This window comes from Manacus candei, unplaced genomic scaffold (genome assembly GCF_025592945.1).
Source record: "Manacus candei isolate 608988 ecotype Guabito, Panama unplaced genomic scaffold, ASM2559294v1 h1tg000015l, whole genome shotgun sequence".
Taxonomy (NCBI): Eukaryota; Metazoa; Chordata; class Aves; order Passeriformes; family Pipridae; genus Manacus; species Manacus candei.
In genome coordinates, this window is record NW_026138063.1 from 6512352 (window position 1) to 6571968 (window position 59617).

At 37.9% G+C, this 59617-nt stretch overlaps 1 long non-coding RNA gene across 1 annotated transcript; it reads right to left on the reverse strand.

Moving 5' to 3' along the window:
- Positions 1 to 373: 373 nt before the first annotated feature.
- LOC127468517 (uncharacterized) lies at positions 374 to 47268 on the reverse strand. The gene is made up of 7 exons (XR_007903587.1): positions 47178 to 47268; positions 28256 to 28348; positions 27221 to 27390; positions 22695 to 22777; positions 15815 to 15883; positions 14524 to 14658; positions 374 to 406 (listed from the first exon to the last, which is right to left on the reverse strand). It is a non-coding gene; the product is annotated as an uncharacterized LOC127468517 (long non-coding RNA).
- Between the last annotated feature and the right edge of the window lie 12349 nt (positions 47269 to 59617).

The following is a 59617-nucleotide window of genomic DNA, read 5'->3' on the forward strand; positions in this document are numbered from 1 at the left end:
CAGTTTTGATTGTGCATGCCAGTAATTGGCAAAAAATGGGCTGTCTATCCCTGATCAAGGGAGAGGCGCTGCGACAGGCACAGGGTATGACTGATGAGCTCTAGATATAGAAAAGCATCAGGAATTAGCCACCCAGGGAACATAACAGGCTAATCAGAAAGTCCAATGGAAATAAATATCTTTCAACAGACATAAAACAATCCCTTTCATGCAGTTGAGTTGAGAAATCTTTATCCCATGTAGGTAATGAAAAACACACATTCACTGTGATGGACTGCATATGGCTGGCAAGTCACTTTTTCTTGTAATTACCTTTTCTCCTCTTCATTCTTCTTGTTTCTTTAATGTAGTCATCCAATCAACAGTTTTACGAAGAAAAGCTTGAGAACAGAGATCTCACTGTTTACTAAAGAAAAGAAAAAACAAAAGGTTTCTTAGTGCTACATTCACCATATACATAGGTGATTACCATACCATATACACAGGTGATTACATCCACCACATAACAGCATTGGTTGATTTTAGCAGGAAAAAGGCAAGAGGCAAATATACTCTCTGTATCCACAACCTGGGAGATAGATAGGAGGATGTTGTGTTTTCAGGTTGAATTTGAAAAAAAGGGGGAAAGATTGAATGCTTTTGCTTCTCTTTACTGTTTAAAAGATTTAGAGGAAACACATTTTTTTCTGCAGTTTTTTTTTCCAATCATTTTGGGCCTGTGAGAGCTGCTTTTAAAATCCTGGTGAAGATTTCATATTCTAGATTGAATTTGAACATGTTATTGTACATCCCAAAATACATCAACTTTTATATTACTTAACATTAAATAAAATGTGTCTCATTATATTCATAAAACTAGAAACTTTAAAAACTCTACATTCTTTTATATAAACTCATTTACTTTTCAATTACATCAATTTCAGTAAAGAATCACTATTTAATATACAGTCATAATAGTTTCTTTATGTAATCACAATTTCTAACTATAGTTAGGCAAACAGTATTTGAAATAGATGTGATCTGTGATCTGTGATCTGTCTGGCCTTTGTTTTCAGTGACCTGAAAAAAAAAGTCAGTTATTGAAGCAAATTATTAAAAAGTTATTATTCAATTAGACAGAAAACTACCTCTCAGGCAAATGGTATCATATGAAGAGCAAGGTCAGATGGAAAGAGTGTGTTCAAAACCAGGTAATAAGAATCATTAGAAAATTACAACGGTTGGAAAAGTCCTCCGAGATCATCTAGTCCATTGAGTTTTAATTTTTCTGAGAAAATATGTGTAAATACATATTAAGATAATGGTACAAGTACAAATGAGCTTGCCTTGTCTTTTCTTACAAACTGAATGTCAGTATCTGTAAACATAAATTTGGAGTATATGCTCAGTTCTGATGACCAGAATGGCAATGACAATCAGCTGCAGAAAGACAAAACCGTCAAAGTAGAGAGATTTCCAGTTTTTGAGAAAAATACCATCACAATCCTCCTGCCTCAGAGGCCCATCACCATTGCAACACCCTGGCAGGCCTTCTACCCTGAGTAAGGTCTCCATTAAAAGAACAACCATGTGGTGCAGTGCTTCCAGCAATTGCCACTAAGACAAGTGTTTTTATTACCCTGAGCCCAAAGGTCTTCAGCAGGATGGCATGGTAATAGCTCTGCAGGTGAACAGTGTCTCACAAGTGACTGGATATAGACCTGTTCTCAGACAACTGCTCACACTGCGTTAGGTCTGTGTCATTGGCTCTTCCATCAAACCCACGTACACTGAAGAGGCCGTAAAATCCATTCAGATCTAGGAGACTTGTCTTATCAACTCACAAGAAATGAAGTTCTGCGGGTCAAATCTTGATTCTAAATTGGATTCAAGTAGCTTTGAAACTATAAAATTAAGAGAGAGCTCAGCATCATCATTATCATTAGAAGCCACCCCTGAAAACGCTTGAGAAACATTGCTGGCTGTTCCTTGGAAAGAAGTTAGAGAGATATTGCAATTACCAAGTATGTTAGATCATTTAAGTATATATTTAACTTAATTGTGGTAAAACTTGATAGTATTCTGTTGATTTCATAATTACTAGAAAAACTGCAAAATAAAATATATGTCTTGGGGGACTGGGAATTTGATGTGGTTTATAATCAACAACATTGTTCACAATGACAGATCTGAGTATACAGAAATTATTTCACATTGCAGCACTGGTGCCAACACTTGCTTTTCCACTCGCTTTTCATTACCATTGCAAAGTAGTTTTCCTAGACAGTGCTTATTTTAGTCGTGGCAGAAACTAATGAATTTTTCAGACTTGTGTCTGGGTTTTATTATACTCCTATACAATCTTTTATTATACTCCTACAAAATCTGGGGTTTATGTATTGTACTATCAAAGAGCGGGCTGAGTATGCCCTTACTTCCCTTTGAATCTTTTTTACAACTTTAAAATTCAGAAATTTAAACTTCTCTTGACTTGAACTGCTCACCTTTGAGCCTGGCCTTACTTCTCCCTCTGGGTTACTGTGAAAATTATTTGTGCTACGGTGGCACCCCAAGCCTCTCTGCTTTGGCCCTGTTGTACTAAACAATGTAAAACAAGGCTGTAAACAGTCCCACTCTCAAGAGCCTGCAGTCTGGTTTGTTTACAGGACAGATTTTAACAAAGTAAAGGGGTGGCTGAGCTAATTAATTTCAAGCTGACATTCCTATCTCTACTCTGTACTGGAGTGTAAGCGCAACCTAAGTTCGGAAGACAAGGGAGATGGGAGTGGGTGCTAAATAACTCATAGAAAAAGGAAAACTCAGAATTCCTCCCTCCACATTGCTGACATGACCACAGTGCTCACAGCAAGAGATCCAGCAGAGAAGACAAGATATTTTGTGTGAGCAATTGTCAGTCTGAACATCATTTTGCCCTTTCTGAAAAATTGTCCTTTGAAGAGACATGAATGCCACCAGACTGATTCACAGCCTTGTTAGACGTCGGAGCTGCTGGAGAACCTCGCCATAAGGTGGAACATGTGGCTGCCCTGGTGCTCAGGGGAGGCAGCAGCACCGGGTGTATTGATTAAGTTTGTGCTGTTTTGTACAGAAATGTAAAGAGGCAAGAAAATGTGAGAGGGAAAGATAGTTTGTTTGCCTGATACAGCAAGGTACCAGCAGCCAACAGATTCTAAACCCTACTCGATATTTCTTCTGCTGCTTCTTCTGACACTTGGTGAGTTCATTTTGCTCCAGGGATCGATTTCCCTATTGGAAAAAAAGGCTGACAAAGGTCTTTCTTACCTCTGTCTTCCTGTTGTACCCTGTAGGGTCCATGAGTGGAAAGATATTGCAGATGTGAAATGTGTGATTGCTGTCGTGTACATAGGTGTCTCCTGTTACTGATGAGGTGGAGCTAGCTGTTCCCCTAGAAAGTGTATCATGAGTGCTGAGCAGGCAGATCCCAACACAGAAGCTGTCTGATATGAAGGTGTGGAGAGAGCAGAATTAAGTGAAATACTCTCTGTATGCTTTAAATTTGCTTTTTCTTCCTTGTAGAGGTGAGGTTTGATTGAGTACCACTTAATGCAAAGCAGAGGAAGGAAAGATGTAGTGGTAGGAAGGTAGACACTACGGTGAAGAAGAACTTTAGGAAACTAAGTACAATTGAAAGAATAGAAAATTGAGACCTTCACACAAGTAAAACAATGCTTTTCTCCTGTTATTATCTGTGGTTATGACTTATTCCATGCTCCTCTCACAGTCTCACTAAGATCCTCGCTTGCTATTTTAGTAACACTAAAATAGTAGCAGTGGAAAGACAATAATGCTGGCATTTGACGTTGTAAAGAGCAGATGCAGTAAAAGCATTTATTTAACTTGAGGGTAGATAACCCTCTCAACTGAGAACCACATAGTGACTATTGTGAGACATGGACTGTGTATCTCAGAATACCGGAGGAAAAGTCAACCATGGGAGCATTTCCCTGGTAAAAGATGCTCACTACTGTACGTGGGTCTAGATCTGCTTCAGAGCACGTTTAGCAAGCCAGCAGTGTCCCTGGATCACTCCATACAGGCAGGGATGTAGCTGGGGAGGGGAGAGGAGTAAGTTACTGCTTCAGTTTGAAAACTGCCAAATATCTAATAAACACGCACAAACCTCCTGGTCAGTTTGTGCAAGTTCTGGGTAGAAGAGTAAAAAATGGGTAAACAAGTGGAGGAAGATATAAAGTAACACAAAGCAATCCCATAAGAAGTCAAACTTTTACTTATAGTGTTTATGGCAGTGATCTTCTACATATGAAATCAATGTCACACTAATTCATGTAAGAACAGTGTCTGCCTTACTGTGGGTTAAAGTAACATAAAAACTCAGACAGCATTGCAGACCACAGTTAATTTCAAGTTCTGTAAAATGATTGGCATCTACATATTTTAAGACCATACTTCAAGCAGCTTACTAGAAAATTATAACATGCTTTTTAATAGCATAACCTACAATTTATTTTTCATTAACTACTCAAGTTCAATTTTGATACTGTAAAATTAAATGCATTTTTTAAGCTTTTGCCTTCATCAATCTTTTTTTTTTCCTGACACATGGCATATCTTATTCAATGGTATTGGTTGCTCTGTTTTTAAATACTATTCTGTTTTCTGGAATACCAATATGATTCTATTTAGACATCTTTAAAAAATGTGGTGACAGCAATTTCAATCAAAAAATGAGAGGAAAAAAATACTTTCTTTACAATGAATAGCAGCAACCGAAACAAGTTAGAAATAAGGAAGGCAAAACCAGTCTTGAAATACTTTAGTTTCATTCATACTGAAGTTTGTGATGTTATGGAAGAATTATGTGGGCCTTGTATATAAGTTAATACTGCAGTAGATCACCATTGCCATCTCCTGGTAAATAAACCATATAACTATATTCTAGAGCTTTTTCTAAACAGTCATATATTGTACAACTGTGGAGAGATTACACCATAAATAGGCAATAAAGGATTTAGAGTATTTATTGTGAGACTATCATTGCATTTTTATTCTTTGCTCACATAAGACCTTTATAAAGAACTGCATTACAGTTGATAAATAGCAGCATTTGTTCCAATGCACTCTTTATGATGAAAAGAAATACTGCTAGTTATGACTCTGTAAATTAAGGTGAGTCAATGGGTTTTGTTGTGATTGAAACAAATGCTGGGGCTGCTTAAGGAAAACTCACCATAACCAAAACAAATACACCCTCCAAGAGAAGGCACTGGTTCCCACTGTGCTGTGATGGGGCTGTGCCACAGTACTTAGCCAAGACAATGTCAAACAGTGCCCAACCATGCAAGGAACCGGCAGTAGGGATAACAGAAGTGACAACACCAAGCTGTCATTTCACATTCTGATACTTCTAATTCTTTTATTTTCTTATCACTTTCATTGTCTTTCCCACTGTCATTTCCCATTCCCTCTCTCACAGATGCTCCCTTTTTGGCTTTGTGCAGCTACCTGAAACCTCCTGACAAACGTGGTCTGTCCTCTCCTGCATGAAGGGGGAAGGAGCAGGCTGATCCCGAAGCCAGCAGGAACAGCCTGTTCCCAGCAGAACTGTCTGTGTGTCACACCAAAGCCAGCAAACACTCACCTTCCCTGAACCCTCATAGCCACGTGGGGAAGGAGAATGAGATGTGTCTACAACTCATTACCCCTCGGAGCAGAGAGCAGCATTCAATGCGATGCTGAGCCTTGATAAATCATCCTTTCAATCAAATCAGTAAACAGAGGGAAATGCTGTCTAAATGGCAATAAATTTCAGGCAAGTTCAGCAAGGAATGATAGATCAGTCAAAAGCCTGTGCCTGGCTCTGTTTGTGTATTGCTTTTGCAATGCTTCTTCCTGCATCAAGGAGAGAGTGTTCCCTCACTTGCAGCTGCATGTCTGCTGCCAGCATCACCAATTAACATGACAGGGAACAACCCCTGCAACAAGGGTTTGCCTTTTCCCATGGAAGCAAACGAAATGTTCGTAATAATCTGGAAGAAACTAGAGCTGAAGGTTTCCTGATAACACTGAGCTTTCTGAAGCTAGAGCTGCATCATGAAGAGCATCTGCTTAAGAGCAGCCTTCGCATTGGCGACAATTCAGTTTGAATCTTCCAGCTCAGCAGCCATACAGCCAGGACTGTGGTGGACAGGGTCAGTCTCAAACACTGGAAAAGAGGAAGATAAATGTGGGCAACAGCATTTTAGAGCTGCCATAGTGTCAGAAGGAGTAAAAACTAGCTGAAGCTCTGAAAGAGCTGTGAAAAGTTGCTGGCTGTGGATTGTTGGAAGGAAATGAGAGCTCTGGAATTAAAGTGAGAACAGTGTCTTGGGGGACTTTTATTTCTCATCAACCTTGTTCCCTCACGAGGGGACACAGACTTGGGCTTGGACACACAAAGGCATTTAGAAACTATAGTCTGTGGAAGGTTACACTTAATGATCATAATAGCTTTTAGAGCCAAAAGGGACTGGAAAACACAAGCTTAATTATTAGGCTATCCCAAGGGATCTGGAATCAACATACAATACTAATAGTATCTCCAGTCATTGTTATTAGATTATACCTAGAAACTTTTCCCTGAAGTAACACTGTAATTATGTATTTATTAATTCATTTTTATTTGCTTTAGCTTCTCCACTCTTTAAAAATATGCATACTTTTAATTGCAAAGAAATTCAAAACAAAGTCATCTCATTGAGGAAATGGGTAAAAACATCTGACCTCTAACAATAGAGGGGTAGAACTAGTACAATTAGCAGCTTTCTTTGGAATGTACAAGGAAAAAAAATAAATGCCTGGATTAGGGAAAAGGAGAAGACAGATGAAAATTAAAAGCTGAGATACAATTCCCTTTCTATGGAGAGTGGCAGTCAGGCCTGCAAACGAAATGAAACCAAGGACCTCCTCATTCTAAGGGGTTGAGAAGAGTTTGTGCATTCTCAAGGAAATCTGGCCTTAAAACAAGTTAGAACAAAAATGAGAAAGAAATGCAATTCCCATTGCCCTCTCCATGATTAGATACCAAATTTCCATAAGACACTTTCCTTTAGCAAGTACAGGGATGCTACTCATATCAATGGGCTGACAGTAACTGGAAGGAATTACTAAACCATATCAGGCTGTGAAAGGTAAGATCAGTTAAAGAAGCAACAGTCACATGCACTGGGTTATGTAGCTTCAATGCAACAGGCACGTGGTCTTCCAAAGCTCAGAGCAAGACGCCATTCCATTTGGAAAGTCCATAAACTCATTCACTCCTTTCTAAGAAAAATTGTTTTACAGCATCAAACCAGGCAGTAATATCCTGGGCAGGGCTGTGATGGGTTGGCAAACTTAAGACACAGAACATGTGGCTTCAGTGACACTGAGTACCAAAAGCATGAAGGACAACAGTAGCAAAGGTTGCAGTTAATTGCTGCTGCTTCAAGCTCATGGTTGGTGCACTTGCTGGTCCCTGCCAGTGACAGCACCTGCACTGATGAATAATTGTCTGGCAGATCCACATGCTGGAACCAGTATGAGGGGATCAACTCGAGGCAGACTCAAGTTGTTATCATTTCCACTTCTTCCAGTGCTAAATTTCCTGTCAAGGTGGAAATAAACTTTGATTACACTCTTATATTTACATTGGCTATTTCCTTGCGGGAAACAGGTCGACTTGGCCTGCTGTAGCCATTAAGCACAGACTCACTGTCACCAGTTCCTACCAAATCATCCAGCTATAAAAGGGAAAACACAGAAATTCTCAGAGGCAGTAATTTTGCAGTGGCATGTGAAGAAATGTGGATAGCCTGAAATCTTTAGGGAGTAAACGTACATACATACATACACACGTATATATATGACAGGGAGAGAGCACCTCAGCCTACACTAGTAACCATGTTCCATTTCCCAGGCTATCCATGCATCAAAAAAGGAGAGAAACCCTCTGATCTTTTTTTAATGGTTTTAAGCTCTAAAAATCAGGAGGTGGAAAAAAACTGTAGGCAAGTTCTTTGCACAATATAAGTGAGAGCTGCAAGACTGACCTCCCCCTTTCTCTTGAGACTGAATTTTCAGTATTTGTGCTTAAAATATATTCCTTAAAGAAAAGGAGGAGGCAATAAGAGGGGACAGGAATAAAACAATATTTCAAAGACTTAATGAAACACAGATCATTGTTGACTGTCTATCTTATCCTCCTATGTCACATTTTTGGGGAGGGAGAATTTACTATTACCACTACATATTTTCCTTAGCATGCATAGGTGGGAAGACAAATATTCAAGCCTTTACATTCCAAAAGAAAGATTTTTTTTTTTAGGACAGATAAGTCAGAAACACAGAAAAATGTGTCTTCATAGAATTGAGTGCACTATCTAACAAGACCTATATAGCAGGATTATACTCTATGGCTTACAAGAGTATTGATCTGTGTGTACTCCTCAGTGGTGTTACATTCATTTTAACATTGATCTCTCTTTCATTACACCACTGCATCATGCACTCTCAGTGTCATCTCACTGCCCCTCTAAAATCTGAGTGCCTTCTCTTTCTGTCAAGATGTACAGACGCACTGTGCAGCTTCCAATTCAAAACACCAATTTCAATGTCTACTTATTCACAGACAGACTCCCCCTTTTAAAATAATGCTAAGGACCTACCATGCCTTAACCCTCCAAAGCAAGTTAAATACAGAGTGAAGAAGACATTGGAAAGTGGTTTTTCTTCAAAGCTTTTTTTTTACTCTGTGCACTGTTTGTGTTACCTTTCAAAGAAGCTTGAAAATACCATTTCTTTTCCTCATGGTTTCTTTCTATTACATTTGGAAAACATTGATTTTGCTTCCCCCTGTGATTCTTATGCAGCACAAGTAAACATGGCTCTGTTTAATATATGTCCAAGTCTGTGCAATGCCATCAAATTCACTGTAGCTCTGGGAGAAAAAACAGTCCCTTTGCTGGCTTCTAGCATTGCCACAATACAATGCAAAATACAAAATTCTTGCATCTCCAGAGAGGTTACTGGTTTGGTTAATTTTCTTATGCAGGTTTTATTTTTCAAAGTATGTGACTGGGCACCAGGAACTCATAAATTCTGTTGTCAGCTTTAATAACGCGCAGTTGCAATGCAATTACAGAGAGACAAGGATACATGGATCAAAAGCTCATGGCACAAAACGTCGTGCAAATACATGAGCAAAAAGTCTTTTTACCTAATGGATTAACAAAGTGATACACGTGATCTTGAGCTTATCACTTAAACCTCTGCTTCAAGTTGTGCTTACTGCACTCCTGGTCTTAGTTAGAGGTGATTCTGTTGTCTTCAGGCTGGTAAATATGAGGACAAAAACCTTAGAAAACCTACTACATCTCCCTGAAAGGATTATCTCCTTCCCTGCTGAGTGTGACTTCAGGATTATGTGCTGTTTTGCCAGTTCCCACCAAATTCTGTAATTCTGGGCAAAAATATTTTATCTTGCAGCCATCTAATTGTGCCAGCCCAGGGAGCCAGTGCAGGACATCTCAATATTTGTACCTTGGTTATTTTGCAATAATCACCTTGACTTCACTGTGTATTTCTGTCTCCTATTTTTCACATCTTTGGAACTGGTATAATATTTAGCTGTCTGAGTGGAGAAAAACACTTTGTCCTTCTCTTGCATGTATATTATAACAGATGAGAATAAACTGGGAAAAGCACCTATTATTTTAATTTTCATGATTTCCAAGTTTTTCTCTATAAATTCCCCTTTTCTGCCTTCACACAGCTCTTGCTTTTTCTTATCAGTATTTCATTGTCAACTTACGTTCTTTTACCTTTTTTCCTACTTTAAAACAGTAATGTCATATTTTATTGCCGCAAGTCAGAGCCTCAGCACTTAAGCTACTGCACCATGGACCCCAATCCAGTGTTTAAAGATGGGAATCTTTCCAAGAACATCCTTAGGCACTGGCACTGGATCAGACACTATGTGCAAGGACAGAGTTCTCATATCTGTAGGTTAACTTCTGAAAGAAAAGGCTCTATCCAGCGGGAGAGTTACTTACCAAGGTAATATTTTATGCATTGAGCTCCAGAGTGCTGCAAGATGACTTTAAGTATCACAGCAGACAGAGTAATTCCATATAATGAGTTAGTTCTTTAAACTGTTACCTCACTTAACATTGAACCAATTAGTCAGGACAAGAACAAAATTTTAAAAAGGTACTGCTTTATGCACTGCTGTACCACAATGCATTAATGCCCACAGCTCGAATTCCTTTTCTTACAAAGATTAGATCTCAGAAACCCAGAGTGCCTTACTTGCTTGCACTGCCCTTTTCTAATTGCTCACAATAGGAGCTGACTGGCAAGCAGTCAGGGAGACATTGTTTTCACAGAAATTGGATATAAAAGATTCAGTAGCTGTGTAAATACATAATTTTTAGAAAGGGGTCCATCTTTTAAAATTATGGAGATGTAACACCGTTCTTAAATTATAATATCAACAAAAAAATAAAAAAACTGTTTCAGTTTCACCAATCACTACTGTGGGCATGGTATGGCCAGAGGAAACATGATCCTGAGCAAAAGAAAACAGCCTCATTCCAAAACTACTGCTTGTTAATACAAGTTTAAAGGATTAATTCACTATTTTCTTATTTATTTTGAAAATACTTGAAAAAATATCCTGTGTAGGGATTGAGACTTGTTCTGGCTAGTGCTCAGCATTCAGATACTGGAGCTGTGAATGTCAACCTTATGCCAATCAACTTGCTCATCTCTCCAGCATCCTTTTCTCTATGTTGTGTCATAAAGATGGTGTAAGTGGGGAGGAGGAGGAGAAAGGGGATGTCATTTCACAAATTATTCAGTTACAGTCATTCTTCTCTTCCCACTTATTTCACTGAATATCTCACAATCAAGAAAGGTGCAATTATCTAAAGTGAAGAAATTGCAATATTAATAGAAATACTATTTTACCACAGAGATTAAACATGGAATTTCAAGGGCTTATTCGTCAATGTGTTCCTTACATGTTACAGGTAATCTCTGAAAATCAGTAGAGTTATACTACTGGGAAAGACAGTGATTAATGAGATCCTGCCTCTGAGGGACATATTTCAGGTGAAAAGAAACAAAAGTAGAATAGACAAGTGGTAAGGGCCAATGAGACAAACTCTTAATTGTAACCATCATGAACTAATTCACAGAGGAGTTATAGGACTAAGTGAGATGCAGAAAAATGTTCTGGAATTTTATGCCCTTTTGTTTTGGAGAAAGAAAATGGCCAGGATACATGGTTGCCATAGTAATGTAAACTGTTATTTAAAATAGACTTCTAATGCTGGAAGAAATTGCATAGCCAAGGCTCTAAACAGCAGCTTATTGTGCAAACAGGTCCTTCCATTCCCACTGCCCTTTGAAATTTTTGCTCAAGAAATTTAACCACCCCTCTTCCCTCAGCCTACAGCTTGTTTATGTCTCAACTTTTCTACACACCTTTCAATTTGTAGTGTTTCTTCATTTTCCTTTTATTACCTCTTGTCATCCAGCTTAATCCATGGGTATTTTATTTCCCTTGACTCCACTATTCTCTTCCTGTTTCATTAGGCAAACTTTGCCTTTACTTTCACAGCGCTAGCACTGTGACACCACAATGACTTTCAAAAACTAATTCATTAGCAGCTCTCATTATAATAATTTTCAGTCAAGAATGACTAATTGTAGAGGATTGTCTTGATGGACACAGCAATCCGCTGCACATCCTGAATCTGTGGCTGGTGCAATGAAATCCCAACCCTGTGTTTGGATATGTGACACTGCACTAAAACAGATATTCAAATAACATTAATTTACTGACTTCCACTCCAGCAGTCAGTCAGATAAGCTCTTGACAGAAGGTAGGCACATGCAGATGAAAGGATGAGGGAAATGGGAAATGTAAAGGCAGGATGAACTGTAAAGTGAAGCTTTCAGCACTTTCAAAGTGCCCTCCCTCAAAGGCACCATTGCTGGTGGATGCCCTGCCCTCCACACTGTCCCAGGCTGTTGAACTTCAGCCACAAACCACTATTGTAAGCCCGAAAATTTTAGTTGGAAGTATTTCAAACTGTAGGAGTTTATACTAAGTCCATTAGGTCTGACATGGTTCTTCAACAGATGGAAACTGAGACATACTCAGGTTACCCAAACAGGCAAACAGCACTGCAGAGAAATGTGGAATAATCTGGAGGCTGCAGGCACTAGAGCAAAGGTGAAGATTATTCCCTTTTCCAATAAAACGGGAGTCTACTCTTCCCCTACTTGGTTAGTTATATCAGTGTAAGCAAGTCAAACTACTGGAATTTCCTAGTTATAAAATAATTACAGACAGCAAGCATTTAATCCCATGAAAACTGTATCCCCTTTTTTCATGCCCCTCCTCTTGCTCTTGGAATGGTGAAGCATAGCTGAAAATTCAGCTGTGTGCTGAGGCAGCCCATCAGGGAGTCTGCACAGCACACACCCCCACATGGTGTGGTCAGAGCATCAGGTGCTGAGATCCCTTACCTCCAGTGCTTCAGGAAGCAGAGCTGCTTTGGAGCAGGGATTAAAACCAAAGCAAGAGCATCATTACAGCAGTGCACACTGCTCCTGCTATTTTTAATGTGGTGCTGGCATTTTCATTATAAGCTCATATTTCCAGGTTTTATAATTCAATCATAAAAAAAATTGCTGAGGGCTAAATATTGGCAGGCAGCTCTGCCTACCAAAGAAATGAAGAATTTCCATAGTGCAGAGAGAGAGAGGGAGTCTCAGACTCTGCTTATTCCAGTGGGAAAGTGGTTCCAACATGAGCAGGGCTATACCAACACGAAGCATCTGCCAGAAACTTTGCATGATATGCCAGAAGGCCCCATAGCCACACATTAAAGCCACAGCCACAGAATGTGGCACTTCAGTGGAGTCCATGAGATTAAATCAAAATGCCAGATTTCTACCCAGATTTCAGATATAGTACTTGCTTTGTGCCTTAGATCTATTTTGAACCACAAAAACAACTTTATAACCCAGCATAGACCCCAGTTGATTGATGCTGCTGTATGGGCAGACATGAATATCCAGCTCTGACATCCTGGTGCTGTTCAACAGCCCTGGTAGGAACCAGAGCCCAAGGCAGCAACCAGGCAAACCAAGGGCTCTGCCTCCAAGCTTTCCTGTGTCAACTCTCTGCAACGCTGCCTACCCTCACACAGGGCAGCTCTGGGGTGCTGCACATGAGCTGAGAGGTGAAAAATGAGAAGCGTTACTGAAGGTCTATATGCTCTCATATGAATGTATTGAGCTTTATTAAAAAGTAAGAGACAGATGGAATAGCCTCTACTTTTTTCTTTTTTTTTCTCACAGGAAAAAAACCTGTAAAATCAGTTTGAAAATGTAAGTGTATATATATGGTAAACATACATAAATACATATGTGACCACTGTGGCCTTCCTATGGCATGAACACTGCATTGAAATAAAGATTGTAAAATGGAAATAATGTCTGGGATAATTAGCAGAGAGACAAAACTGAAGAATATCACCATCTCACACCCATTCCTTCTCTCACAGCTCAGTGACCTCACCGGCACAAATGGTTCTCATAAAGTTAACATTTTTAAGACGGAACTATTTTAGATGCACAATTTCATATTCTCTTTTTAAATGTAAAATTAGAATTGATAAAACAACAAGTATTTACTGAGAAGAATATTATTTTGTTAAGAAATGCAGACTGTAATTTCATTCCAGACTCTGCTTCTTTAAAGATCTAAGCGGTGTATACATGTCTTTGTTGTGTGATGCAATGGTTACCATGGAAATTTTTATTTTTTTTTTAAGTTTAGTGAAGATGGTGCAGTCAAAAACATAAATAGCCTGAGCCCCTGGCAGGGTAAATTGTACAATGGTATTCTAGAAAAAATTTACATGGCTTTTCTTTTTTTTTTCTGAAAGCTGATATTAGAAAGTAATAATTCTTTGTGAAGAAAAATGCCTCACGTTTCTTAAGACTGCAAGTATATTCAATTATAATTTTTAACTGTACTTGAGCTGGCATGATATTAAATTCTGTAGCCCTTCATGTGCCCATAATCTATGGTTCCTCAAAGACAGTGAGCCAAGCTGGTGGGTGTGTGAGAGTTTCCTGCAGTGCTGCCTGGTTAAAAGGTTTTTAGGTTTTGCAGGAACAGCACCAGAGAGATTTATACCATGATGTTTCTTAACAGCTTAGCTAATAAAAACAGAAATATATCCTGGAATAACTAATTGAGCTGCAGACTTCTGGAGAACTCATATGCTAGCCTGGAAGCCAGGAAATTCATTTGTATCTTGATTAAAAAAGAAAGGCAATATTTTTAAAGCTAAAATTCTTGTTTGCCAGAGTTGTTTGATAGCAGAAGTGTTGGACAGGACCTGACCAAAACTGCAGGTAATGTAATATCCTTTCTCCAGCAATGGGCAAAACATGCTATCAGGAAAAATCCAAAGAGTGGGACAGACTGATGAAATACATCACCTGCGTGCTCCTCTATCCTCCAGTCCTTTGCAGTTCACAGACATCCTGGGCCACACACAGTCTCAGCAATCTCAGTAGATTATTTTCCATGAGTTTGTCCTTGAAGTCCAGTGACCTTTCGGTTTCCACAGTAGCCTGGGGCAAAAAGTCATAGTTACCAGGCTGAGTTGTAACAACAGAAGTCATCACCATACTGTAATAAATGTAATGCTGCTTTGACATAAGGCTAAATGTCTAGTTTTACTAGTGATTCTGTGCACAGAAGTAATGTGTGATATATGCTTAAAGTAGTTTTAAGATGCTTGAGCAAGATGAACGGAGGGTCTTAGTGAAAGGGCATTTTTACTCCTGTGGTGTTTAGAGCTATTGCATCTTGCCAGCTCACTTCTTGAAGAAACCAGAAAGACAGCTATCAACAAAGCTAATAAGCTGAAACTGCTCTTTCTCTAGTGCTCCTGCTTTGTCATGAACAGAGATTACTACTTTGAATTTTGCAGTTAAAGAGTATCATCTCATGTCCTGGTTTGCCTTCTACTGGGCAAACATATGGTTTCCCCACAATGATTTTAAACTCATTAGTTTAAACCTGGCAAAGCAACAAATGTTTAACTAGCCAACAAAAGTCACATTCCTGGAGGAATTTCTAATAATTATACCACACCAAGTCCTTCACATATGTTTTCACCTAGTACAAATTAGTGCAGCTCTGTTGATAAAAGGAAATGATGCCATTTAGGACCACTTGAAAATCTGACACCTTCCAAATTCACAACAGGGTATGTTTATTAAATAATTTGAAAGTAAGAAATCTTTTAATATTAAATAGCTGAATTTCTATGCAAACCATGTGAAATACTGAGAAACAGTAATTTTTTTTGTCTTCATAAAGTCTTTCTCCCTGATGGATATGAAAGAGATTTTTTTGAGGAAATGGACCAGTAAAGGAAAACTTACTATCCCCTATTTTATAAGTAGAATAACACATTCTTCAACTATCCTTAGTAATTTATAAACAGCTATGATCCTAGGTTGTTCTGGTCATTCAAATCTATGACCAGAATAAAATTAGTCTCAAAGGAGAGAAAAAAATGCCTCTTCCCTGAAGCTTCATAACGAGTGATAAGCATTCACTGGACCATAATTATGTCTTTCTATTTTTCCTATGCTGTTTCAGGTTTTATTTTTTTTTAATATCATCGCTTTAATTAAGCTTTAATCTTCACAGCACTAAACTAAATTAAAAGGATCTTTACAGTGTTGCTTTGGTAACTAACAGAAGGGGTAAAATTACCTTATCTGTTTGTTCACCATGTTGCAGCTGTAAACATCCCAGTTATGGTCTTTAATTTGCTCATTTTCACTAGGAAAAAAAAAATGGCATGTGACACTGAAAACAGTTATCACTGTTGGAACAGTCCTCTAGCAGGATCTCACTGCGCTTGTCATGGACAAACATGTAGTTGGGAACTCTTTGCTCCAAGAGACTAAATACAAGCTAATTAGGCAAGACACAAAGCAGGCAGAGACAAGGGAACGCAGCAGTATCCATCACAGGAATTCCCACCTTCGGGCCCTTCTGTCTAGTCCCTTCTATTTCCTTCAGCAATCTACAACACATTAAGAGTTAAATATAAACTTCATATGATTTTCCTGCGGCTTCTTGCAGATAATTAACGACAGATCTTCAGAACGTACCTGCCATGTACCCACCATGTCATTGTCTCATTTTATGTCTATGGAAAATACCAAACAACAAATTGAGTTGTCCAAGACTATCAGCTAAACACAATCCTACATTATAGCACTCTAACAGAAACATGCTGAAGACATGAAAGCACACTTGACCTTGAAAAGCCTGTATAACTTGAACTGTGAGTTGCAAAATAGGTAAGAGGAAGAAGAAAATTGTCAGATCTTTCTTTTAAGGCCAATGCACCCCAGTAAATGGTAGAGCTGATGTGTGTTTCAGCATCATCCAAAGACACAGTCAGACCTTTCCCATTGTACAAATGAGCTTTCCCAACCATAGGAAATGAACCAGCACTGATGTAAAACTGTTTTACGTAAAATTCATTTCTCTATCACTCTTTTGCTATGAATTGTACTTCTTGAGCTAGAAAGTTTTTTAGGGAGATTGGATTATACTACAAAGCATTATAGGTGAGTCACTGGCACAGGTTGCCCAGGGAAGCTGTGGCTGCTCCATCCCTGGAAGTGTTCAAGTCCAGGTTGGATGAGGCTTAGAGTAACCTGGGCTAGTGGAAGGTGTCCCTGCCCCTGGCAGGGGTTTAGAACTAAGTGATGTGTAAGATCCCTTCCAACACAAACCACTATAATTCCATGAAAATGGAAAACCCTTGTGCCTACACAGCTGATTCCCAGCAGTTTCTGCTGCTGGTCCCTGGCTCTGGGGCATTTCATTGTCTCCCTTCTTGGAGAGGCAAACTCTGGATAAAGACCACAACCTTGAGCACAGTCAAAGGTACACATTGCACAGAGATTCAGCAAAATCTCATAGACAGACTGACTTTGGAGTCATTTTGCCATTCAGTTTGACTGCCCCTGTGTATTTTTCCAGTGTTCTCAGTAAAGCACTTACAGCAAGTCCATCATCATTGTAGCACCTGAGGTCAAGTGTTGAAAGTTCCTTTTTTTTTTTTTTTTTAAAAAAAGAGATTAATTTAGCAAAAAGTATTTAAAATGTGCTGCACTCCACAACAAAGCTGTCCTAGAGCTCTGACTACAACCTGGTTTGAATTTTCAACTTATTTTCAATTTACAGCTAAATAAACACAAAACATCAAAGCCAATAAAACTAAGGCAGATAATAAAGTGCTGTCAAGCTGTGATAAAGTCAGTCTTCACCAAAGATCTATCTTCTCCCACTGAGAGATCCTAAATTTAAGACTGAACTAAGAATGACAGAACAGGTAGCACTGAAAATCAAAAGTTTTCACTTGGTAAGATTTCTCTGTTTTCTGATTTTGATGGACAACAAAATGGTTGAAAGTTAAAACTCACTTAAAAACATGAGGAAAATGACAAAAAATAGAAGACACAAAATAAAAAAACTAAGAACTGTCAATCGCTGAATATATAAGGGAGAAAAAAAAGACATTTTATTTTGCATCACCTTTTTTATGTCCTGGAAGAACCTTTTTGCTCAAGTGATATCTTTGGTGTTTCTTCAGTAATCGACAGAAAAACAGATTCTTAAAGTAAGCTTAAATGTAGGCCTCATGACATAGCAATTGTATATGACTAATTACAAAAAAGAAGTTCTACCATTCAATATTCACTGAGAAAACTTTTCCCCAGAGTATTTACCCAACGTATCCTCCTTAGAATCATGTAAACAGATGAGCTGTATTGATCTCACTAAGAACAGCCTGAATCTTTTTCTTATATAACAGCTTTTTTTCCCCCAGGAATGTTTGAATGTAAGGAATATTAGAAGTAGAACTTAAGCAAAATAAAATTGCTCTGTTCAACACACAAAGTATTTCAAAAAACTACCTGTCTCTGCAGTCATGCCATGGGCTGTTTGCTGATTGCTAGTTGTTGCCATCATTTTCATCACACAGGAAAAAGAAATACCCCTAAAAGTATCCTGTGAGCACTCCAACAATGATCTCAATGCATCAGGGTAAAGCAGCTGCCAGAAATCAGTCAGATCACTGGTGAGAGTGCAGCAAGCTCCCTGTGAATGCTCAGCAAATATAATTATTTAGAAACTAAGGTTGCTTCCATGTCTCCTTGTTGTTGCTTCCATTGAGTAAAGAGAAAATGAAACCCTCCCTGAGCAGGAGCCCAGGCTACAGACTGAGGGCAATATGTTAACCTACAAGTAGTGTGCTTTTCATAGGGAATCTTGTAGGATTCAGTGTAACCCATGAACTGTAGAAGCAACTGTGGCCACAGCTGGGTTCCACCTGTTCGCCCTCTCTGACGGATGCTCAGGGCTCTTGAACCCCTCAGTTAAATACCAGCTGTACCTCAGTGAGGGAATAGACCACATTTATTTGCAGGTTGCAGGAATTGCCTGACCTGCCAGCCTGCCTGTAGAACTAATCTACCTCAGAGCACCACCCTCGACATCCAGACCACTTCCCCAAAGCCCTCCTGTCACTGCAAATGCACATCTATTGGTCTCCAGCAGAGATTTCCTTCATGGAGCCTGTCTCTCCCTGCTCAGGAGCAGAGAAACACATTTGTTCATGCCAGCCATAGCCTGATGTGCACTTACTGTGTAGCAGAGCTAAATTATGGACTCTGTGCTCATTAGGAGTTATTCCCCCTACACGCTGCAGTCTCATCATCAGATTCATGCAATGAATTGGATCAGGAATCAAATCCAGCTGAAAAATGACCAGAAGATGAAGTCCTCAGCATACTGATTTTAAGCAGGATCCTCTCCCCACCCTATTCACCATCTGAACAGAAAGGACAGCATGGGCTGAGAGCAGCTGAAAAGCCAAAGGTACAGCAGCTAAATGTTTAAGCTCTGCCTCAGCTAAAGTAGCTCCCCAAATATTTTTTCTGTGGCACACTCCCAATAATTAGAGTTGCCTGTAAAAGACAGAAAACTGACACTGGCATAGGTCTTGTATGCTCTTCTATAATATACCCTAGTATTCTGGAGAATTTATTTGGGAATTAAAAATAGAAATGTGTAGAAAAAAAATCAGGTTTCCTATTAATATTTGACAGCTAGTCTGTACAGAGTAAGGTTTTCTTTTTAATGAATGTCACTTTTTTAATATATTACCCTTAAAACTTGCAAATCAGTATGTATCCAATACAATGAGCACTGTTTCTTACTTTATCCCTAATGTTAATCTGATATATCTGATTATGTCTTTTTCAATAATAGAAGAAAATTACTTTGTCAATTATATTGCTTTTCCTATTCTGAAATATTAGAAACTAAAAGGCAAATTCAGGAGAATCCCATTCCAAAAATACAGTGTATACTGTTTTATAAGAAATACTCCTAGACCATGACCATTAAAAACATTCTCTAAAAGAAATTGGGTAGTAATCTGGACCATTTCTGACTGTTTTAAGTGTCTCCTGCTTTTGCCGCATGTTCCTAATCACATAATTTGTGCCTCTCTGAGCTTAGTTCCCATTTTCTTTTCCTATGATTTTCTTTGTAACATATATTAGTTTATTTTTAGCCTTAGTGAAGAAGTTTCTCAGCATCACATTTTCATAATCTCTCTCCTTACAGCTGCTGTATTGCTGGGGAGGTCCTGTTAAAAACTCATCCATAACAGTTCAGTCTCCTCAGTCTCAGACAATTGCTCCATGGATGTAATACTTTGCTTAGAAAATTATAATGTGAATTTCTGGAGAAATATATTTCTTCCTTGAGGTAATTATCAGGAATTTAAGATGGTCTATGACCTCTCTCTCTTATACTTAAAGAGGTTCCAGGCGGAATCACAGATTATTTTGTTGTTGCTGTAGCTATTGTTTGTGCAGTAAAGATGGAACCATCTGTTACTCTGAAAATGTGCCAAATCAGTTGAAAATATTTCATTCAGGTAGTCAGTGAACCACAAGAGCTGATAGTTTAGGAATTCTGGAAGGTTTCAAAAGGGAACACTAAATGCACTTTGCCCAGTTTGGATTAGATTTTATTTAAAGTGGACTCTGAGTAGTTCAGGAAAGAAATAGCTGGACATGAGAGAGATCTTCTCTTTCTGTCTACCTCATTCCCATATAAACTTACTTTAATAAGAGTCAACAGGAACACATCATGTGAACATGACTAGCTCACACTATCCAAAGGATAACTATAAATGATGGCAATGACTTTGGTGTAAACCTGCATATCAGAAATATACAGAATGGTCAAGCCATGTCTGTCTTATAGTTGGTTTATGTCCCTAAGTTATGCTCTTTTGGCACAGATCTGCCCTGATGGCTGTGTCTGGTATGAGTATCCATAGCAAATATCTCACTGCTGGGGACACTGGAGCACAGCAAGTGTAGGGCACCACACACAGCATGAGAAAAGAAGGGGAAGGAAGGACTTGTAGTAGAGATGTGACTTGAGCACTAATGCCTGTCTAGAACCAATCTGTAATTCTAGATGAGATGACAGTTTGCTTGACAATTCTCTGATAAACAGAGCAGCAGCAAATGAACTTAAAAATTTCCAAGGATCACCTGAGCCCTTAACCATCTCTATTTGCAAAGATTTTCTGATTAAATGATTGGCAAATTAATATTAGTTGGTGTCTGAGAGATAATAATTTCTGAAGCATTTTCTATTATGCATATTATAATGATGAAGAAAAGTCTGCATGAATTTATAACTCAGTGGGTTAATTAAACATTACCTCTGGGCATCTGGACATTGAAGAATGTGTCTCTATTCTGAAAGGAACACTTAATCCTCCTCAGCCTGATGGATTTCCTGTGTTATTTACCAATAAAGTTTCGTTTATTTATTGCAAGAATTATTTATTATAAGGATTGTGAAAAAAGCAGTGGCTTAATAAGGTTTATTTTTCTCACTTTTCAAATTGATTGGGATGGTAGATTTAAAATAATGAAAACCTATATTGTAGCATTCTTTTTTTTCTGTAAAAGATTGGAAACAACTGAATAAAAACATGACTGATATTAAGCACTGTCTAAAGAAATATTGAAAAAAGAAATAACGTATTAAACTGCTGTGTGACACCTCCTGAAGCTGTGACAACTGAACACTCACTACAATGTTGTTAAACAGCTAGTCTATCAATACTGCTAGCATTACAATGGAGTACCTTAATTGGATGAAGTTTCTTTCATCCTTTATTTATTATGATTTCAGTCACAATAATAATAATTAAAAAAAAAGATTTGTGGCTCTAATAAAGTACCGCAATTGTCATATTTCTTTCATATATTAGTAATTTGTTAGTTAATATGCATTTGCATTTTCTATATTTTGCTCTTGATAGATGTGACAAACACAAAAAACAGAGAACAAATCAAAATATTTACAACATATCATAATTTCCTTTGCAGCTTAGTTTCATAATTATATAACAATCAAGTTTATGAATCAGTTTGGCACATTTGCAGGTTATGTGGATGTGTGGCTGACATAAATGACCATCTTTTCAAGAGTTTTGATCAGTCACGGTGTTGACCTCCTGTACTCCTAAAGAATATTTAACATATTTTTTCTATACAACAAAGTAAATTTGAGGGTTCCTTTGTCTCATGGGTTTTTAGAGACAAATGACTTTTTGTCCTGGATAGAGAACAACTTAGTTTGCATCAAACCAGGAAATTCTCACTTCAGGCACTGATTCAGCAGATACTGAAGCCTGTCACAACTCAAGAACAGTGTTATCCTCTGCACTTTAAACTACTCCTTTTTAATTTAAAAAATAAAAATCCAGAGCTAGATGTATTTTTACTTTATCTTGTTATCTTTAAATAAGACATTTGGATTTGTATTGTGTGAAAAAATCATCTCAGATATAGATTAGCAGGAAGAAGGCATCAGAAAGGCAAAATGGATTGAATTGATCTCACCGTGCCCTGGGGAGGCACTGCCAAGTGCCTCGTGCTCTCCATGAAGAGCTGCTTTAGCAATGCTTGCCTGGGGATTTGGCAGTGCTATCCTGGGGCTTTTCTCTTTCAGGTGTGGGACCAGCATGTCTTGCACTCTCCCTCAGTCAGTTGGCCTGTCTGTGCTGAATACCCACCTCTTTTCATTATACTACTGCTCTTCCTATGCCAGGAGACCTCCTATTCGTCCAAGATACCCATTACCCAACATAAGGTGGAAAAGGAAAAAAAAGACACGTGCTGTTTATCACACTAAATCTTGAAACAAGTCAAGATGTCCAGGTGCTGATAGCAAGGATGCTGCATGCAGTAGTAAGTATCCTGCAGCTGTAAAATAAAGCAAGCTAAAAGCTTGGTGAATAGCAAATCTCAGGGCATTCTGAATTGTGACCTGTACCAATGTGGTATTGGGCACTATTTTAGGACTGGTGGCTTTAGGAAGTGCTAGTTGGTTGGCAGCAAATTTTTGTAACTTTTCAAGATTCTTGTGACAGGGAGATACCTACAAAAAATACACCATTTATTGCTTGACATCAAAAGAATAAATAAAAGATGAGCAATATATATTTTATGTATAAAGAGAGCCTACTCACAAATACGGAGTCTGTTTCTGGCCTGCAGTGGGGGAAGAACGGGTGAGCACCACCATCTCTGAGATAATGATCCCTGGATAACCCTATGGAAAAGACATACTTGGAGGTGTTTATATAGCCAACCCTTATTGAACATTATTCAGATAACTGCTTTGATTCCATAGGGTTTATTTGTAAACAGTCTGAGCCTTCTGCAGGGTAACTATGACTGAGGGGAGTGGTGCTTTAACCTAAACTTCTGAAAGTCATTACGAGCCTCTTAATAGCAGACAGATTCCGTTCTGACCCACATCAAATTCCAGTTAAATAAGGTTGTCAGTATGATGATTTTCCAGCTGGATGTAGCATACCATTCACCAGCATCAGATAGTTAACAGGCATTTAATTTCTATTCAGTTGCCTAGAACAGTAAATGCTTTAATCAGGCAGGTTTCTTTAGTAAAAAACAGGGATCCCTTCTAAGCTCTAGTAGTATTTATCCTGCATTCCACCACTCTGGAAGTGAGCACTGACTGCCTACATATATGAATTGGACATCTCTATTCATACTAATACAATGAAGATGTACACATGTACAAATCAAAGTAGCTTTTTAACTGAATGGATAATTATGCCACAGGGAAGGAGTTAAGTTCATTTTGTAATTTGTGACAGTTGCACTTACACAAAAGTCAGTCAGTTCTGGAGTAACAGTGAGACCAACCATCACCAACAAAATAATTCTGTTTGTAGAGTGCAAGCAAACACTTAAAGCAGAAATTTAATCAGCCTTTCTTGGTAGACAGATTCTCTTCATATGCCCTGAGAGGTCTTAAAACAAGGTCATTGAAAATCCATGTCCTTGGAGAAGGGGTTCACAGAAAAAGCTTCAGAGCCAACGAGAATGTCTACTGAGGAGGTGCAGCCAGACTCAGTCAGATATTCTGCGGCAATACACGAAGCAGAACCGTGGTACAGAGCCCACGTGGATTTAAGAGGATGTTGCACAGCCACACGCTACACAAATGTTCAAAAAAGACATCCATCTGCCCCCAGCACAGAAGGGAGTGAGTTAGCGGAGCAGCTTCTCCCACATATGCACAAAGGCAAGTAGACACGTACAGAGGGAACAGTGCTGTACTTTCCAAAGAACAGAGGTTGATTAAGCCTTGTTGGAAATGCGGATAAAACAGAAGGAGAAAATAATCTTATGTGCTTTAATTTCTCACTATTTTCTCTTTTTGCCAGAAGCTGAATCAGGGTAATAGCAAGTTTTGCTTTTCTGCTTCTAGAGCAAAATGCTGACTGCCCAAACAGAGGTTTTCAGTCGTTAAGAAGTTCTTGTCCTGCGTTCTAGAACACTTTTAAAAGCCTTTCTTTTGCTACCGGTTACTTGTTTTGAGTTGACCTCTATAGATTTCATAGTTGCAATTTTAAAAATACTATTGAATTAACGTCCTTCGTTTGTACGCACTGTAACTCCCATTTGTATGCATACAATTCACTCAGTCTGTGGTCTATAGCTGGCAAATAACACCACTTAACAGCTGTTAAATAGGGTAATCACCTGTTGTTATCCACAGGTAGCTTTAATTCAAATGCTAATTGCTCTCAGTGCTCTACTTATAAACCTGCCCCAGTGTCAGCTGCTGTCTGTGCGACACCAGATGGATGGGAGCCTCGAAAGGATCACACTGTCCCTCTGCAGGAAAAAGGCCTGAGTTATAAAAAAACCTTGCTACCCTACAGTGCCACGAAAAAAAAAGAAAGATGGCACAAAAATTAAACAGCGAAGGTCTTTCAGAGAGCAAGAATTGCAGGAAAAAAAAAGCAAAGAATGAGGAAAATGAAGAAAAGGACTGGAGACCAGACATTAAATATTTTATGAGCTGGTGTTTCAGCCTATTTACAATCGAAATGAGTTAACATTCACCATTAGTAAACTCAGTGTGACAAAATTCAGAAACAGCTGCTGCAGATGTATGCCAGGGTCAGCCTCAACTGATAGGGAACAAGAGCTAAACTGCTTCAACAGGTCAGGTGTTTGTAAAAATCCCCCTGGGAAAAATAAAATTCCTAGCCTGATACAGGTAAATTCTTATTTTTCCAGAGACTTAATTTTTCACAAAAAAATCACTACATGTTTCTCCTCTTGCTAGAAATGCCTCAAAACTACACTGTACTACTTACTCCTCATAGCAAGAGGCTTCAAATTATTTTTTCCTAAATTATCTCCAATTCACCCAAGCTCTCTGGAGGCTCTGTTTCATGTTGTGCTTAATTTCACCAAACCGCGTGTTGCTGCCAAAAGCGATGGTTTAATTCTGTCTCCTTTCCCCTCTTAACTGTATTGACGTGTTCCTCACCCTTTCCTCATATTAGATTGAGTGATTCGGTGTGTTGCTGGAATATGACTCACTGATCCGATGGGAAAGGAATTTTTTGGAGGAGAGATACACGTGTGAGAGTCCACAGTCAGACGGGATTAATCCTGGTGTGGAACAGTGCCCTGAATTGTCCTGTGTTTCTTGCTGCAGTACAGTGAAGTTCCTGGCTGCACAGCTGTAGTTTTATTTTGGATCCCCCCACTGTAAAAGGGCCATTCATTCCGTAATGCTGTCGGATTTTCACACTGCACTGGAATGACTTCCCTGCTGTGCTCTCTGAAGGGCTGCTTTTTTCTGGGGGAACGAAACCATCCATCAGTTGCCCAATAGCAGAACCTCTCTGCTCAGCTTCTACCCTTTGATCTGTTCAGCTTAGATAATTCTGGGTGCCAGAACTCCAACCCAAACAGCCCCGGGTTCTGGAGGATGAGTGTCTTTCCACTGGGACACAGTGGTGACCTCAGAAAATGACTGTTAATGCAAGGCTACATTTTTCTGCCTCAATTATACATATTTTTCAATTAAAACATATTTTTCAATTAAATAGGAGATAAACATCACAACAGGTGAAACCTGGCTCTGAGAAAGGAATCAAAACCTATAAAAATCACATATTAGATCTCCAACAGGTACAGGCACAGGTTTCAGGTTTGGTTTGAGCTCACTATATTGATTTGAGCTCTGGCCTTGGAGAAAGGAGCTGCTCAAAATTTCAGAACACAAACCTTAGATTAAAAAATGTGTATTAGATATTGCCCTGGTTCTCTGATATCTTGTGCTAATGATGAGGTGAGGGAGGGATGAACACCTATTAAACCTAGATGACTTTATCTCTTGGTGTCCTGCTTTAGGGTCTTAATTGAACTGAACAGCCAGTAGTAACCACCGCTTGTCTGTGAATGTTCATTTTAGGAAAGTCAATTATTTCAATCATCAAGAGGAAAGAACTGCTTGATTGACAGTTATGACTCGTATTAACACACATTTCACTTTGGTGACTGCTTTTTATTTTGTTTTGCTTGTTTTGCCTACAGGGAGAGAATAAAATGAAATACTTGTAAAAGGATGCAGAGTTTGTGCTTTGATAGACTTTTATAGCCTCTTAATAGAAAGCTGTAAGCAGGCCTGCTTTACCTGTTTGAAAACTACATTATGTCTGATTCTCTTTCAGACTGTGCATAGAAAAATAAAGCTGCAAAATATAGTTGTAAAGTTGCAAATAAAAATAGTCATATGTAAAATTCTATGTTAAATATAAAAATAAATGCAATATTTATTCAATCTTGCATGAAAAAAACTAAATCAAAGAAGCTAAGTAAGTATTTGAATGCTACACTTTCCTTACTTCAGTCATAATCAATCCACATTTACTTTTACTTTCGATCAGGAATAAAAAATCAGTTGGTCAAATCATTTCTTTGTTTTTCACACTGACAGTATGACCAAAAGGGAACAATTCAATCTACTTAAAATGGGCTTTTTTGTCACTTCTCAAAGAAAAAAATGCACATAAATTAATAATTAACCTGTTTTTTCTTCCATCCCAGAGATCATAGGTCAAGATATCATTAAGCACATTTCATTCTGAAACGATGGAATTGCACAATTTACTCTCCTGTCAGGCTCTGCCAAAAGATTAAAGATGGCTTGATGTGAGGATATGCAGCGATGGGAAAACTTAACCCTCTGGGATTGAGCCACAGCTCTTAGTTCCTGAAGTCACAACTCATTTTCTTATGAGTCACAAAAGGCCAATGCTATAATTTGTATCACTGCACAATTCAGGAGTCTTACTCATATCCTTTTTCTCCCACGGTTTAAGTTTAATGACTACTTTTGCTAAGTATATACACTCAGAATAATTCCTTCAGGACCAAAGCTCACCTGAAGAACCCAATCTATTTGAAAGTTTATTGATGGTAATTTTAATTCCAGTAAACTTCATCATGCACAATGTGACATAATAATTAAGCAACTGAGATAATTTTGGGTACCTCCAGACCCATATTTTATTTCCCTAGAAGTAAATAAAGAAGAGGGCACCAACTCTTAACAAAAACTGAGAGAGAGGAAAGACCAGAAAGTTGCTGTTTCAAAGCAGGCTTCTCTCAGATCCTTTCTTTTATGTTACCATTGTGAGAATCACAAATTTGCACCTACCAGGTTCAGTGTAGTCCTGGAAAGACCTGTGGAGTGCAGAGCACAGGGAAGAGATGTCCACCTCAGCTCAGACAGTGCTGATCCTCTGTGGCAAGGAGGTCATGGAGACAGATGTTGGGTCTTGTCAAGCTGTTACTTCTTTTCCATTTACCTGTATATTTGCAGAGTGCCTATATGAAGTTGAAAGATGAATTAAATACATACATAGGCAGGTAAAACTTTTGAAAGCTCTATACTGATATTCCCTGACACAAGTAGGCTGATAGAAGCTGTTTGTTACAAATGACTGTCAGGAGTAGGTAGGTCTAAACTTCTATAGATCTCCTGCTAACAGGCTAGAAACTGTCTCTGCTTTAAAAGACCACTCTTCCCTAGCTCTCTGCTTCACAGCTTTTGCTGAAAACAGAGTTGTATAAAATCCTGTATTTTTTGTCAAGAGATAAAAATCTAGCAATAACTTTTCCTCATATAACAGCTCCTGGAATAGAGGCAAGCCCCTCTTACTCAAGACGGTACCTAATTTTCCAGGTAGCCTTTAATATTGATGTTCACAGGTCCTTAGTCTCCTTTAACAAGCAATAATGAATTACAACAGTGATCTGTGCCACAGGCAAGCATGTATGTGCAAACCATCCCAGGAATCACACACAGGATGCAACAGTGTCCAACACATAGAGCTCTTGCCTCTCTCTCTCTCTTGCACTGCAGCAGCGTGTGCAGCTACAATCTGAATCAGAACCAGGTGCTAAATTTGGATTAAATTGATTCAGTTATTAAACCTTGGCAGCACTTTCCAAAGCCTGGAGTCATTACCCTAAACACTCTTTGCAATCATGTTTTAAAGTAAAACTTCAAAACCATCACACATCAAAGAGTGAACTATGTTTGCAGGTTGGAATAAACCGGGGAGAGGAGGATTCCTTTTTTTTTTAGATGACAGACTTAAACTACTATTAATCTGCAAGCATGAACAAACACTTCTAGTCCCTGAATCAACTGAGGACTTATTAACTGTCAGAGTATCAACAGGCATACCTGATACACTTTACTGAGGGCAATTGCTGATAAGTGCTCATGCAATAAGACGTTCAAGGAGACAGGTGAATCTGGGCATGTCTGTCAAATATCCTGGCAAATGAAATATTAAAGAAATCAATCACATTTTAATCTACAGGTACAGAATCTTTGGAGTATAAAAGTAAAAATTGGTTCCCTTCCCTCTGTCTTGTAGAAAGTCGCTTAATTTGTACTATACATGACCGGAGGTTTTGAAAAGTTTTTGTAAAACAAGAAGGTTTTTCCCTTTTTACAAAATTACGTAACTTTTCCAATTCAGATTTCCCCTGAGTTTTTACCTCTTTCAAAACTGTGTGGCTCCACAGACTGAGACAGCATGATGAGTTACCTGGCAGCAGGACACCAGTTTTGTGTGCATTGTTTATAATTTTCTATTCAGATTAGAAGGTTCTTATCAAAAAATATGTAGAAATTACAACCTGGGCATTTAAAATTTAGAGAGTTTTGACCAGTAGGGGATATTCCTTCCAGGATAAAACTATTGGGGTAGAATGAATCTTTTTTGTGCTACAAAAGGGAAGAAAAAAAAAAGCTATATGAACTGCACCTATAAAAATTTTTTACTTAAGAAGAATTATAATTCCAGAGATGTGCTCCAGCAATGCAAGTCTCTCACACCATGTTCCTCCTCTTGTGTGGCAGAGAACTCCATTTCTATTACCACCAGATGGTCAAAATTTATCAGGCTGCATAGACCATCGTGCATAATCTCATTGCCTGTGAAAGCCTGCATCATCAACGCCAACATTTAACACTGTCCATTATCCCACCTGTGTTATGCTCTCCTATCCTTGTAACAGCCCCTTAATTAAATATCTACAAGAATCCATGCAAAAAATCATCTTCTAAATGAAATAATTACTGCCAAAGTTTAGAAATTAAAAAATTTGAAATTTTTTATTAAAAAGTTACCAAATGACTTAAAATGTAAGAGACAGGTTGTAGAGAAATAATATGTTAAGATAAGCTGAAGCATTTTCCCACAATTTTTAAAAGACATCTAGTTGTAATACATTAATTACTATAACTTATTCTAAATTCTGGTATGAATTTAAATTCTGATCCATAGTAATTATGATATTGCAGTTAATTCTGCCATGAATTAATGTGTGGTACTTCTCAATTCATCAAGAGCAAAACTTAATTTCCTTTAAGTAGCATTTCTTTCTATTCCTCAGGAAAAGTTCTGATTCTATTGAAGTTAAAATACTGATGGAAATTAAATTATCCTGTGAATAAAATCAATATTGCATTTCTCTAAGGAGGAATAAGTGCATATTTAACATTAATCACCAGATAAAGACATAAGAGATAAATAAAGTGTGAGTCAAAAATGAGATCTTTTCTCCAGCAATACGGACTTGATTAAATAGGTCAAGAAGTCATGAAAAATAATTATTTCTTCTCTGTTTGTGATAACCACTTTTAAATGGGAATTTGTTGCCTGTTTCCCTTCAGTTACAAAAAAATTAAACACAAGTAATATTTTAATTCTTTCTTTTCTTTTTTGCATTGTGCAGAGGAAAAGCACAGAACAAGGAGACTTTTAATTAATTTTGAAATAAAATCAATGATCTATGGGTAGTCTTGTACTTCTGTTACAAAAGATAATTCTCATGAACTATCACTGGAATAAAGCAGAAACTGTTTGGGTTAGAAGTCAAGGGAAAAAATATAACCCTGATATAAATGCTGTCATAGAAATGTGGTACATTTGTGTTACTGTCTGCCTCCATTAAGCTCTTTGCCACCGATACAATTTGTCAGAGAATTATCAAATTTCATACTCTTCCTTTTACAAAACAATCTGTTAGTACGTCAAGTTACAAACTTACTGTAATAATCTACTTTAATTATTCTCTCTTTCTCTTAGGTACAGTCTGGCTGGTGTGTGAATGATGAATCACACGGGCTTCAGGCTTGCTCATTAGTATTTAATTTAAGGGAAAGGGCTCAAATTAGTTTCTTTTAAGTGAGGGCATATTTGTGGAACGAAGTTCCAAAGCCGTATGTCCTTCACTCTAGGAGATAAAGCAAGGATGTACCACAGTGCCTACCTGCACATATCCATTTATATGTCTAAGATTATACACATTCGGACACCTTAGGCTCTCTGCTTAAATGGAACCAGGGCTCATATTCTGTTGCTTTTCAGTATCCAGTAAAGCAACTTGAAATTCTTGGTGTGAAAAGCTTCTGCATGAAAAAATCTTTGAACTACAATGTAAATTATAAAATTTTTCAATAAGAAGTTTGAAATGAAATCCATTGTTTCAAAATGCTAATTCAAAGTAGACACGCTAGCTTTAAACAACAGGTTCACTCCCATTGCAATTTTATTCTTATATTACCGAGGATTTTTTTTCTATGTCTTTTTAATATCTAAAAATTTTTCTTTGCTTTCTAAGGAAACTAATCTAAATTAGCAATTCCTAAAGTGGAAGGATCTCTGTTTCTAAAGAAGATTGAAATATTTCAATGTTTTCTGCACTGAAACCAGAAGAATTCTGGCCTATATTTTACAGATATCCAAAAAGTCCAGTTGATGTGAGAACAGAACCAAACACACAAACAATATGATATACATGTGTTCAGAAGTAACAGGATAGCATAAAACTGATTACATTTCCAAGGAAGACCTTCCAAAACCTTGAGGAGCAGGATTTGAGTCCCATCTGCAGAAATATTAGTCCTTTTTTTAGCCAGAAATGGGTCTTAAGTTCAGGTCTGAATATCCACATTCTAATTCCATTAAAGGGTACTTTTTTCTCTATTTGGAGTCTTTCAGAACACCAACTGCTAACTGCCCCCACTCTCCAAGAACCCAAAAAGCTTGATTTTACCCTTCCCTAGGGAAAGCTTAAGGATGGACAATAGCACAAAGAACAGGTAATTACTGAACTTGACTGTGTTTTGAGTTTAGTCCTCCTTAAATTGTACGAGTTCCACACTCAGCTGAAAATCGGTTCTCTGAAATGATCTTGCTGCAATAAAAAAGACTAGACAGATATTTAGCTGGTGGAATATTAGAAGAATTATGTCAGTTCACCACCGTAAAGTCCCATCACTGTCATGCAAGTCCTTGACAGATTGCCCTCAGCAGTGTTTAACAAGGAAGCAGTCAGAAATCAATGATTGCACAAAAAAAGTTGGGGCAATTTATGCAATGATAGTGAGAAATGCCATATAATACATGTAAGGGCTATCAGTCATCATTTACCAGAGGCAACAAAAGAGATTGAGTGTAATTGTTTTCATATACAGAAATCACACCAAAATAGAGGCAGCCATTTATATATATACTCAGAATATAAAACTTTAAGGTCACTGGCTTTTCAGTTGTAGCAATCTTCTGTTAAGTCTAAAAGAGGATGTGTAATTGTTTGCTTGGATAAAGTCAACATTTACCATTAAGATTACAAAGAACTACCGCTGTATTTTGGATTAGGCTGTCATGCAAGCGATGTCAAAGCAGGTCTTTTAAAACTCGGATTATCACCTGGATTTATCTGGATTTATCACCCTTGCACAATTAAGATTTAAAAGCCAAATCACAAAAGCCAAGCCAAAGGAGTCAAAGACAGCCCCAAAGGCTTCCGATAGCTAATCCTTCGTGTTGCTCTTGCTCAAATGCCTTGTATCACTTTATGCCTTTCCACATCTGAATGCAGTGAGGAGATTTAACTCAATTGCATACACAGTGAGGATCTGCACTACACAGAGCACAGCCTGCCTGAATACTGCTCCCTTTGTCCCATCCCTTTGTCTGAAGAGGCAGCTCCCTCAGCTGGCGAGAAGAGTTCCAGAGAGCACAACCCATTTCATGCAACTCCACGGTGAAGAGGAAGGAGGCCAGGGGGTTAACATCTGCTATAAATACCACAGGACTTCTTGGCCTGAATTGCAGAATGAGATTGCTTGACGTTTCTACGCTGCACCAGGCCGTCTCACCCTGTGCCTTACTGCACGACACAATGCAGAGCAAAGAGTCGGATATATCAAAGGAATAATGCGCTCGGATTTTCTCACAGCAGAAATACACTGTGGAAGCCTGCACATATGAGAAACAAGTATTCCAAACCACCAGAATCTTAAAGCACACTGAGTTCCAATTCTTATTCAGCTCTTCAGCTGAAGGTCTGAATTGTACACTAAGATAGAGATTTTATTAAGGTATATATATAGATATCATCTAAAGCAACAGACTGCGAAAAAATGCAGCAAAAGATCAATTTTTGATTTGGGTATTGAGGTCATAGCCTGCTCCTATTCCATTAAAGAATGTTTTTTTACTGAGTTCAGTGGAGCAAGGAGAAGACTAACAGTTACTGCTAAATGGATGTTCAACTGGCAGCCTTTGCGGCGCTTTGAACAGTTATTGCAGAGTGGCAGATCGCTGAAAGGCTCTGACCTCCTCCACAAGCAGCTGTCAGCACAGCAAAACTTGAAAGCTTTTTCATATGCCTTTCTCACATATTTGGTAAATGCAGTATAGGAAACCAACCTTAATGTTCCCCATGCACGGATTTTTATTCGGGGTTTTGATCTAAACAGAACAGGAGAGATGCTTACTGAAATAGTTGAAGGCTGGTTTAAACTATTTCCACTAATCACTAATTGTCTATCCATCAGATTTGAAAACAAACAAACAAGCAAACAAAAAAACAAACCCCAAAAACCATGAGGAAGTTACAACAATTAAGTTGGAAGGACAAGGAATAGTAGATAGAACAGATAATCCCTGGAAGTGTTCAAGGACAGGCTGAATGCAGCTCTGAGCAACATGATATAGTGGGTGGCATCCCTGCCCATGACAGGGTGGTTAGAACTAGATTACCTTCAAGGTCCCTTCCAATTCAAGCCTTTCTATGATTCTGGGGTTCTATGATAATGATACTCCTGAAGCGAATATCAGATCAGACAAGATCATCTAGAGCAATACGAAGGTAGTGTGTAACATAAGTTAACTTAAGGTCAGACTTTGGTCTCACATTGATATATGAGTTTAAATAATCTCAGTTGCACATGTTTAGCCTCAGAATTATTGTGAACCAGTGAAAAGCTGAAAAAAACTGTAATTGATAAAGGAGAAGTTAAATTGGACCAAAGTCTACTAATAACATATCACATATGCAGTGTCTACATTATTTTAGTTATAAAAGCATCCTCCTCCACCTAAGGCATTAATTTTTTGTGATATATAATGCTACTTTTTTCCTGTTAGCATGGTGAATTTTTAAAAAAGAGTACATCTAATGGGTGGAACAGAGTAATGTGTACCAAGAGTGTGACAGATGCCAACTGTGCCACCCACCCATTCCGTGATCTCTCACCACCCTTTTACAGTACTTCAGCTGCACTGTCCAGGAAATGAGATGAGAATTCATTTTCAAATCAGTTATAGAGACTCAGATGTGAGGAGAGACAACGTAATGAAAAAATTATATTGTCATGTACAATCAAATTCAGGGATCATTTTAACAGAGTCTACCAGTTCCACAGAATGTCCCCATAAGAGAGTGAGAGGAAAAAATCACAAACTGCAACAGTCTTTAAAAATTCAACAATCTTCTATATAACTATATAAGCATGTATAAACATATATGGTAATTTATACACCATAACACAAGAATTTTCCAAGTCCAAAAGATGTAAATTATTTGTGAATGCACAGATTAGAAGTGGGTGCTTTCTGAAACCAGAGTATTTTATGACATGCTAATCCACCAAATCACTTTAGATATGTCACAAAAGCAAATTTCGCAAATATTCTAGACAGCTTTTCAATTGTGTGAGGTTTGAATGAATTTTAAATACAACCTAAGTCCTCTCATTGGAGCCAATTATATCAGCTACTATTAAATCTTTCATTCCACGGGCTGAAGGAGCAGAAAGGAAGGTTTGTAGGAAGGTAAGTATCTATCAAACTGATCTTTTAATTTTACTAAGAATTCATTGTATCACTACTCTTATGAAAAGATATCCAAAGCAGTAGGTGGACTTCTTCAAAATTATGCAGAGAGAAATAAATTCTGAACAACCATGTTAGCACCAGCAAGTGGTTTGGTTGAATATCTAAAAGGTGGTTTCCCAACCCAGTTTTTCCCTCTTTAATAGTGTCAACCAGCTCATTTTCATCCCATCCCTATTTTCATCTACTCTTACAGAAACAGCCATTAGAATTCCGCAGACAAAATGGACCACTTTCTGTAATTCATCAAAGAGACAAAGACTCTACTTTTAATGTTAAGACCCTTGAGAAATTGCACTGAAAGCATTCCATCATAATTTCTAACAAAAAATTTCTATGAAGTACAGTAAGTAAATATTTAGGGAGCTCAGTAGATAGGACTGCAGTTTCATTGCTTTATATTTCCTAACATGACTCTTTACCAACCTAATTTTCAGCTCAAATTGACTTGTAGAATCTACAAATACTTTATGTTAGTTTACTTTTAAAGATACATTGGTTTTTCCATTTGAGCACATAATAATTGTTCTTGGATTAGAGCAATGTCATGAACTTACTTCAATATTTTCAGAGGGAAGACAGATAACTTTATAAGAATCTCTGAAAAATTAAGACTCTGCTTTAATAAAGGGCTCTGGAGTATGATGTAGCATTTTAATAAGTATTGTATAGAGTAGCATTGTAGCAGCTGAGGAAGAAAATCATTAAGCTGTGAGTCTGTTTGTATGCAGAACTCCTTTTATGTAAGAGTAAAAAAACCCAACAGCAACAATTAAAAACAACTCAGAGCAAACGTTTTGCTGTTTAGTTCTATTACTCTGATGTAACAGAGCTGTGATGTAGGTTTGAAATGAAAAACTTTTAAGTCTGATTCACACCCTGCTCTCCACTGGATTTTCCCAATGCATTTTCCCACCACAACAACTGCAAGTACTCACCACTGTGTGACTATCTTGGGATCTCACGTGCAAAATTTGTCATGACAAAGAGCATCTATCTAATTTACTGCTGTGTAACCAAGAGAAATATGAAGTTAAAACTGCTATGGAACACCAGCATGGGGATACTATAATTTAGCCTAACGTTGCTGTCCATATTTTCACCTTTTACAGAATTTAATTACAGGAAGGAGAAAGAGTGAAGATAAATACTGATCAAAAAAAAAAAATCATAGAAGAACATTTTTCTCCAGGAAAGATCAAAGAAAAAGTAGCAGTATTTGAAGATAATGAAAAAGTTGCAGATACAAATTAGGAGAAAAAACCAACTTTATTCATAACTGTATATGAACAAGTCCAAAAAAGCACAGAAAAATTATTTGAGTGACAGTTCAACTGCTATGAGATGCAACCCTGCAGCTGAAAACAAAGTTTGAATTTTTTATGATTTTTACTTTTTAGTCACAATGAATTAATGAAACTAGTAATGATCTTAAGCTACACAGGAAACTGAATATACTCAGTAAAATTAGAAGCAAGCTTGAAGTGTCCTCTTTGCCTGAGGCCACAGAAATGATGGATGACAGTCTGAGGAATACTCTTTGTGTTCTGGACTACTAAATAAGTAATCTCATTAATCCTCTTGCAGCCTTTGCCTTTTACTTCTGCTGTAGCTATGTTAAACCTGAGAATTTTGGATGTTTTTTACTTGAACCTTCGGTATTTCATAACACCAGTTGGATGCAACGGGAGTTAATTGCAAAGGGTTCGTGCAAGGCTAGTTTGCTACTTCAACAAGCAGTTTTAGTGCACAGTTAGAATGTAACAACATAGTACTTAATGCAAACAAAAACTAAACTATAGAAAATACCCTTGAGATGGAACATTTTAAGTTCTGGGTTGTGCTTTATAATAAAATTCTGAAGACAGAGAATCAAGAGAAAACATCTAGTATGACAGATAAAAGCAGTAACTGGGCAGGGCAAGTGATGGAGTTCAGCTCTTATCCACATTCTGGGAAACCAACACTGGGAAGGCTAAGGCAATTAATACTTCTAGTGAGCACTTTTATTCTGACATTTAATACTTCTAGAGATTAAGAAAGCTCAGTCTCAAAGATCATCAAAGAAAAACCTTGGTTGAACCAGCAGCCAAAATTGTCATCAGTTAAAATTCACTCCTAATCCTGAAATCAGATAGTTTTCCTGCTCAAATAAGCTCACGAGCTACGAATCTTCAAGATAATTTATATTCCAGAGCACGCAGCAAATTTGATAGACACAAGTAACTTTACCAAACCGGTTCAGGCCAAGATGTCAAATGGTTCCTTTTAATTAGGAAGGAGGGAAATACCAACAACACCTTGAAGTACAGTAGAAGTCTCACTGTGAAGATATATTATTGAGAGCTTTTGGCAGCAGCAGTGATGGGCTGCAGAGAAGCCCATAGATTTTTACATTCAAAGTCCCAACTGCCTACCTATACAGTAATCACAGCAGATGGATAATGTGCTGTGTTAGTTTTTTTTAATAAACATGTCGAACATTTAACATCCTGTTCACAGATGTACTATAATAAAAGGTCTTTGCTGTGATTTGAAGTTGTGCTGCCTCAAAAAAACATACAGTTTTTAGAGAAAGAATCCAACTGCTGCACATACCTTAGCCATGGTTCATTTTTGCACCTTACCTATGTAACTCTAGAGGAGGAATTTCAACCCCAAATATGCCAGCCAAGATTTGGGCAGTCAAGGATAAGCCATAATATGATGATAAGAGCTATGTGGTGCTGTGTGATTGAAGGTACTTTGCCTTAGAACACCCGTTTTTGCACATCTTCTATTCACAGTTTTCAGAGACCTTACTGAATTTTTGGTAGATTCTTTATGTTTCTAATCTTCACAAAGAAAACTGTGCTGGGAGTTCATTGAGCTTCAACATTTACACACATGCTGTGAACAGTAATCTCACTGTGAGAAAACAAGAGCAGGGGGAAATATTCTCAACAAATTAGGTCTGAGGCAAACATCTGAGTCTGAGGCAAACTGTGAGGGTGCTGAGGAACAGGAACAGGTCGCCCAAAGAAGCTGTCTCTGCCTCATCTCTGAAAGTGTGGTTGCATGGGCCGGGTTGGATGGGGCTCTGAGCAACCTGGTCTAGTGGAAGGTGTCCCTGCCCATGGCAGAGGAGTTAGAACAAGATGATCTTTAAGGTCCCTTCCAATCCAGGTCATTCTACGATTCCATGATTTAATCTGGAGTTAAGTGGAAGGTCAGATTAAATCCTACAAGCAGTTTTATCTCAAAATTCAATATCTCTTCTTACTCTTTGTAAACTCAGAACAGATTTTGCACATATGCAGTGAGGATATGAGTTGTGGGCTTGGCCACCAAAAGAGCACAACCCCTCACAAATGTGAGTGGCTGGTCCTTCAGGCACCAGGGGTCCCTGACACACATATGTAAATTTTTAAAACATCCATTTAGGGCTTCTGCTTCCCTTTTGGCAGTGCTGACTGTGAAAAGACAAACTCTCCAAAGCCGGCTGTTCCCAGCATATTTTATCAAAAGCACAGGTTTCCTTAGCAACATGCCCCAAAACATCCAGGAGTCCTTCCCTCCATGTGTCCTTAGTAGAGCATCTTGCTAACATGGAAGTACACAGGTCATCAAACACCTGTGGCCCTTCTATTCAGCAGTATCTTATGGGTTGGAGTTTTTGGAGTTGTTTTCTAAACACAAAATAATTGGTTTATTAGCTAAATGTGCAATATCTGATCAAAAGAAATTCAGCACGATATTTTAGATTTCTGATGTGTTTCTGGTGAAAAAGTGATTGCAGAGTGCAAGTTATGGCCACAGGTCCCAGAAATCTCACTGCATTAAGCACTATTCAGAAAGTCAAAGTAAATGAGGCCATCTGTGTAATGAGGAAATAGAACCAGGATAAAAAAATACCCGAGTTCAAAGAAAGGCAGGGCCACAGCAGATTCTTTAAAATCAGTGACTCATTTTATTTAACAGGCACTTTTGCCTCAGTGCTGTGTGTGATAAACAGATATTCTTGCCTTTTCTGATAGCTGATACATGCCCAGGTTCGGGGTGAAATGTGCAATACGTATGTATGCACATAATTAAGTAGAATTTAATACTTCTGCTGCTCACGCTCCCAGGCAAGTCAGCAATAACACACAATTTCAAAACTAAGTATGACAGGCTGAGGAATAGATACTTATTTGTCCAAATGGTAGAAATACCTCTTCAGAAAATTGTTTGAGTCATGACTGAATGTCAGAACACAAAAAAAAAAACCATGGATACCAATCCACTTGCACACTTCCTTTTTTTCTTCAAGAGAGTTGTTGAAAGGTGATGACCGATCTTACTTACTCTAAGGACTTGCAGCTTCTGTTTAAGTGCAGACAATTTCCCTGTGCTTACATATGAGATTGCTCGACTAAATCAGCTATCAATGGTTTGCTTTAAATTACTACAGCACTCGGGAGGACAGCACGGCATTTGCCTATGAAAAAATATTGCATTGTTCAGAAAAGAGAATGATTTTCCTGTTCGCTCCTATTTTGCAAGTCTTTTGGGTCCTGATGCCTTACATCATAACGGGAGCTGTTAGTGGTCTCCTAATACAGATGAGCATCTGTGAGTAAACCAGCACTGAAAACACAGGCAGTGGAAGGCCCAGAGCATGTGAGCAGAGACCACAAATATGAACAGAAGGAGGACCACTCACAAATCTCCCCTTAAATTACCAACGCACTTCAGTCCTGAAGTTATTCTTATTTTGCATTATTGATTATGGCAGTACCTAGTGACAGAAGAAAAGGAAGGCAGGGAAGAAGTCTTTCTAGAAAACATTTATCTTTTTTTTTTTTTTTTTTGTCACAAGAACTTTTATTCCTCCACAGTGCATGAGAGGAAAAAAACAAAGTTACCTTGCACATTCACATGTAAATTGATCGTGAACTGAATCTAAAAAAGGGGTGATTTTGTGTAGGTAAGAAATGTTGCAAAGAGCTCAAATCTTCATCATCAGCCCATTAATATTTCTATTTTTTTAAGGGTTTATCTGCTGAGTAGATTCACAGTAGGTAATCTCATTTTCCACTAGAAAAAAAAGTATTTTTACACTCTGCAAAGGAGAGGAAAAGATGGAAAGTGACCTCATTGTAACTGAAAAATGCAGAAGTCAGAAGATAAATTAAAATACCAGAGATTTAAGCACACAATGATTTTTGAAAGCCAATTGCACAATTTTATCATATGGAGAGCTGATAACAGAGAGGAAAAAGGTCTCGTACCATTTGAGGGAAGCACTGTTTGGCTGTGCAAGAGTTCTGCAAATATCAGGCCTTATCTGTTCCCCTTCTGATAGTAACATATCCTTGTGTTTAGGCAACCAAGACAGAATCAGGAGCTCATTTCCAAAGCTTCTACAACATTCTATTTATATAGAATTTACCCGCTGGTCAAGACTTCAGCACAGATTTTTCTCCTATTTGACAACACTTATTCATGAGTTAACAAGCAAATCTTGTACAAAGGCAATATGCTGTTCATTCTTAACGTGATCTTTGTCACTGCAGTAAGGTATAGATATAGAAAAAGGTAGTATTTTAGAGGGAAAATTGAGTGGAAACATCATTAAATTTGTAACTCAGTATGGCTAAATCTCTTTATAAAAGTAGAGATCTGTTACAATCTGCTTTTTTGTTTGGTTGGCTGTTTCAGGTGAGCTCAAGATCACCCTGAGTCACTTGCCATGTGAATTAAGCCAACATATGACTGGGGAAGTTATTTTATCCAATTCCACACATAAGTATTTAAACAAAAAGTGAAAGGAGAGATGTTAGGAAGTATTGAAAGAGCTAAAGGTTCACTGTTAAAAGTAAGAACTGAAGGAAAATGTGTGGTGATTAAAATTGACAACTCTCCATTCACCTTCAGTCTTCAAACTTCTATCAATCACACATTACAATTATCAGTTTAGTTTCAAGCTAAGGACCAGTATAACTTATACTTCATTGATATTGTGATGTGTTGGGCATTTCTCACATAGAAATCAAATTTATTTGTTTCAAGAAACCATCTATTGACCATTTCTATTTTCATAGTCCCTCTCAACAAGACCTTCTCTTACGCTCCCTAGAAAATGCAATAGTGTCACACAAAATGAGGTAATTTCACACCCACTAGATAGAATGGACTTAATTCTACTCTCATTACCAGTAAGCCAAAGCTATTCTATTGCACAGTTGGAGCTCAGGCTTCATCCTGTAATACTTTCTGTCCCTGAACAAAGAATGATAAAGTATTCCAGAGATCACTGGACATACTTCAGGTTAGATTAAGAAATAATGTGCAAATCATCAGGAGCTTTATCTCTGCTTTTGCCACTGAAGGACAGCCACTGGTGCTGTATTGTCATTGCCACTGTAGGACAGCCACTGCTGACATTTTGTCATTGCCAATGGAGGACAGTCACGTGTGCTGTATTGCCATTGCAAGCTGCACATCCAAAATGATTCCATCTGACTGGATCAAATTTTCAATTGAATGCAGGACAAGAAAAAGTCCTTGAAAAAGTTGCATATTTCTTGGTTTTTAAGCCATTCTGCTGGATCTGTGAGAGCTCCCCTCATCTGCCTGGTTTGCTTTCCATGCAGCTTTGTCATAGATGGTGCCTTACAGCAAAAATTTGAATAAATCTCAAGTAAGCCTGGAATGTCTAATGTTAGGAAAGGTTACTCCTCAAACCACAGTTTTTCAGATTTTTACACAGCTGTAATTCAGTAAGATGGTTAATCTGGTTCTTCATCACCAAGGTATCAAGAGTTAAGGTGTCAAGGTGCCAAGCTTCCACCTTATTCACAGGCTTTTGTGCAACCACCAGCCTTAACGTGCAGGGCTGGAAGCACAGAAGAGGAGATGGATAAAAGAGGACAGTTCTGGGGGAAACAGCAGCAGTCACTGCTTCTGCAGCAAATTAGAGGCAATGTATTGGCAAATGAGATTTAACAGGCTTGATTCTTCTTTATCAAATACAAAGTGAACTAAGTAAGTGCGGAATTATGGCAAGGCAAGAGTAAAGTTGTCAAAATGAATAGAACGAAAAGGAAAAGAATGAAAGACTTAAGCAAAGAATGGGAAATAATGAGAGCAAGGAAAAACAGCCATGAAGAATGAGGTGCAGAAGGCAGACAAGAAAGGGTAATATGTCAATCACAGTATGGGAAAGAGAAGATGGGAGAAGTGACAGAAAGGGAGAGAAGAGGTCTAGTCACTGATGCAAAGCCTATTTCTTCAAAGCTGAAAAAGAGCATTTCATTTATATATATACACCTGCCCTTCAGAAAACAAAACAAGTGGGATGTCTAGCCAAGGACAGAGATACAGGACAGGGAAGGAAAGCAAAGTGACATGAGGCCTGAAAGTAAAAATGGAAAAGAAAATTGGAATAACTTTTAAATTTTAAAATGCCAGTGAGTTACTAGTGATTAGAAGGTGAAAATCTTGAAAAGAACAAAAAATATTTATTCAAATTAAAGACAGACAGAATCATCATCAATTTTCTGTTGCTGTCATTGGCTCAGGCAATCCTTGAAGCAGAATGGTCAGAAGCCAGAAGGCTGTATCCTGGATAAAGATTGCTCTGAATTTATCCTAATGGTATATATTCTCTAAACACTGGACAATGCTCAGTAAAATATACAGCAATATATTCTCTATAATGTATCAGCAACCAACGCAAAGTCCACTGAGAGCTTGTGCTTTTCAAGTAAGTGGAAGACCTCCACTAAAACACTCAGAAATGAAAGTCTAGATTTGACTCCTTTTTTGCCTCCAGTAATGTTTTCAGACCTTGAGTTGCTTTTTTGTGTAGCCTACTTCTCTCCTCTCCAGAACTTATAATTTTAAAAATCTGCAAGACACATAAAAGTACTTTATACTCCTTACCTATACACTCCCATTGTAATCTCAGTTATTTCTATTCCAAATTTTAACAAAACTGCATAACAACACATTAAAAGTTTGTAGTGGTTTAACTTTGGAATACAATCCTATAAGTCATATATCAAACACACAGTAGATAGACTTTATGGGGAGATTAATTAGTTCCTAATCATACTCTCAAACTCTTTTTTAAGTTTTGTGCTCTCACAATTCAGTAAGACACATCTTCCCTCCCCTAATGTTCCTGTATACTAAAGGTCAGCATTAACATTACGGAATTTCAAGCACTGTGGATGTAAGTTTGAAATATGTAGGTGGAAGTTCAGTTACTTGCACTGCGTTGCACATCTTTATTACAAATTCTGCTCTATCTCCTCATTTGTAATTCCCACTGAAACTTCATCTGCTTCTATCAAAGCTGCTGGCTGCCTAAGGTTTTCACTGCTGTTCTTTATTCTTTTTTTCTTTTCCCATGCTTATTAAGTTATCAGCACCCAAATGCACTCAGGCAAAACACAGGGGGGTCATCACAGTACAACCTCTTAGGAAATCAAAATGAGACCAGGATAAGATAGAAATAAGAACTAAAAAATATAAATAAAGCGTGGGTGGAGAATTGTAGAGAGCAACTCTGAGGAGAAGGAGCTGGGGACACTGACTGACAAGAAGATTCAACATGATCCAGAAATGTGCTTCCACAGCCCAGAAAGACAAACAAGTCCTGAGCTGCACCAAAAAAAACGTGACCAGCAGGTTGAGGAAGGTGATTCTCCCTCTCTATTCTGCTCTTGTGAGAGCCCACCTGGAGTCCAGTTCTGGGATCCTCAACATTAGAAGGACATGGATCTCTTGGAGCAGGTCCAGAGGAGGCCTCAAAGATGCTTGGAGAGCTGGAGCCCCTCTGCTATGGAGACAGGCTGGGAGAGCTGGGGGTGTTGCACCTGCAGAAGAGAAGGCTCTGAGGAGACCTTATGGCTCCTTCCATTACCTAAAGGGGCTACAAGAGAGGTGTAGAGTGTGGAGAGATGGGACAAGGGGTAATGACTTTAAACTGAGAGGACAGGTTTAGATTGGATATGAAGAAGTAGTTCTTCGCTGTGAGGGTGGTGAGGCACTGGAACAGTTTACCTAGAGAAGCTATGGATACTCCAACCCTGGAAGTGTTCAAGGCCAGGTTGAACAGAGCTTGGAGCAACCTGGTCTAGTGGAAGGTGTCCCTGCTCCTGGCAGGGTGTTGGAATCATATGGTCTTTAAGGTCCCTTCCAATACAAATGATTCTATGATTCCATCATAAAATAATGAATAACTCTTATGAGGACACACTGCACTGAGTTATTTCTCTTTGTGCATTTTACAGAAGCAAAGAAACCCCTACAGACTAGTAACCATAAATTTTGAAAGATACTGAATTTTAAATAAAATTCATTTCAGGCAGGAACAATTTGTACCCATTAGGCAGATCAGCCAGTTTCTGCTGAAAGCATTACTTTCAGAAGAGATATGGGGAGCTCTGGGTGACTTTCAATTTGTAGAAAATATTTGCATTTCCAACATTTTTCTTTTTAAGTCAGAATGGGTAATTTTCTGAGGCAAGGATTTTCTTTCACAATCCCAGGACAAGAAATAATCATAAGTCACTGTAAAATGTACAGATGTAGACAACAATTATAATCAGCAAGGGGGCATCCAGACAGACTTATTTTTACTCACACAGTTATGGTGCAGCACAAATTGTCATTGAAGCACTAAGTTTTGCCAACCAGCACCAGGCCACCTCTTTGTGAATTACTTTCTGTGCAAGTTCTAGATGTGGCAGGCACAAATTACGCAAAAGAGATTGCTATGATGAGGAAAGGATTTGATTACTAATGTTTAAATAAGGATCCCCTGAGCTGTCTCTTTTGTGTAGGAATGGTGTTAAATATTTGGCAACAGGATGACATGTCCTGCATAATTTATGCCATTCCTTTTACTGGGCACACAACACACATGTGCCTGCAATTCTTTAGTTCCCATCCACACTTTAAACCAGCATTAAAAATACATGTAAGATGAGCTACTGCAATGTCCATCAATCCCTCCTCTCCTTAATTCTTACTTTATCTTTTTATTGTTGACTTGTCTTTTACTTCCAGGTAACATATCAGCACTTTTGTATATTTGTGAAGCAAGGAGCCTCAAAAGCTCAGTATTTGATCTCTTTTTTCTGTCTGACTGTCTTCAGTGCTGTCACATCAGTGGGAAGCCCAGTTCATGACTCCAAAGACAGCTTCCATCCCTCCCTGCCTGGCTGCAGCTTATCAGCTTTGTCTGGTCTCGGCTTATTTTATTTATTGAGAGTCAGGAGGGAGCAAGGGGATGGTAGGATGTAAAAGGAGATGCAGTGAACAGGAAAGCTGAGTATCTATTTAACAAAGACATACAACGCCTCTGTGAAGCAACAGACAGGCTCTCCTTGCCTCAAATAGGAACAGGTAGTTAAAACGGAGAGAAACTTCGGCTGATTAAGTCACTTTAGGCCTTTTATGGAAGAGTGATGAATATCATTTTGACACGTGCTGGAGGGGGTTGGATACAACTCAATGTGTGGAATGCCTGCTTCCAAAATGTAAGCAAGACTTACTGCTACTGCTGTCTGCCCTCCACAGCTATGAAGATGATTTGCTTTGGCTCCAGCACCACCCCAAAAAATGATTAGGTAGACACGTCCTAGTGACTTCAAATTATAATCAAGGAAGTTTATAATTACTTTTTGTTCCTGTCAGGTTTCGCGCGTTTTTCAAACAAGTTTTATGTTAGATACATCTGATCATCCTGGTAATCTATTTTTTATTTCAAAACTGAAAAGTTCAGTAGTCAAGTTCTCCCTGAAAAAATAGAACAACATTGCCATGAAAGATGAGAATAAATGAGGAATGCATGTGTGGCTAATGTAAATTCCTGTCAAGCATAAAAGACAAGTAAAAGTATGATGTATGGAAAAGCAAACCTAAAGTTTAGCATCACTGGAGACATGTCAATGGAAGTTGATGGATTTTATCAGTCACTGTCTCTATGACAGAGGCACTACAACAGAGTCCTTTCCCACTGCAAATTTGGCATTACCACAGCTGTTTACAGGGATGCCTTATAAACACTAAGTGCATATAAAATATGCATTAATATCTGCTTTAAGATTAAATAACCAATTTGCAAAGACTTCTGTCCAAAACACTTTATACTAACAGAGCACAGCCCTGTAAGATGGCAGGACTTGTCAGAGCATGTCTTACACAGCTCATAATCCACCTCTGCAACCATCAGAAGAGAAGAGAGCCAGAAAATTCTGCAAGAATCAGATATCAGAGGTCAAAGATAAGTAGGTCTATTTATTCTTTTTTTTAGAATCATAATTGTTAGGAATACTGCCAGTACTGGAGTTACAAATTCAGTGAGAAAATGAGTGAAAAATGCCACAAGAGGATGTGAAAATGGAAGACAGGTTACTACTGTAAAGACCAAAATTAGTATTTGGGACACCACGCTTGGGTGCTGGAAAGGCTTTTAGTTCAAGCCTATTAAAACAGCAATACTCTGACAGGCCAGGACCCAAAGAACCCTAGAGAATTATAGCAGCATCACAGAAACAAAACATGAAAGATAGCTAACCTCCTGAGTTTGAGGATATCCCTTCTCTATATTTTATCATCATCTTCAAAAAATTTAGCTTAAGGTAGTTGAACTGGAAAATTAGGTTCATATGCCCAGGACAGGATGCTGAAATACGAATGCCTAAAAGGTGTCAGGACATGTACTAGTAGATTTTACTCTGCAAAGAGGTTCTGACAGGCTTGTTAAGGTAACAGCAGAAAGAGATTATAAGGTTTCTTTTATCCTTCCCCGGGAGCTGCTGTTGTGCAAAGCTCATGTGCTCAAGAACAGCACGCCAGGGTTAATAAACTACAAAATAATGTTAAAGCTTGTATGCAATAATGGTGATTTCTAATAATTAATAATTCTAATAAAAATAGTTAATTAATTCCAGACACTAAAGAGTAAATCATAATGAAATATTTGAATGTGCACTTTTCAAAATTAACTGTGTGGTCTCAACCTCCAGGGTGTGAGAGCAAGCATCTGTGTGTGTGGGTGTGTGCGTGCTTCTAGGACAGGATTCAAATTGTCTGAAGACAGGGATCCAGTGTGATTTTAGGAGCTGTGGAGCATCTGAGGCATCTGCACATAAGCAGCAATTGTGATGTCTGCAAGCAGACCTCTGCCCTTCCGGATAATCATCAGATCTTATGAGACACAGTGCAGCATAAAACAAAGGCACTAGAGGATTATCTTTAAGTGATTAAATCACATGTGAGTGTCACTATATTTAGCACCAAGAAAACTACTAGGGCAGTAAAAGTTCCAAGTATTACCATGGAGAAAATTGTAATCCCACACCTACACAACCATCTGTTGTCCTGCTTTAGCTAAAACACACCTGTGCACCACCAGTGATGTGAAAATGAAATACTGTGTTCCATATAAGTGATGAACACAAAGTACACAACAGTTTGCATTAGCTGAGACATAATAGATTGGGGTTTCTTAGGATATACCTGTATTGATTCAATTTGTAAACCACAGATCCATTTGCTATTCCAAATTCATTTTGCTAATCGTATCAGGCAATGGACTCACTGATAACCACTTTTGATGGATATAATTAACACAATCAAAGAAGTAATAATGTACAGCTATCATCATACTTCTATGGTGTATTGTTATTTCTCACTGAGGCACTGAAAAAATAACATATTGTAGTTCTGGATTATTGTATAGAGCCTTAAAAAATAACACTTCACATAAGCACTTAACAACATGCTATATCTAGACTCTAAAGATTTAGCCAAAGTTAAAGTGCTTATTATTTTTATTTTCTTGCATTTTTTTTCATTTATTTGTACGTACTGAATGTGTTTGGATGTTTCGTGGGGTTACATTTTGCAATACTTTTATGCAGCACATACCTTATGGTCCCAAAGACTGAAGACCAATTCTTCGAAGTAAATGTCCAGTTCCTGCTGTGGATCAGAGTTTCAGGGCTCAGCACAGTCAAATGCAGAACAGAAACTCCTCAGAGAAGCCTAAGTGGATATTCTTTGTAAAGAGGCATTTTTAAGCATCATGTCCATTCAGAAAATTGAGTTAGAACCTCAGCAAATGTGGATCAATTTTGTAATAGTCAGTACAATGGGATCTGCATATCTGGTATAAATGTCTGAAACAGCCTATATTTAATATTAACATGACTAATCAGAGTATTTTCCCCCGAGGTTTTCTAAGGAATTCCTTTTTTTCAAATGATCCTTTCTACTATAGGTTGCAAATATTGTGAGAAACAGTTCTTACCTGTGCAGCGAAATCATCCTTACGCTGTAACACTTTTGTCTTTTCTTTTCTTTTGAAAATATTTACCCACAATTGACCCAGTTTCAGTATTTTGCAAATAATCATTTACAGTTTGGAAAAAGAAAACTCTTAATTGTGACTCAATACCCCAAAAAACAAGGTCAAAGTCACAAAACTGGAAAGTAAAATGTCTTGTGTAAATTATTCTCTCTGTATCACTTCTACAAAGGATTCCATTCCCATCTGAACATCAGAGGTATTCAATTCCCAAAGGTGTTAGATGGCTGCCTAGAAAGCTGCATGTTTGGAAGAATCTGAACAGGGAACCCTCAGTAAGGGGAGGTGAATGAAGAATATTTGATTCTTCCTTGAGACTTGTTGGTTTTCTGCTCCTGATTTCATACTGCTCTTATGGTTTCTGCTCACAGATTTGATCACTGCTACACCTCAGATACAGAGCCTGTCTCCAATACTTCCAGGACAGTACGCAGGACAAGGCAAGTAGTAATTGATGGCTCACACATCCAAAAGTCTTCATGTCTCGGGAAAAACATGATATTTTGAAGACGTGTAAACCTCTCTAAGGGTGAAGAGAGTCGGACAAGGGTTGAATTCCACAGATGTGGAACTTTCAGCTTTGCTGCAGGGCAGCAAAAAATTCTGTAAAATAAAAGTACTGGGCAAATTATACTTTTTTTTTGACCTCGGGGAAAAAATATCAGATACCAATATGTACTGGAAAGCGGGAAACTCTCCATCATTTAGCTAGAGAAAACACTACTAAACCCATACATGAGACTATTGTGAAACTACAGAGAAAAAAATCGTAATGATCTTTCTCTTAACATATTAAGAGCTAAACGCTCCCCTGCAGAACTAAGCCGACAGATTGAAAATTAAATTTTAACACTACCTGTCCTTCAAGTGCAGACTTCTCGTTGCTAATTTTTCTCTAACCTGAAATACGTCCATCATGCTTTTTGGTAGTATGATAATTGCTGAAGATGGGTGAAAAATGTAAGACCTTTTTCCACACCAGAAGGTATAAACTGAATCCTACGTCCTGTTCTTAAGACCTAAAATCTGTCAGCTCTGCAGTTGCAGAGAGGTTGCTGAAAATAGTAATAAGTTTTCAGGAACTGCACCAAGTAAGTTGTTTTGTCCAGACTTGTCCGTTGCATGTAATAAGCTCAGTTCTACAAAAAATCAAGTCATTACTAGAACTCCAGGAGCCAGGAGTACTGTGGCAAACTGCTAATTAGTTTTGCCTCTGAAACTTTCAGTAATAATTGGATCAGGGAGTGACACGTGCATTGAAAAGCAAATGTATCCCTGTGATGCTTTGGCCTAAGAAGTTTCTTAATGTATTAATATGAATTGGTTTTTTTGGAAGGAAAGGCAAGTTAGCTCATGTGTGCGTGCCCTTTTTTCAGACAAAATATAGGCTATTTTCAACAGCTTACTTTTTCCACTCTCTCAAAAGAAAAAGCTTTTACATTTGATGGCCTATCTGAACTGTATTGAAAAGTGATATTCATGATCATAAGAGCCATTCCTCTTGGAAAAACATTACCATTCCAAGCCTCAAAGGAAGGTAACAGAGAGGAAAAAAATAAGAAATCTGTGGAGAGAAAAAGATGGAAAATGAAAAAGAAATCAATCACAAGAGATATTAGTAGTTGCTTTCTGTACAACAAAGCCTATTCAATTATTGGGTCTTTTTAGAATCAAACTGAAAAAGTTAAAGTGTTATCTATTTTTTGGCTACTACAAATGAGACTACAGGTTTTATTTCCATCACGATAGCACCCACAATTTTCAATGAATACAAAGACTCATTGCTCAGATAAAATACATTTAATAAAAGTCTAATAAAAATCCTCAGGTCTTCTTTTCCTTCCTCTACCCTAGTCAAAAATAATAAAAAAAAATAGTTATGGAAGAGGACTGCCTCAGGGAAGTGATGAAAATCCCACAGGGCGAGTTTGCAGCTGAAAACAAAGTCCTGTTTTTCCCAAATATACCCTTGTTCACTCAATTACATAAGAAGCCTCCAAGATAAAAAATTAGTACATCTTCAGGTCACTTTGTAGTGGAAGAAAACCTATATTGTTCACAACTATGAATAGAAGATGTCCATCCCTAGTTACCCTCCAAAATTTCCCCTCCTATTTCTGTATTTTACCCACCACCATCCCTCTGGGCTCTTCCACGACAGCACAGCTCTCAAAGACTGTTAACACACCTTGCACAAAATATGATAAATTTAGCAGCTCCAAGGAACCTAGCAAACAGCAATTTCAGTAAGCTAATGGTACTGCAGGAGAGCCCTATTTTCATTTTATCTGTACTGCACACAGCTCACTACTGCTTTTTTGTGCTGTTGACCCAGCACAGCCTGACACAGACTTTGCTTTAGGGAGACCCCATATCTGTAAGCTGGGGTCCTCAATGTCCAATATCAACTTCTTGATTGACAGGATTGGCTTCTCTAACAGAAATCTATTTAAAATATATGCCCACTGTAGCCTTAATCCCCTAGCAGACACTGTGAACAGATATCAGGAAAGCACAGCTTCCAAAAATACTGGGAACTCTCATATTAGACACTGGTTCATGGCAGTAAACACAAAAAAAGGGGGAAAATCCCCTGAGTGTCTCATATGACTCAACAGCACAGGTCACTTCCAAATTCGAGGCCATCTGACCTTTCAACCCATGCCAGACAGCCTCGAGGACAAGACACAGAGCTACACCTGCTACAAGCCCCAAACAGCCTGAACTCCACTTTTTAATGTTTCAATAAATGCAGAACACAGACCTTTCAGGGAAATTCTCTCTGATCAGCACAGCACTTCTGAGCCCCACAATTCTGTGCATTTGCCTTGTGCAAAAATGCATTTGGTCTCCAAGGGCAGGAGAAAAGGATGATCAAAGACAAACCCCACTGTGTAGATCCCAGAAGAGAATTTGTCACAGTCCCATGTTCCATCTTTTACCTTGAAGCATAGAGCAAATGAGAAAGGAAAGAAAATGATGTCTTAATAGTGAATGCAATTAGCAATCAGAGGGAACTCATCCAATAATTTTTTCCAGATATTGTGTAACTTTTTGGAAGACACACTTAACCCTCTCTTCTACTATCTGCTCATTTGAGGCATAATATTTAATTACTTCAAAGAATCACAGAATAAGCTGAGTTGGAAGGGAGCCACAAGGATCATCGAGTCCAACTCCTAGCCCTGCACAGGCTTGATGCCTTGATGGAAATCCATTTTGACAGCTTTGTACTCAGGATTGTTTCCCAGAAGGAAAGTTTCCCTCATGTGCATCTATAAAGTCACCACACAGTTCTGAAACCTCTTGCTGGTTTCAGAAGTCTTCAGAGCAGAAGAAATATTTGGGGAGTGATGGGATTGACATGCCTGATACTCTCCGTTCTTCCTTACATCTCTACACCGTGTTTTGTTGAGTAAAAAGGGTTGTATTTAGTCTTTGTCTGAACTCCAGTCTGAGAAGAGAGCTTGCTGCAGCACATGAATAATCTCAATTATGATGCCCATACAGTGCAAGTTATAGTCTAAGCTTCAATGTCAACGAAGAATTGCTGACTTGCATTGTGTTTCATAAGAAAGAAAATTTTAAAAGAAGGGGAGCACAGTACTTGAATTGGAAGAACTCAGATATTTTTATGGATGCTTTGCTCTTCTTAAACACTTCTGTCAACACCAGAAATCTTTGAAGAGCTGTATTTTCCCTCATAAATGTTTTTAAATGAAAAAAAGTAGTCACACAGTACAGGATTGCCATTTAAAGGAGTAAAGAGAAAACTACCCTGGAATTGTCAGATCACAACATCTTTGTTTGCAGGCATACCTGTGAAATCAACCACCCTAAGAAAGTTTTCCAGGTAGCAAAACTTTTTTTTTTTTCCTTTTTCCAATTGCTTAAGCCTCTAATAGGTTTGCACTTAGAAGGATGCTGAAAAGAGATGTCAGAATCACATTCTACATTTTAACTATGGCTTTCTTTCCACCCAAGCAGAAGACTATTAGATTAAACTTATTAAAATGGTAGGTAAAAGAATTTCTTTACCTTTCTGCAATAGGTCAAGTTCAAAAGGGAAGAGATTTGGAAGCAAGTTGTTATAATGACTATTATCTGAGAGAACCAATATGAGGAAAACGCTGAAATCAAGATGCTTATTGAAATAACACAAGAATAAAAAGTCACAAGTATGACACCAAACTTGGTTGTAATGGCCTGGGGTTAATTGGGTTGAAGGGAACAGCTCGGGCTCTCCAATGTGCTTGGGCTGACGAAGACCACAGGCAGCAAAGAGCACAGCAAAAGGAGATGGGAATGCCAGCAGGACAAAAATGTCTTATATAATGTTTAGGCTGCTGGCAATTTTAAGACAAAAGAATTCAGAGAAAAAAAAAATTGGCTCTGGAAATTTTGAGGCCAGAAGACACTTGCTATTTTAAGACATGGTACTTTATTCCTTTAGAAGTAAGTTGATTTTCAGTGCACATGTATTGGCCATTTGTGTTTTCCTCAATACTCATAATAAAAAATTCTGAAGGGATAAATTTAAAATAAATTATAATTTCAGATTAATATAAAAATTATAAAAGTGAGAAAAATACATAAATGTGGTTTTATTGACTACCTTTACATGTTTATAAAAAGAATAATTTCTAATATACAATTTCACATCACATTTCCTTGCATCAAGCTCCAGTCAGAAAAATTAGTAACCTTTCAGTTATAGCAAAACTGGATGAAAGGTCACCCTTTCCCCAAACTATGGCTAAATAGATTTAATCTTCTCAGTCTAGTATTACAGGCAGAACAAAGTGTTTATGATCAATTCAATTAAAATGGTAATTTCAGGGGGACTGGCAGCTCTCCTAAACTGTAAAGAGTTCTAGCTTACTTGAAATCCCATGGCACAAGGTAATAATATGGGATGTTTGCTGTTCTGTCACTGTGGTAATTTTCCATGATGTTACACTGGAACACTTACACAAATATAACTGCAGATAACACATGGAAAAAAACCAGATAAAATATTTAATTTTGATGTATTTATCACATCCCACTGAAAATACATGACTAAGATCAAAAGATAATTACAATATAGACCAGTGAGAGCTCTGCATTAATCAGAAGGAGCTCTGATTCAAGGCTGTTCTGCTTGCCAAAGCGAGAGTCTTGTTGGGTCAAATAAGCTCAGCCAACCCCTTAAAACAAGCCATTGGATTTACATCATTATTTTTTGCTCTTGCAGAGCTTGATAGTGTAGCAGACCCTGAAGCAAAGCTTTGCCTGTGGTTGCAATTATATAAACTTCACAGTTTTTACCACAAGTCCTACTGAATAGTTTTGTGATAAGCCATAAGCATAAACCGGTAAGCAATTGTTGTTACAGAGATCTATTAATAGATATTTCTCTTAAAAAAAAAAAAAAAGCAAGAAAGATAATGCTATTCACATTCAGCACTAATGCACAGGGCATTTTAAAGGAAAAACTGCCAACTTGAAAATTCATTTCCTTCTGATTACTGCAGACATACCCAGAAGCTAACAAAAAGAGTGAAGATTTGTATTTTTTTACCATTCCTGCCTCTCCCCCTTCTCTATTTGGCAAACACTTTGCAAATGTGACACCATATCTGCTCAGTTCCCTGCTTTGTTGCTGGCAAACACCTTGTCACTGAATGCTCTGGGGCTGGGCACTCACAGAGACACTTTCCCTGGTTTTGCAGAAAGCAACAGAGCAAGGTAGGAGTTCCAAGAGATTGCAGTAAAGAAACAACCAGGCTTAAGTTCTACTCAAGGAAAAACTAAGATGATAAATGTCATCTTGTTTTTCATTGTTGTTCTAGGTCTATCAAAAAGACCTTTCAAAAGCAGTATAAGTAAACGAGTGGAAAAGGCTCTCAAATGACTCCAAGAATTTTTCAACAATATCTTCTTCTAAGTAACTCAGGTGTTTAGAGATTGCTGTATCTGGACTTCAGTAAACTAAAGAAGTAACTGGTTTTGCACTTAATCCTGAAGGCAGTCAAATGACATAACTGCAAACTCTGATTATCATTTCATAGGTTGAAACTGCCTTGCTTACACTGCAGTCTCTGCTGAGACTAAAGCCTGGCTAGACGTACCTGTCTCAGCCTTCAGCAAAGTAGCTGAGAGCAGTATAGCTGCAAGGAAAAAAACCCCAATCTCAGTCTGGACTGCAAAACCCTTCTGAAAAGCAGAGCAAATATTTAGATTGCTGGTTTGCACTGAAATCAGCACTGCTGTGGCTCGGAGTGCCAAGCCAAGGCAATGTGATTACACACTGAAAGCTCTCAGCAATATAGCGATCACATACTGCTGGTCTTGACACACCTAGAAATGTAGTGACTGCATATCTCACTCAATCAGGACAGGGAAGCAAAAAAGTAAAGAAATCTGTGCCAATTTTCTGAGTGAAGATTTATGCAGTCAGCATAGCATAGGAACCACAGAACCTTACCTCTTTAATTGCATCAAATATAGAGATAGTAAAAACCTAATCTTCTGTCAAAGCTCTAGAAATTTAATCAAGCAATTAGTGATGTAAAATCAGAAGGCCCAAAACTAACCAAAATGACTATCTAAATCCTTTGTTAAATTCAGCAAGTTTTAAAGTAGGCTCTTGCAAGTGACACATTTCACAAATCCTTTATCTGCTCTGTTTAGTGATGAACTGTTTGAATGGCCAACAATTGCCTGAGATTTTGGGTATGCTCTTGAGTAAAAGACACACAGATGGGTCCCTGAGCAATACACAGTGTAGAACAAAAGGAAGAATTACTGTCCAGGTAATATAAAAATCCTTAGTTTAGGACAGTCACATCAGGAATAGAGCTCCTAAAACCACTACTCAGCTTTCAGCAGACATTTGGATCTAGAGACCTCCAAAACATGGAGTATAAGAAACCAAGTTGCATTTGATCCTAACACTATTATTTTTTAAGATGTAGGTGCTGAGGAAACTGAAAGAAACACAAAAACCTTGACATAATAATGTACACCAAAGAATGGGCAACTGCAAAACGAACAGTAGAAAAGTACACAAAGGAAAAATGAACTTACTGCCTCATTGGGAAGTCTGAAATATTCTGAAAGTAGAAGTGTAAGCACATTCTTATTTAAACATACCCAAAGCAGCAGATCTACATTCAGCATCTGGTCGAGCGACAACAAAAATGGATCACTGGAGATGAAACTGTCTGGGGACAGAATTGTGAAGACAATGTTTCTCTTGGCACAGAAATTTGGGACATTATGTAGTTAAAGAAACTGTGTGTTCATGTGGTATTTTATAGGCTGTGGTAGTTTTGTGGTGATTGACCTTGACGGCAACTTTTACATATCTGACTCTCAAAGCAGTTAAATGACCCCAAAAACATTTCTGCACCTCCATGGTCCTTCATTACAACAGGATCTGCTGCTGTTTCCATTAATACAAATCCTGGAAGCTGGTAAGAACACATGGTTTAGCTTCTAATCAGCTGAAAAACTACAGAAGGAAGAAAGATATTCCTAGGCAGATTATAAAAATCAAAAAGCTCGTGTAGGAGATCTTTTTAAAGTATTTTTTCTTTCAAAGAAAAAAAAAGTTACCCTCCCTTCTGTGTAGCAGAAAGATACAGCTGTAGTTAAAAGCAGAAAGTTAAGAATATCTCAGGGTTCAGACAGGATTTTTTTCTTCTTTTTTTCTTTGCATTTAAAGAATTTTCTCTTTCCTTCAGTAGGTTTCTTTGCCAATTTCATTCTTCTAGAGTTTATAATTCCCTGGGTTACCATACTTTTAAGTGCTGTGCTGGGTATATGGGATAATTACTCCTGTTGCTATTTGGACTCAAGTATTGATAAAGCTTTGGCTGCTTTGAAGTACCCTCCATTTCTTATACAGATTTCTCCTCACAGACTTTTGTTGAAGTGCAACATTTTCTACACAGGAGCAGAGAGCTTGACAGTGTAATTTCTGAGATTGTTCCATGTTTGAAAAATCACGTAAACACGATCATCATGCCTGCCTTCAGTATTCACTCAGGATTTAGAAAGTTTGCCAACTGGAAAACAGGAAAAGACAGGAATGGAAAGGGATTGAAAAAAACAAACACTTTATAAGAAAGATTTGCCAGTATTACCCAGAGAGCATCCTCAAATCCCAGGAAAAATCCTAAAATCCAAGCAAAAATGTAATAAAAAAAAATGGTTTGATGGTTCCATGTGGATTTAGAGGATAAAACCAACTACCCAATTTGGATTCAGACCAGAATTCTCAGGAAAAAAAACATGTTATCATTGAGTTGAGGACCAAAGAGCACAATTGGTTCTGCTGACAGACACGCAGGGGATGAGAATACCCTGAGAAATGAGGAGCCAAGGAAGAGAGGCAGAAGAATTCACTGCTGGCACCAAAACCTTTGGAAAGCAGCTGCCATTCACCACACCAGTGTGGATCTGACCTTACAACATGAGAGAGACTGAAGAAATGGTGTATGACTGTTTACAAGTGTGGGTAGATTTTTACCAATGATATTCGAAGTCATTGATAAAAATGTAGGAATCAGTGCTTATCTCTTACTGACTGCCTGCACCAGTAGAAAAAAAACCCATTTGAGTAAAACAACAAAAGAAAAAATTCAGGAACTACATTTCTGAACCACATATCATTTATAACCAACCTAGCAATGTTATTGTTTCAAGGCAGGCATCTTTAGAAAATATATGGCCAGATACCCAAAAGCTCCTCCACTTTTACTTCATGCATATGGCCTTTGAGCACTATAATTTATTTTACTACTGCTCACTTGCCCAGATGGGCTTTTACAATATCCTTCTCATAGTTCTCCAGGTGTTGCAAATAAATAAAACACTTTATTTCAGGGAGATGAGAATAGAGTAGGTACCAGAGAAAGTTGCCAATACACGTATTTTAGCAACAGCCATTACAAAAATATATTGCAATATTATTATCAAGCATGCCAAGTGATTCTGTGTATTATTCAAATGTCACACATGAAAAAACCACAAAAACTACTTCCAGTAAACTGCCGAAATCAAGTTGACTGCTGTTAATGATTCTGTCACTGTGTCAAATTCAATGAGAGAACTTATGGAGTATTAGCATCAGAATGATAATTTGTCCACCTTGCCCTATGAGATTTACTGTGCTACCAATATCAACAACCACCAAAAAAATGTGTAAAAGATTCAGTGAATTTCTACATCAGTAAATGGTCACCCCTTCGCAGAGATTCAAGAAGCAGAAAAGAGTCTAAGCTTGTTGCATGAATTATTTGTTGCACACCATTTATGACCTTGGGCCTACAGTATATTAAATATTCACACAACTTGTTCAGAATTAAAAAGGCTGGAGCATGTGAGAACTGATTCTGAATCCTCAGCAGACTCACACAAAGTATGCTCTGCCCTCAATCACATATTCTCCCAGATTACTGAGAGAAAATTAAACATTTTATGGGACAGTATTAAACACTTTGGGGCAAAACACACTTTTAAGATAGGGGTTATTCTAATTACTTGGAAGTACTTCTTAAAATATACGCTGGGTTTGTCCATGAAGGCTCAGATCTACAGAAACAATTTCAGAGTTGCCCAAATCTCCTTGTACACACTCCCCAACTGATTGAATGTGTTGGTGCTCTTCAAATGCTTTAGTCCATATTGTAGTTAATAAAACAAATCCAGTAGTGTTATTGAAATCCACATGTCTGTACAAAGAGTAAATTCCCATTTTTTACCTGAGAAGGCCTAGTGGTATATTACCAGGCAGAAATGGAGATCAGAGAAGCAGCAGGAATATCATGTGTTTCACATCAAGAGTACCATGCACACTGCAAAAAAGCCATCTATGGCCCTTTTGATCTGTAGATCCCAAATGACTGTAATCTTACCCTGAAAATTCCATTAATTGTCGAAAAAAGTGTGGATTTCGGCAGGCACACAACTTTCGAAAGGTTTAGGTAAAATTAATAACTTACACAAAACTAAACTTAATCAAAAAGTCAAATATTCAAACGAAACTCAGTGTATTCAAAAGGACAAGAAGAAAGGACATGAGATTCAGCCCTAAAATATATGATTTAACATAATTTGCTAAAATTAATCTGACACATACATGCATTTCCGTTGGAGACCATAACCAATGCTAGCTGCCTTCAAATTCCTTACTCCCATCCTTTTGGAAAGAAAAGCCAAAAAACTACATCTAAAATGAAACTAGGTTTATTCTTTCCTAAATAGTCAGCTAAGTTTGGGACAGAAAAAGTCAGTCAAAGCTGTGGAATTAGGCATTCAAAAGCTGAAATATGAATTAAGCCAAGGTCACCTGAAAAGTGTTAATCCCATACACTGTTCAGATGTCATTCCTGATATTGTAATTCCCACATCATTTCTAAAATTATACATCTATATGTATTAATACACATCTGTAGATATGTTCATACACAGTAAATTAGAGCCACAAATGCCTTGGATCTCAGACTTAACATCAAATTTACAAAAGAGCAGTCTTTGTGTCCTAAACCTACGAGAGCAAGTAGGAAGAGAAAATTTTGGCACAGAGTTGTTTGTCTATGTCTCTTCTAAAGAGGAGTACCATTATTATTTATATTTCTGTATTGTGATAAATGAGGGAGGGGAATGCTTGGGGGTTTGTTTCCACACAGAAGACAAAAAATAAGCCCTTAGAGACATTAAAATCTGAATAGATAGAGCGAAGAAGATGCTATCCAAATCACAGAGTAGTGAGGCATAGAAACATGACTAGCATTCCCTTAAAGGAATAAGGGATTTTATGGTAGTATGAGAAAAATTATGTCTTTTTTTAAGAAAAATAATGATCCTCAAGCAATGCTAATGCTTAACATCAGGTCAGAAGGATGTGCTTGCACATAAGGAGTATTCAGTCAATTGTATCACACAATAAAGTGGAGTCTTCTACACATTTTTATTATTATCACATTTGCCACTGTACTTTTACGTACCATATAAACACAAAGAGCTGGCTTAAAAGAAACACATTTTTGCCCCATTTAACAAAGCCCATTTACCAAGATTGTTGTTTTCTGACCAAATTAAAAATTATGATCTTTATAATTCCTCTATTCCAGTGCCAAAAATCACATCAATTTGCAGGTAGCATGGAAGTGTGTCTAAAAATATTACTTTTTTTTCTTAGTTCTATTTAGCATTCATGTAAAGAAGTCTGTCCCTGTAGGGTGCTGCTGTGTTTGAAAAGAAAATGGTAATTCAGGAAGATTGGAAATGAGTAGGTATTCACTGAAGATATTTCCTCACCTATTTTCCCTGTATTACACACTTAACATTCCTGAAAGGGGCAGGGGGAATATTCTGTATTTACAAACATACCAGTTTTATCACAGTGGAAGTTTCCCCACCATCTGATAATGACACTGCAATTAAACTACAGCTTTTTCTTAAACAAGGCTGCAATTAAATCTGGATGCCTCTAACATCCACTCTTTTTAAGATACACTTGGATACTGCCTGTGATTACAAGCAGGTAGTAGGTATTTTTCAACTTGTCACAGAGGACACACAATAAAACTGTGTCCTAGTATTCTTAATTTTATCACATCAGTTTGCTACTTTGAAGCCACCCTGTGTTCTGAAATGGTTTCTGTGGTTTGGCAGGGAGTCTTTATGAACTCAACATCTACAAATTAGCCCACTGCAGAAAATATTCTCAGTGATTCAGACGTCATTTCTTAATTTCTGGGGAGGATGAGAACGGAGAAGGAGATACACTTATGCTTTCAGAAAAGGGATCCTTCAATCATTTCTAGCAAATCAAGAATGACATTGTGTTTAATTTTTATGCTGCAGTATTGTTCTCATTGAAATGATGATAACAATATTCAAGCCATCCCAGCTTCACAAAGCATAAAATAGTCTAATGGCTGCCATTTGGCATAATGCTCATTGCAACAGCATTCATTCACAGAGTAAAGGTATGATTTTCCAGAAT